We start from the raw sequence: 72089 nt of genomic DNA, 5'->3' as shown, positions 1-72089 counted from the left end.
TGCATTGAAACACTAAGCTCTGCATTGAAATGCTAAGTTCTCCAATAAAAAACAGAGACCTAAATTGAAATGCTAAGTTCTAATTTGAAAAGCTAAGTTCTCCATTGAAACGCTAAGTTGTCCACTCAAACGCTAAGTTCCCCGATGAAAAAGATAGATTTGAATTGAAATGCAAAGTTCTTCATTGAAATGCTAAGTTTTCCAACGAAAAACATACATCTAAATTGAAACAGTAAGTTCTAAATTGAAACACTAAGTTCCACATTGAAAGACAAAGTTCTGCATTGAAATGCGAAGTTCTGCATTGAAATGCGAAGTTCTCCATTGAAACGCGAAGTTATCCAATGAAAAAAATAAATCTAAATTGAAATGCCATGTTCTCCATTGAAATGCTAAGTTTTCCAATGAAAAACATACATCTAAATTGAAATGCTAAGTTCTAAAGTGAAAAGCAAAGTTCTCCATTGAAACCCTAAGTTGTCCACTCAAACGCTAAGTTCTACATTGAAAAAGATAAATTTGAACTGAAATGCAAAGTTCTCCATTGAAATGCTAAGTTTTCCAATGAAAAACATATATCTAAATTGAAACAGTAAGTTCTAAATTGAAACGCTAAGTTCCACATTGAAAGACAAACTTCTGCATTGAAATGCGAAGTTCTCCATTGAAACGCGAAGTTGTCCACACAAACGCTAAGTTTTCCAATGAAAAAAATAAATCTAAATTGAAATGCCATGTTCTCCATTGAAATGCTAACTTTTCCAATGAAAAACATATATCTAAATTGAAATGCTAAGTTCTAAAGTGAAAAGCAAAGTTCTCCATTGAAACACTATCTTGTCCACTGAAAAGCTAAGTTCTCCAATGAAAAAGATAGATTGGAAATGAAATGCAAAGTTCTCCATTGAAATGCTAAGTTTTCCAATGAAAAACATACATCTACATTGAAATGCTAAGTTCCAAAGTGAAAAGCAAAGTTCTCCATTGAAATGCTAAGATTTCCAATGAAAAACATACATCTAAATTGAAATGCTAAGCTCCAAAGTGCAAAGCAAAGTTCTCCATTGAAACTCTAAGTTGACCACTGAAACGCTAAGTTCTCCACTCAAATGCTACGTTCTACAATGAAAACCATAGACCTAAAGTGAAATGCTAAGTTCTAAAGTGAAAAGCAAAGTTCTCCATTGAAACGCTAAGTTGTCCACTCAAACGCTAAGTTCTCCAATGAAAAATATAGATTTGAATTGAAATGCCAAGTTCTCCATTGAAATGCTAAGGTTTCCAATGAAAAACATACATCTAAATTGAAATGCTAAGTTCTAAAGTGAAAAGCAAAGTTCTCCATTGAAACGCTAAGTTGTCCACTGAAACGCTAAGTTCTCCAATGAAAAAAATACATCTAAATTGAAATGCCAGGTTCTCCATTGAAATGCTAAGTTTTCCAACGAAAAACATACATCTAAATTGAAATGCTAAGTTCTAAAGTGAAAAGAAAAGTTCTCAATTGAAACGCTAAGTTGAACAATCAAACATTAACTTCTCCAATGAAAAAGATAGATTTGAACTGAAATGCCAAGTTCTCCATTGAAACGCTAAGTTCTCCACTGAAAAACCTAGATCTAAATGGAAGAAGCTAAGTTCTCAATTGAAAAACATGGATATAACTTGAAATGCTGTGTTCTCGTTGAAACACTAATTTCTCCACTCAAATGCTACGTTCTGCAATGAAAAACATAGACCTAAAGTGAAATGCTAAGTTCTAAATTTAAAAGCTATGTTCTCCATTAAAATGCTAAGTTGTCCACTGAAACGCTAAGTTCTCCATTGAAAAAGATAGATTTGAACTGAAATGCCAAGTTCTCCATTGAAATGCTAAGTTTTCCAATGAAAACCATACATCTAAATTGAAATGCTAAGTTCTAAATTTAAAAGCTATGGTCTCCATTAAAACGCTAAGTTGTCCACTCAAACGCTAAGTTCTCCACTGAAAAACATAGGTCTAAACTGAAACGGTAAGTTCTACACTGAAACGCTAAGTTCCCCATTGAAAGACTAAGTTCTGCATTGAAATGCAAACTTCTCCATTGAAACGCTAATTTCTCCAATGAAAAACATACATCTAAATTGAAATGCTAAGTTCTAAATTGAAAAGCTACGTTCTCCATTGAAACGCTAAGTTGTCCACTCACACGCTAACTTCTCCACTGAAAAAGATAGATTTGAATTGAAATGCCAAGTTCTCCATTGAAATGCTAAGTTTTCCAATGAAAAACATACATCTAAATTGAAATGCTAGGTTCTAAAATGAAAAGCAAAGTTCTCCATTGAAACGCTAAGTTGAACACTCAAACGCTAAGTTCTCCAATGAAAAGATAGATTTGAACTGAAATGTCAAGTTCTCCATTGAAATGCTAAGTTTTCCAATGAAAAACATACATCTAAGTTGAAATGCTAAGTTCCAAAGTGAAAAGTAAAGTTCTCCATTGAAACGCTAAGCTGTCCACTCAAACGCTAAGTTCTCCAATGAAAAAGATAGATTTGAACTGAAATGCCAAGTTCTCCATTGAAATGCTAAGGTTTCCAATGAAAAACATACATCTAAATTGAAATGCTGTCCTGGTTTAGCAGTAGCAGTCATTTTTTCTACTGGTGCAGTGCTGTGTTTTGACTTTCGACCTGGGAATAATATTGATAAAGCCGATGTTTTCAGTTGTGGGTCAGAATGTTTACCCTGACCAAGGACTCTGTGAGTCTCATGCTCTGCCAGGGAGGAGGAGAAGCCAGGAGGAAGCAGGGACAGGACACCTGACCCAAACTAGCCAAAGAGGTATTCCATACCACAGCACGTCATGCCCAGGATGTAGAATGGAGAGTTCCCAGAAGGGCTGGAGCACTGCAGGGTGGGGGTGAGGTACCGGTTGGTGAGCGGTTGTATTCTCTTGCTTGTTATTTCCTTTATCATTATTACTATTAGTGGTAGCAGTAGTGATTTGTGTTATACCTTAGTTATTAAACTGTTCTTATCTCAACCCGTGGGAGCTGCATTCTTTTGATTCTCCTCCCCGTCCCTCCAGGAGCGGAGGGAAGAAAGGTGGTGGGGGGGAAGTGGACTTCGTGGTTCTGATTTACGGCCTGGGCTTAAACCACGACAAATGCTAAGTTCTAAAGTGAAAAGCAAAGTTCTCCATTGAAACACTATCTTGTCCACTGAAACGCTAAGTTCTCCAATGAAAAAGACAGATTGGAAATGAAATGCAAAGTTCTCCATTGAAATGCTAAGTTTTCCAATGAAAAACATACATCTACATTGAAATGCTAAGTTCCAAAGTGAAAAGCAAAGTTCTCCATTGAAATGCTAAGATTTCCAATGAAAAACATATATCTAGATTGAAATGCTAAGTTCCAAAGTGAAAAGCAAAGTTCTCCATTGAAACGCTAAGTTGACCACTCAAACGCTAAGTTCTCCAATGAAAAAAATACATCTAAATTTAAATGCCAAGTTCTCCATTGAAATGCTAAGTTTTCCAATGAAAAACATACATCTAAATTGAAATGCTAAGTTCTAAAGTGAAAAGCAAAGTTCTCCATTAAAACTCTAAGTTGTCCACTGAAACGCTAAGTTCTCCAATGAAAAAAATACATCTAAATTGAAATGCCAGGTTCTCCATTGAAATGCTAAGTTTTCCAATGAAAAACATACATCTAAATTGAAATGCTAAGTTCTAAAGTGAAAAGAAAAGTTCTCCATTGAAACGCTAAGTAGACCACTCAAACGCTAAGTTCTCCAATGAAAAACATAGATTTGAACTGAAATGCCAAGTTCTCCATTGAAATGCTAAGTTTTCCAATAAAAAACATACATCTAAATTGAAATGCTAAATTCTCAATTGAGAAACATGGATATAACTTGAAATGCTGAGTTCTCGTCGAAACACTAAGTTCTCCACTCAAATGCTACGTTCTACAATGAAAACCATAGACCTAAAGTGAAATGCTAAGTTCTAAAGTGAAAAGCAAAGTTCTCCATTGAAACGCTAAGTTGTCCACTCAAACGCTAAGTTATCCAAAGAAAATAGAGATTTGAATTGAAATGCCAAGTTCTCCATTGAAATGCTAAGGTTTCCAATGAAAAACATACAACTAAATTGAAATGCTAAGTTCTAAAGTGAAAAGCAAAGTTCTCCATTGAAACACTATCTTGTCCACTGAAACGCTAAGTTCTCCAATGAAAAAGATAGATTGGAAATGAAATGCAAAGTTCTCCATTGAAATGCTAAGTTTTCCAATGAAAAATATACATCTACATTGAAATGCTAAATTCCAAAGTGAAAAGCAAAGTTCTCCATTGAAATGCAAAGATTTCCAATGAAAAACATATATCTAGATTGAAATGCTAAGTTCGAAAGTGAAAAGCAAAGTTCTCCATTGAAACGCTATGTTGACCACTCAAACGCTAAGTTCTCCAATGAAAAAGATAGATTGGATATGAAATGCAAAGTTCTCCATTGAAATGCTAAGTTTTACAATGAAAAACATACATCTAGATTGAAATGCTAAGTTCCAAAGTGAAAAGCAAAGTTCTCCATTGAAACGCTAAGTTGTCCACTGAAACGCTAAGTTCTCCAATGAAAAAAATACATCTAAATTGAAATGCCAGGTTCTCCATTGAAATGCTAAGTTTTCCAATGAAAAACATACATCTAAATTGAAATGCTAAGTTCTAAAGTGAAAACTTCTCAATTGAAACGCTAAGTTGAACACTCAAACATTAACTTCTCCAATGAAAAAGATAGATTTGAACTGAAATGCCAAGTTCTCCATTGAAACGCTAAGTTCTCCACTGAAAAACCTAGATCTAAATGGAAGAAGCTAAGTTCTCAATTGAAAAACATGGATATAACTTGAAATGCTGTGTTCTCGTTGAAACACTAATTTCTCCACTCAAATGCTACGTTCTGCAATGAAAAAGAAAGACCTAAAGTGAAATGCTAAGTTCTAAATTTAAAAGCTATGTTCTCCATTAAAACGCTAAGTTGTCCACTGAAACGCTAAGTTCTCCATTGAAAAAGATAGATTTGAACTGAAATGCCAAGTTCTCCATTGAAATGCTAAGTTTTCCAATGAAAAACATACATCTAAATTGAAATGCTAAGTTCTAAAGTGAAAAGCAAAGTTCTCCATTGAAACGCTAAGTTGACCACTCAAACGCTAAGTTCTCCAATGAAAAACATAGATTTGAACTGAAATGCCAAGTTCTCCATTGAAATGCTAAGTTTTCAAATGAAAAACATACATCTAAATTGAAATGCTAAGTTCTCAATTGAAAAACATGGATATAACTTGAAATGCTGAGTTCTCGTCGAAACACTAAGTTCTCCACTCAAATGCTACGTTCTACAATGAAAACCATAGACCTAAATTGAAAAGCTAAGTTCTAAAGTGAAAAGCAAAGTTCTCCATTGAAACGCTAAGTTGAACACTCAAACGTTAAGTTCTCCATTGAAAAAGATAGATTTGAACTGAAATGCCAAGTTCTCCATTGAAACGCTAAGTTCTCCACTGAAAAACCTAGATCTAAATGGAAGAAGCCAAGTTCTCAATTGAAAAACATGGATATAACTTGAAATGCTGAGTTCTCGTTGAAACACTAAGTTCTCCACTCAAATGCTACGTTCTGCAATGAAAAACATAGACCTAAAGTGAAATGCTAAGTTCTAAATTTAAAAGCTATGGTCTCCATTAAAACGCTAAGTTGTCCACTCAAACGCTAAGTTCTCCACTGAAAAACATAGGTCTAAACTGAAAGGGTAAGTTCTACACTGAAACGCGAAGTTCCCCATTGAAAGACTAAGTTCTGCATTGAAATGCAAACTTCTTCATTGAAAAGCTAATTTCTCCAATGAAAAACATACATCTAAAGTGAAATGCTAAGTTCTAAATTGAAAAGCTACGTTCTCCATTGAAACGCTAAGTTGTCCACTCACACGCTAACTTCTCCACTGAAAAAGATAGATTTGAATTGAAATGCCAAGTTCTCCATTGAAATGCTAAGTTTTCCAATGAAAAACATACATCTAAATTGAAATGCTAGGTTCTAAAATGAAAAGCAAAGTTCTCCATTGAAACGCTAAGTTGAACACTCAAACGCTAAGTTCTCCAATGAAAAGATAGATTTGAACTGAAATGTCAAGTTCTCCATTGAAATGCTAAGTTTTCCAATGAAAAACATACATCTAAATTGAAATGCTAAGTTCCAAAGTGAAAAGCAAAGTTCTCCATTGAAACGCTAAGCTGTCCACTCAAACGCTAAGTTCTCCAATGAAAAAGATAGATTTGAACTGAAATGCCAAGTTCTCCATTGAAATGCTAAGGTTTCCAATGAAAAACATACATCTAAATTGAAATGCTAAGTTCTAAAGTGAAAAGCAAAGTTCTCCACTGAAACACTATCTTGTCCACAGAAACGCTAAGTTCTCCAATGAAAAAGATAGATTTGAACTGAAATGCCAAGTTCTCCATTGAAATGCTAAGTTTTCCAATGAAAAACATACATCTACATTGAAATGCTAAGTTCCAAAGTGAAAAGCAAAGTTCTCCATTGAAATGCTAAGTTTTACAATGAAAAACATACATCTAGATTGAAATGCTAAGTTCCAAAGTGAAAAGCAAAGTTCTCCATTGAAACGCTAAGTTGTCCACTGAAACGCTAAGTTCTCCAATGAAAAAAATACATCTAAATTGAAATGCCAGGTTCTCCAATGAAATGCTAAGTTTTCCAATAAAAAACATACATCTAAATTGAAATGCTAAATTCTCAATTGAAAAACATGGATATAACTTGAAATGATGAGTTCTCGTCGAAACACTAAGTTCTCCACTCAAATGCTACGTTCTACAATGAAAAACATAGACCTAAAGTGAAATGCTAAGTTCTAAAGTGAAAAGCAAAGTTCTCCATTGAAACGCTAAGTTGTCCACTCAAACGCTAAGTTATCCAAAGAAAATATAGATTTGAATTGAAATGCCAAGTTCTCCATTGAAATGCTAAGGTTTCCAATGAAAAACATACATCTAAATTGAAATGCTAAGTTCTAAAGTGAAAAGCAAAGTTCTCCATTGAAACACTATGTTGTCCACTGAAACGCTAAGTTCTCCAATGAAAAAGATAGATTGGAAATGAAATGCAAAGTTCTCCATTGAAATGCTAAGTTTTCCAATGAAAAACATACATCTACATTGAAATGCTAAGTTCCAAAGTGAAAAGCAAAGTTCTCCATTGAAATGCTAAGATTTCAAATGAAAAACATATATCTAGATTGAAATGCTAAGTTCGAAAGTGAAAAGCAAAGTTCTCCTTTGAAACGCTATGTTGTCCACTGAAACGCTAAGTTCTTCAATGAAAAAGATAGATTGGAAATGAAATGCAAAGTTCTCCATTGAAATGCTAAGTTTTACAATGAAAAACATACATCTAAATTGAAATGCTAAGTTCTAAAGTGAAAAGCAAAGTTCTCCATTGAAACGCTAAGTTGACCACTCAAACGCTAAGTTCTCCAATGAAAAACATAGATTTGAACTGAAATGCCAAGTTCTCCATTGAAATGCTAAGTTTTCCAATGAAAAACATACATCTAAATTGAAATGCTAAGTTCTCAATTGAAAAACATGGATATAACCTGAAATGCTGAGTTCTCGTTGAAACACTAAGTTCTCCACTCAAATGCTACGTTCTGCAATGAAAAACACAGACCTAAAGAGAAATGCTAAGTTCTAAATTTAAAAGCTATGGTCTCCATTAAAACGCTAAGTTGTCCACTCAAACGCTAACTTCTCCAATGAAAAAGATAGATTTGAATTGAAATGCCATTTTCTCCATTGAAATGCTAAGGTTTCCAATGAAAAACATACATCTAAATTGAAATGCTAAGTTCTAAAGTGAAAAGCAAAGTTCTCCATTAAAACGCTAAGTTGAACACTCAAACGCTAAGTTCTCCAATGAAAAACATAGGTATAAACTGAAACGGTAATTTCTACACTGAAACGCTAAGTTCCCCATTGAAAGACTAAGTTCTGCATTGAAATGCGAACTTCTACATTGAAACGCTAATTTCTCCAATGAAAAACATACATCTAAATTGAAATGCTAAGTTCTAAAGTGAAAAGCAAAGTTCTCCATTGAAACGCTGTCCTGGGTTCAGCAGTAGCAGTCATTTTTCCTCCTTCTTAGTAGCTGTTGCAGCACTGTGTTTTTGACTTGCAGCCTGGGAACAGAGCTCGTAACACCGATGTTTAGACTGACCAAGGACTCTGTGAGTCTCATGCTCTGCCAGGGAGGAGGAGAAGCCGGGAGGAAGCAGGGACAGGACACCTGACCCAAACTAGCCAAAGAGGTATTCCATACCACAGCACGTTATGCCCAGGATGTAGAACTGAGAGTTCCTGGAAGGGCTGGATCGCTGTGGGGTGAGGGTGAGGTACCGGTTGGTGAGCAGTTGTATTCTCTTGCTTGTTATTTCTTTTATCATTATTACTATTAGTGGTAGCAGTAGTGATTTGTGTTATACATTAGTTATTAAATGGTTCTTATCTCAACCCGTGGGAGTTGCATTCTTTTGATTCTCCTCCCCGTCCCTGCAGAAGCGGAGGGAAGAAAGGTGTGGGGGGGGGCAGAAGATTGCGTGGTTCTGATTTACAGCCTGGGCTTAAACCACGACAGAACTGAAAGGCCAAGTTCTCCATAGAAACGCGAAGTTGTCCACTCAAACGCTAAGTTCTACAATAAAAAACATAGACCTAAACTGAAATGCTAAGTTCTACATTGAAAAGCTAAGTTCTAAATTGAAACGCTAACTTGTCCACTCCAACGCTAAGTTCCCCAATGAAAAAGAAAGATTTGAACTGAAATGCCAAGTTCTCCATTGAAACGCTAAGTTCTCCAATGAAAATCTTATAAAAGGAAGAAGCTACGTTCTCAATTGAAAAACATAGCTATAACCTGAAATGCTAAGTTCTCATCAAAACACTAAGTTCTCCACTCAAATGCTACGTTGTACAATGAAAAACAAAGATCTAAATTAAAATGCTAAGTTCTAAATTGAAACGCTAAGTTCTCCACTCAAACGCTAAGTTCTCCAAAGAAAAAGATAGATTTAAACTGAAATGCCAAGTTCTCCATTGAAATGCTAAGTTTTCCAATGAAAAACATACATCTAAATTAAAATGCTAAGTTCTAAAGTGAAAAGCAAAGTTCTCCATTGAAATGCTAAGTTGAACACTCAAACGCTAAGTTCTCCAATGAAAATAAAGATTTGAATTGAAATGCCAAGTTCTCCATTGAAATGCTAAGGTTTCCAATGAAAAACATACATCTAAATTGACATGCTAAGTTTTAAAGTGAAAAGCAAAGTTCTCCATTGAAACGCTAAGTTGAACACTCAAACGTTAAGTTCTCCAATGAAAAAGATAGATTTGAACTGAAATGCCAAGTTCTCCATTGAAACGCTAAGTTCTCCACTGAAAAACTTAGATCTAAATGGAAGAAGCTAAGTTCTCAATTGAAAAACATAGATATAACTTGAAATGCTGAGTTCTCTTTGAAACTCTAAGTTCTTCACTCAAATGCTAAGTTCTACAATGAAAAACACAGACCTAAAGTGAAATGCTAAGTTCTAAATTGAAAAGCTAAGTTCTCCATTGAAACGCTATGTTGTCCACTGAAACGCTAAGTTCTCCACTGAAAAACATAGGTCTAAACTGAAACGGTAAATTCTACACTGAAACGCTAAGTTCCCCATTGAAAGACTAAGTTCTGCATTGAAATGCGAACGTCTCCATTGAAACACTAATTTCTCCAATGAAAAACATACATCTAAAGTGAAATGCTAAGTTCTAAATTGAAAAGCTACGTTCTCCATTGAAACGCTAAGTTGTCCACTCAAACGCTAAGTTCTCCAATGAAAAAGATAGATTTGAACTGAAATGCCAAGTTCTCCATTGAAATGCTAAGTTTTCCAATGAAAAACATACATCTAAATTGAAATGCTAAGTTCCAAAGTGAAAAACAAAGTTCTCCATTGAAACGCTAAGTTGTCCACTCAAACGCTAAGTTCTCCATTGAAAAAGATAGATTTGAACTGAAATGCCAAGTTCTCCATTGAAATGCTAGGTTTTCCAATGAAAAACATACATCTAAATTGAAATGCTAAGTTCTAAAGTGAAAAGCAAAGTTCTCCATTGAAACGCTAAGTTGACCACTCAAACGCTAAGTTCTCTAATGAAAAAAATACATCTGGATTGAAATGCCAGGTTCTCCATTGAAATGCTAAGTTTTCCAAAGAAAAACATACATCTAAATTGAAAAGCTAAGTTCTAAAGTGAAAAGCAACGTTCTCCATTGAAACGCTAAGTTGAACCCTCAAACGTTAAGTTCTCCATTGAAAAAGATAGATTTGAACTGAAATGCCAAGTTCTCCATTGAAACGCTAAGTTCTCCACTGAAAAACATAGATCTAAATGGAAGAAGCCAAGTTTTCAATTGAAAAACATGGATATAACTCGAAATGCTGAGTTCTCGTTGAAACACTAAGTTCTCCACTCAAATGCTACGTTCTGCAATGAAAAACATAGACCTAAAGAGAAATGCTAAGTTCTAAATTTAAAAGCTATGGTCTCCATTAAAACGCTAAGTTGTCCACTCAAATGCTAAGTTCTCCACTGAAAAACATAGGTCTAAACTGAAACGGTAAGTTCTACACTGAAACGCGAAGTTCCCAATTGAAAGACTAAGTTCTGCATTGAAATGCAAACTTCTCCATTGAAACGCTAATTTCTCCAATGAAAAACATACATCTAAAGTGAAATGCTAAGTTCTAAATTGAAAAGCTACGTTCTCCATTGAAACGCTAAGTTAAACACTCAAACGCTAACTTCTCCAATGAAAAAGATAGATTTGAACTGAAATGTCAAGTTCTCCATTGAAATGCTAAGTTTTCCAATGAAAAACATACATCTAAATTGAAATGCTAAGTTCTAAAGTGAAAAGCAAAGTTCTCCATTGAAACGCTGTCCTGGGTTCAGCAGTAGCAGTCATTTTTCCTCCTTCTTAGTAGCTGTTGCAGCACTGTGTTTCTGACTTGCAGCCTGGGAACAGAGCTCGTAACACCGATGTTTAGACTGACCAAGGACTCTGTGAGTCTCATGCTCTGCCAGGGAGGAGGAGAAGCCGGGAGGAAGCAGGGACAGGACACCTGACCCAAACTAGCCAAAGAGGTATTCCATACCACAGCACGTTATGCCCAGGATGTAGAACTGAGAGTTCCCGGAAGGGCTGGATCGCTGTGGGGTGAGGGTGAGGTACCGGTTGGTGAGCAGTTGTATTCTCTTGCTTGTTATTTCTTTTATCATTATTACTATTAGTGGTAGCAGTAGTGATTTGTGTTATACATTAGTTATTAAACGGTTCTTATCTCAACCCGTGGGAGTTGCATTCTTTTGATTCTCCTCCCCGTCCCTGCAGAAGCGGAGGGAAGAAAGGTGTGGGGGGGGGCAGTAGATTGCGTGGTTCTGATTTACGGCCTGGGCTTAAACCACGACAGAACTGAAATGCCAAGTTCTCCATTGAAACGCTAAGTTCTCCATAGAAACGCGAAGTTGTCCACTCAAACGCTAAGTTCTACAATAAAAAACATAGATCTAAATTGAAATGCTAAGTTCTACATTGAAAAGCTAAGTTCTAAATTGAAACGCTAAGTTGTCCACTCAAACGCTAAGTTCCCCAATGAAAAAGAAAGATTTGAACTGAAATGCCAAGTTCTCCATATAAACGCTAAGTTCTCCACTGAAAAACCTAGATCTAAATGGAAGAAGCCAAGTTCTCAATTGAAAAACAAGGATATAACTTGAAATGCTGAGTTCTCGTTGAAACACTAATTTCTCCACTAAAATGCTACGTTCTGCAATGAAAAACATAGACCTAAAGTGAAATGCTAAGTTCTAAATTTAAAAGCTATGTTCTCCATTAAAACGCTAAGTTCTCCACTGAAAAACATAGGTCTAAACTGAAACGGTAAGTTCTACACTGAAACGCTAAGTTCCCCATTGAAAGACTAAGTTCTGCATTGAAATGCGAACTTCTCCATTGAAACGCTAATTTCTCCAATGAAAAACATACATCTAAATTGAAATGCTAAGTTCTAAATTGAAAAGCTAAGTTCTCCATTGAAACGCTAAGATGACCACTCAAACGCTAAGTTCTCCAATGAAAAAGATAGATTTGAACTGAAATGCCAAGTTCTCCATTGAAATGCTAAGTTTTCCAATGAAAAACATACATCTAAATTGAAATGCTAAGTTCCAAAGTGAAAAGCAAAGTTCTCCATTGAAACTCTAAGTTGTCCACTGAAACGCTAAGTTCTCCATTGAAAAAGATAGATTTGAACTGTAATGCCAAGTTCTCCATTGAAATGATAAGTTTTCCAATGAAAAACATATATCTAAATTGAAATGCTAAGTTCCAAAGTGAAAAGCAAAGTTCTCCATTGAAACGCTAAGTTGTCCACTGAAACGCTAAGTTTTCTATTGAAAAAGATAGATTTGAACTGAAATGCCAAGTTCTCCATTGAAATGCTAAGTTTTCCAATGAAAAACATACATCTAAATTGAAATGCTAAGTTCTAAAGTGAAAAACAAAGTTCTCCATTGAAACCCTAAGTTGACCACTCAAACGCTAAGTTCTCCAATGAAAAACATAGATTTGAACTGAAATGCCAAGTTCTCCATTGAAATGCTAAGTTTTCCAATGAAAAACATACATCTAAATTGAAATGCTAAGTTCTAAAGTGAAAAGCAAAGTTCTCCATTGAAACGCTAAGTTGTCCACTGAAACGCTAAGTTCTCCATTGAAAAAGATAGATTTGAACTGAAATGCCAAGTTCTCCATTGAAATGCTAAGTTTTCCAATGAAAAACATACATCTAAATTGAAATGCTAAGTTCTAAAGTGAAAAGCAAAGTTGTCCATTGAAACGCTAAGTTGAACACTCAAACGTTAAGTTCTCCAATGAAAAAGATAGATTTGAACTGAAATGCTACGTTCTCCATTGAAATGCTAAGTTTTCCAATGAAAAACATACATCTAAATTGAAATGCTAAGTTCCAAAGTGAAAAGCAATGTTCTCCATTGAAACGCTAAGTAGACCACTCAAACGCTAAGTTCTCCAATGAAAAACATAGATTTGAACTGAAATTCCAAGTTCTCCATTGAAATGCTAAGTTTTCCAATAAAAAACATACATCTAAATTGAAATGCTTAATTCTCAATTGAAAAACATGGATATAACTTGAAATGCTGAGTTCTCGTCAAAACACTAAGTTCTCCACTCAAATGCTACGTTCTACAATGAAAACCATAGACCTAAAGTGAAATGCTAAGTTCTAAAGTGAAAAGCAAAGTTCTCCATTGAAACGCTAAATTATCCACTGAAACGCTAAGTTCTCCAAAGAAAATACAGATTTGAATTGAAATGCCAAGTTCTCCATTGAAATGCTAAGGTTTCCAATGAAAAACATACATCTAAATTGAAATGCTAAGTTCCAAAGTGAAAAGCAAAGTTCTCCATTGAAACGCTAAGTTGTCCACTGAAACGCTAAGTTCTCCAATGAAAAAAATACATCTAAATTGAAATGCGAGGTTCTCCATTGAAATGCTAAGTTTTCCAATGAAAAACATACATCTAAATTGAAATGCTAAGTTCTAAAGTGAAAAGAAAAGTTCTCAATTGAAACGCTAAGTTGAACACTCAATCATTAACTTCTCCAATGAAAAACATAGATTTGAACTGAAATGCCAAGTTCTCCATTGAAACGCTAAGTTCTCCACTGAAAAACCTAGATCTAAATGGAAGAAGCTAAGTTCTCAATTGAAAAACATGGATATAACTTGAAATGCTGTGTTCTCATTGAAACACTAATTTCTCCACTCAAATGCTACGTTCTGCAATGAAAAACATAGACCTAAAGTGAAATGCTAAGTTCTAAATTTAAAAGCTATGTTCTCCATTAAAATGCTAAGTTGTTCACTGAAACGCTAAGTTCTCCATTGAAAAAGATAGATTTGAACTGAAATGCCAAGTTCTCCATTGAAATGCTAAGTTTTCCAATGAAAAACATACATCTAAATTGAAATGCTAAGTTCTAAAGTGAAAAGCAAAGTTCTCCATTGAAACGCTAAGTTGAACACTCAAACGTTAAGTTCTCCAATGAAAAAGATAGATTTGAACTGAAATGCCAAGTTCTCCAATGAAACGCTAAGTTCTCCACTGAAAAACCTAGATCTAAATGGAAGAAGCTAAGTTGTCAATTGAAAAACATGGATATAACTCGAAATGCTGAGTTCTCGTCGAAACACTAAGTTCTCCACTCAAATGCTACGTTCTACAATGAAAAACATAGACCTAAAGTGAAATGCTAAGTTCTAAAGTGAAAAGCAAAGTTCTCCATTGAAACGCTAAGTTGTCCACTCAAACGCTAAGTTCTCCAAAGAAAATATAGATTTGAATTGAAATGCCAAGTTCTCCATTGAAATGCTAAGGTTTCCAATGAAAAACATACATCTAAATTGAAATGCTAAGTTCCAAAGTGAAAAGCAAAGTTCTCCATTGAAACGCTAAGTTGTCCACTGAAACGCTAAGTTCTCCAATGAAAAAAATACATCTAAATTGAAATGCCAGGTTCTCCATTGAAATGCTAAGTTTTCCAACGAAAAACATACATCTAAATTGAAATGCTAAGTTCTAAAGTGAAAGGGAAAGTTCTCAATTGAAACGCTAAGTTGAACACTCAATCATTAACTTCTCCAATGAAAAACATAGATTTGAACTGAAATGCCAAGTTCTCCATTGAAAAGCTAAGTTCTCCACTGAAAAACCTAGATCTAAATGGAAGAAGCTAAGTTCTCAATTGAAAAACATAGATATAACTTGAAATGCTGTGTTCTCGTTGAAACACTAATTTCTCCACTCAAATGCTACGTTCTGCAATGAAAAACATAGACCTAAAGTGAAATGCTAAGTTCTAAATTTAAAAGCTATGTTCTCCATTAAAATGCTAAGTTGTCCACTCAAACGCTAAGTTCTCCATTGAAAAAGATAGATTTGAACTGAAATGCCAAGTTCTCCATTGAAATGCTAAGTTTTCCAATGAAAAACATACATCTAAATTGAAATGCTAAGTTCTAAAGTGAAAAGCAAAGTTCTCCATTGAAACGCTAAGTTGACCACTCAAACGCTAAGTTCTCCAATGAAAAACATAGATTTGAACTGAAATGCCAAGTTCTCCATTGAAATGCTAAGTTTTCCAATGAAAAACATACATCTAAATTGAAATGCTAAGTTCTCAATTGAAAAACATAGATATAACTTGAAATGCTGAGTTCTCGTCGAAACACTAAGTTCTCCACTCAAATGCTACGTTCTACAATGAAAACCATAGACCTAACGTGAAATGCTAAGTTCTAAAGTGAAAAGCAAAGTTCTCCATTGAAACGCTAAGTTGACCACACAAACGCTAAGTTCTCCAATGAAAAAAATACATCTGAATTGAAATGCCAGGTTCTCCATTGAAATGCTAAGTTTTCCAATGAAAAACATACATCTAAATTGAAATGCTAAGTTCTAAAGTGAAAAGCAACGTTCTCTATTGAAACGCTAAGTTGAACACTCAAACGTTAAGTTCTCCAATGAAAAAGATAGATTTGAACTGAAATGCCAAGTTCTCCAATGAAACGCTAAGTTCTCCACTGAAAAACCTAGATCTAAATGGAAGAAGCTAAGTTGTCAATTGAAAAACATGGATATAACTTGAAATGCTGAGTTCTCGTCGAAACACTAAGTTCTCCACTCAAATGCTACGTTCTACAATGAAAACCATAGACCTAAAGTGAAATGCTAAGTTCTAAAGTGAAAAGCAAAGTTCTCCATTGAAACGCTAAGTTGTCCACTCAAACGCTAAGTTCTCCAAAGAAAATATAGATTTGAATTGAAATGCCAAGTTCTCCATTGAAATGCTAAGGTTTCCAATGAAAAACATACATCTAAATTGAAATGCTAAGTTCCAAAGTGAAAAGCAAAGTTCTCCATTGAAACGCTAAGTTGTCCACTGAAACGCTAAGTTCTCCAATGAAAAAAATACATCTAAATTGAAATGCCAGGTTCTCCATTGAAATGCTAAGTTTTCCAACGAAAAACATACATCTAAATTGAAATGCTAAGTTCTAAAGTGAAAAGAAAAGTTCTCAATTGAAACGCTAAGTTGAACACTCAAACATTAACTTCTCCAATGAAAAAGATAGATTTGAACTGAAATGCCAAGTTCTCCATTGAAACGCTAAGTTCTCCACTGAAAAACCTAGATCTAAATGGAAGAAGCCAAGTTCTCAATTGAAAAACATGGATATAACTTGAAATGCTGAGTTCTCATTGAAACACTAAGTTCTCCACTCAAATGCTACGTTCTGCAATGAAAAACATAGACCTAAAGAGAAATGCTAAGTTCTAAATTTAAAAGCTATGGTCTCCATTAAAACGCTAAGTTGTCCACTCAAACGCTAAGTTCTCCACTGAAAAACATAGGTCTAAACTGAAACGGTAAGTTCTACACTGAAACTCGAAGTTCCCCATTGAAAGACTAAGTTCTGCATTGAAATGCAAACTTCTCCATTGAAACGCTAATTTCTCCAATGAAAAACATACATCTAAAGTGAAATGCTAAGTTCTAAATTGAAAAGCTACGTTCTCCATTGAAACGCTAAGTTGAACACTCAAACGCTAACTTCTCCAATGAAAAAGATAGATTTGAACTGAAATGTCAAGTTCTCCATTGAAATGCTAAGTTTTCCAATGAAAAACATACATCTAAATTGAAATGCTAAGTTCTAAAGTGAAAAGCAAAGTTCTCCATTGAAACGCTGTCCTGGGTTCAGCAGTAGCAGTCATTTTTCCTCCTTCTTAGTAGCTGTTGCAGCACTGTGTTTTTGACTTGCAGCCTGGGAACAGAGCTCGTAACACCGATGTTTAGACTGACCAAGGACTCTGTGAGTCTCATGCTCTGCCAGGGAGGAGGAGAAGCCGGGAGGAAGCAGGGACAGGACACCTGACCCAAACTAGCCAAAGAGGTATTCCATACCACAGCACGTTATGCCCAGGATGTAGAACTGAGAGTTCCCGGAAGGGCTGGATCGCTGTGGGGTGAGGGTGAGGTACCGGTTGGTGAGCAGTTGTATTCTCTTGCTTGTTATTTCTTTTATCATTATTACTATTAGTGGTAGCAGTAGTGATTTGTGTTATACATTAGTTATTAAACGGTTCTTATCTCAACCCGTGGGAGTTGCATTCTTTTGATTCTCCTCCCCGTCCCTGCAGAAGCGGAGGGAAGAAAGGTGTGGGGGGGGGCAGTAGATTGCGTGGTTCTGATTTACGGCCTGGGCTTAAACCACGACAGAACTGAAATGCCAAGTTCTCCATTGAAACGCTAAGTTCTCCATAGAAACGCGAAGTTGTCCACTCAAACGCTAAGTTCTACAATAAAAAACATAGACCTAAATTGAAATGCTAAGTTCTACATTGAAAAGCTAAGTTCTAAATTGAAACGCTAAGTTGTCCACTCAAACGCTAAGTTCCCCAATGAAAAAGAAAGATTTGAACTGAAATGCCAAGTTCTCCATATAAACGCTAAGTTCTCCACTGAAAAACATAGATCTAAATGGAAGAAGCCAAGTTCTCAATTGAAAAACATGGATATAACTTGAAATGCTGAGTTCTCGTTGAAACACTAATTTCTCCACTAAAATGCTACGTTCTGCAATGAAAAACATAGACCTAAAGTGAAATGCTAAGTTCTAAATTTAAAAGCTATGTTCTCCATTAAAACGCTAAGTTCTCCACTGAAAAACATAGGTCTAAACTGAAACGGTAAGTTCTACACTGAAACGCTAAGTTCCCCATTGAAAGACTAAGTTCTGCATTGAAATGCGAACTTCTCCATTGAAACGCTATTTTCTCCAATGAAAAACATACATCTAAATTGAAATGCTAAGTTCCAAACTGAAAAGCAAAGTTCTCCATTGAAACGCTAAGTTGTCCACTGAAACGCTAAGTTCTCCAATGAAAAAGATAGATTTGAACTGAAATGCCAAGTTCTCCATTGAAATGCTAAGTTTTCCAATGAAAAACATACATCTAAATTGTAATGCTAAGTTCCAAAGTGAAAAGCAAAGTTCTCCATTGAAACTCTAAGTTGTCCACTGAAACGCTAAGTTCTCCATTGAAAAAGATAGATTTGAACTGTAATGCCAAGTTCTCCATTGAAATGCTAAGTTTTCCAATGAAAAACATACATCTAAATTGAAATGCTAAGTTCTAAAGTGAAAAGCAACGTTCTCCATTGAAACGCTAAGTTGTCCACTGAAACGCTAAGTTCTCCAATGAAAAAAATACATCTAAATTGAAATGCCAGGTTCTCCATTGAAATGCTAAGTTTTCCAATGAAAAACATACATCTAAATTGAAATGCTAAGTTCTAAAGTGAAAAGAAAAGTTCTCAATTGAAACGCTAAGTTGAACACTCAATCATTAACTTCTCCAATGAAAAACATAGATTTGAACTGAAATGCCAAGTTCTCCATTGAAACGCTAAGTTCTCCACTGAAAAACCTAGATCTAAATGGAAGAAGCTAAGTTCTCAATTGAAAAACATGGATATAACTTGAAATGCTGTGTTCTCGTTGAAACACTAATTTCTCCACTCAAATGCTACGTTCTGCAATGAAAAACATAGACCTAAAGTGAAATGCTAAGTTCTAAATTTAAAAGCTATGTTCTCCATTAAAATGCTAAGTTGTTCACTGAAACGCTAAGTTCTCCATTGAAAAAGATAGATTTGAACTGAAATGCCAAGTTCTCCATTGAAATGATAAGTTTTCCAATGAAAAACATACATCTAAATTGAAATGCTAAGTTCCAAAGTGAAAAGCAAAGTTCTCCATTGAAACGCTAAGTTGACCACTCAAACGCTAAGTTCTCCAATGAAAAACATAGATTTGAACTGAAATGCCAAGTTCTCCATTGAAATGCTAAGTTTTCCAATGAAAAACATACATGTAAATTGAAATGCTAAGTTCTCAATTGAAAAACATAGATATAACTTGAAATGCTGAGTTCTCGTCGAAACACTAAGTTCTCCACTCAAATGCTACGTTCTACAATGAAAACCATAGACCTAAAATGAAATGCTAAGTTCTAAAGTGAAAAGCAAAGTTCTCCATTGAAACGCTAAGTTGACCACTGAAAAGCTAAGTTCTCCAAGGAAAAAAATACATCTGAATTGAAATGCCAGGTTCTCCATTGAAATGCTAAGTTTTCCAGTGAAAAACATACATCTAAATTGAAATGCTAAGTTCTAAAGTGAAAAGCAAAGTTCTCTATTGAAACGCTAAGTTGAACACTCAAACGTTAAGTTCTCCAATGAAAAAGATAGATTTGAACTGAAATGCCAAGTTCTCCAATGAAACGCTAAGTTCTCCACTGAAAAACCTAGATCTAAATGGAAGAAGCTAAATTGTCAATTGAAAAACATGGATATAACTTGAAATGCTGAGTTCTCGTCGAAACACTAAGTTCTCCACTCAAATGCTACGTTCTACAATGAAAACCATAGACCTAAAGTGAAATGCTAAGTTCTAAAGTGAAAAGCAAAGTTCTCCATTGAAACGCTAAGTTGACCACTCAAACGCTAAGTTCTCCAAAGAAAATATAGATTTGAATTGAAATGCCAAGTTCTCCATTGAAATGCTAAGGTTTCCAATGAAAAACATACATCTAAATTGAAATGCTAAGTTCCAAAGTGAAAAGCAAAGTTCTCCATTGAAACGCTAAGTTGTCCACTCAAACGCTAAGTTCTCCAATGAAAAAAATACATCTAAATTGAAATGCCAGGTTCTCCATTGAAATGCTAAGTTTTCCAACGAAAAACATACATCTAAATTGAAATGCTAAGTTCCAAAGTGAAAAGCAAAGTTCTCCATTGAAACGCTAAGTTCTGCATTGAAAAAGATAGATTTGAACTGAAATGCCAAGTTCTCCATTGAAATGCTAAGTTTTCCAATGAAAAACATACATCTAAATTGAAATGCTAAGTTCTAAAGTGAAAAGCAAAGTTCTCCATTGAAACCCTAAGTTGACCACTGAAACGCTAAGTTCTCCAATGAAAAACATAGATTTGAACTGAAATGCCAAGATCTCCATTGAAATGCTAAGTTTTCCAATAAAAAACATACATCTAAATTGAAATGCTACGTTCTAAAGTGAAAAGCAAAGTTCTCCATTGAAACGCTAATTTGTCCACTGAAACGCTAAGTTCTCCATTGAAAAAGATAGATTTGAACTGAAATGCCAAGTTCTCCATTGAAATGCTAAGTTTTCCAATGAAAAACATACATCTAAATTGAAATGCTAAGTTCTAAAGTGAAAAGCAAAGTTCTCCATTGAAACGCTAAGATTTCCAATGAAAAACATATATCTAGATTGAAATGCTAAGTTCCAAAGTGAAAAGCAAAGTTCTCCATTGAAACGCTAAGTTGACCACACAAACGCTAAGTTCTCCAATGAAAAAAATACATCTAAATTTAAATGCCAAGTTCTCCATTGAAATGCTAAGTTTTCCAATGAAAAACATACATCTAAATTGAAATGCTAAGTTCTAAAGTGAAAAGCAAAGTTGTCCATTGAAACGCTAAGTTGAACACTCAAACGTTAAGTTCTCCAATGAAAAAGATAGATTTGAACTGAAATGCTACGTTCTCCATTGAAATGCTAAGTTTTCCAATGAAAAACATACATCTAAATTGAAATACTAAGTTCTAAAGTGAAAAGCAATGTTCTCCATTGAAACGCTAAGTAGACCACTCAAACGCTAAGTTCTCCAAAGAAAAACATAGATTTGAACTCAAATGCCAAGTTCTCCATTGAAATGCTAAGTTTTCCAATAAAAAACATACATCTAAATTGAAATGCTTAATTCTCAATTGAAAAACATGGATATAACTTGAAATGCTGAGTTCTCGTCGAAACACTAAGTTCTCCACTCAAATGCTACGTTCTACAATGAAAACCATAGACCTAAAGTGAAATGCTAAGTTCTAAAGTGAAAAGCAAAGTTCTCCATTGAAACGCTAAGTTGTCCACTCAAACGCTAAGTTCTCCAAAGAAAATATAGATTTGAATTGAAATGCCAAGTTCTCCATTGAAATGCTAAGGTTTCCAATGAAAAACATACATCTAAATTGAAATGCTAAGTTCCAAAGTGAAAAGCAAAGTTCTCCATTGAAACGCTAAGTTGTCCACTGAAACGCTAAGTTCTCCAATGAAAAAAATACATCTAAATTGAAATGCCAGGTTCTCCATTGAAATGCTAAGTTTTCCAACGAAAAACATACATCTAAATTGAAATGCTAAGTTCTAAAGTGAAAAGCAAAGTTCTCAATTGAAATGCTAAGTTGAACACTCAATCATTAACTTCTCCAATGAAAAACATAGATTTGAACTGAAATGCCAAGTTCTCCATTGAAAAGCTAAGTTCTCCACTGAAAAACCTAGATCTAAATGGAAGAAGTTAAGTTCTCAATTGAAAAACATGGATATAACTTGAAATGCTGTGTTCTCGTTGAAACACTAATTTCTCCACTCAAATGCTACGTTCTGCAATGAAAAACATAGACCTAAAGTGAAATGCTAAGTTCTAAATTTAAAAGCTATGTTCTCCATTAAAATGCTAAGTTGTCCACTCAAACGCTAAGTTCTCCATTGAAAAAGATAGATTTGAACTGAAATGCCAAGTTCTCCATTGAAATGCTAAGTTTTCCAATGAAAAACATACATGTAAATTGAAATGCTAAGTTCTAAAGTGAAAAGCAAAGTTCTCCATTGAAACGCTAAGTTGACCACTCAAACGCTAAGTTCTCCAATGAAAAACATAGATTTGAACTGAAATGCCAAGTTCTCAATTGAAATGCTAAGTTTTCCAATGAAAAACATACATGTAAATTGAAATGCTAAGTTCTCAATTGAAAAACATAGATATAACTTGAAATGCTGAGTTCTCGTCGAAACACTAAGTTCTCCACTCAAATGCTACGTTCTACAATGAAAACCATAGACCTAAAATGAAATGCTAAGTTCTAAAGTGAAAAGCAAAGTTCTCCATTGAAACGCTAAGTTGACCACTGAAACGCTAAGTTCTCCAATGAAAAAAATACATCTGAATTGAAATGCCAGGTTCTCCATTGAAATGCTAAGTTTTCCAGTGAAAAACATACATCTAAATTGAAATGCTAAGTTCTAAAGTGAAAAGCAACGTTCTCTATTGAAACGCTAAGTTGAACACTCAAACGTTAAGTTCTCCAATGAAAAAGATAGATTTGAACTGAAATGCCAAGTTCTCCAATGAAACGCTAAGTTCTCCACTGAAAAACCTAGATCTAAATGGAAGAAGCTAAGTTGTCAATTGAAAAACATGGATATAACTTGAAATGCTGAGTTCTCGTCGAAACACTAAGTTCTCCACTCAAATGCTACGTTCTACAATGAAAACCATAGACCTAAAGTGAAATGCTAAGTTCTAAAGTGAAAAGCAAAGTTCTCCATTGAAACGCTAAGTTGACCACTCAAACGCTAAGTTCTCCAAAGAAAATATAGATTTGAATTGAAATGCCAAGTTCTCCATTGAAATGCTAAGGTTTCCAATGAAAAACATACATCTAAATTGAAATGCTAAGTTCCAAAGTGAAAAGCAAAGTTCTCCATTGAAACGCTAAGTTGTCCACTGAAACGCTAAGTTCTCCAATGAAAAAAATACATCTAAATTGAAATGCCAGGTTCTCCATTGAAATGCTAAGTTTTCCAACGAAAAACATACATCTAAATTGAAATGCTAAGTTCTAAAGTGAAAAGAAAAGTTCTCAATTGAAACGCTAAGTTGAACACTCAAACATTAACTTCTCCAATGAAAAAGATAGATTTGAACTGAAATGCCAAGTTCTCCATTGAAACGCTAAGTTCTCCACTGAAAAACCTAGATCTAAATGGAAGAAGCCAAGTTCTCAATTTAAAAACATGGATATAACTTGAAATGCTGAGTTCTCGTTGAAACACTAAGTTCTCCACTCAAATGCTACGTTCTGCAATGAAAAACATAGACCTAAAGAGAAATGCTAAGTTCTAAATTTAAAAGCTATGGTCTCCATTAAAACGCTAAGTTGTCCACTCAAACGCTAAGTTCTCCACTGAAAAACATAGGTCTAAACTGAAACGGTAAGTTCTACACTGAAACGCGAAGTTCCCCATTGAAAGACTAAGTTCTGCATTGAAATGCAAACTTCTCCATTGAAACGCTAATTTCTCCAATGAAAAACATACATCTAAAGTGAAATGCTAAGTTCTAAATTGAAAAGCTACGTTCTCCATTGAAACGCTAAGTTGAACACTCAAACGCTAACTTCTCCAATGAAAAAGATAGATTTGAACTGAAATGTCAAGTTCTCCATTGAAATGCTAAGTTTTCCAATGAAAAACATACATCTAAATTGAAATGCTAACTTCTAAAGTGAAAAGCAAAGTTCTCCATTGAAACGCTGTCCTGGGTTCAGCAGTAGCAGTCATTTTTCCTCCTTCTTAGTAGCTGTTGCAGCACTGTGTTTTTGACTTGCAGCCTGGGAACAGAGCTCGTAACACCGATGTTTAGACTGACCAAGGACTCTGTGAGTCTCATGCTCTGCCAGGGAGGAGGAGAAGCCGGGAGGAAGCAGGGACAGGACACCTGACCCAAACTAGCCAAAGAGGTATTCCATACCACAGCACGTTATGCCCAGGATGTAGAACTGAGAGTTCCCGGAAGGGCTGGATCGCTGTGGGGTGAGGGTGAGGTACCGGTTGGTGAGCAGTTGTATTCTCTTGCTTGTTATTTCTTTTATCATTATTACTATTAGTGGTAGCAGTAGTGATTTGTGTTATACATTAGTTATTAAACGGTTCTTATCTCAACCCGTGGGAGTTGCATTCTTTTGATTCTCCTCCCCGTCCCTGCAGAAGCGGAGGGAAGAAAGGTGTGGGGGGGGGCAGTAGATTGCGTGGTTCTGATTTACGGCCTGGGCTTAAACCACGACAGAACTGAAATGCCAAGTTCTCCATTGAAACGCTAAGTTCTCCATAGAAACGCGAAGTTGTCCACTCAAACGCTAAGTTCTACAATAAAAAACATAGACCTAAATTGAAATGCTAAGTTCTACATTGAAAAGCTAAGTTCTAAATTGAAACGCTAAGTTGTCCACTCAAACGCTAAGTTCCCCAATGAAAAAGAAAGATTTGAACTGAAATGCCAAGTTCTCCATATAAACGCTAAGTTCTCCACTGAAAAACATAGATCTAAATGGAAGAAGCCAAGTTCTCAATTGAAAAACATGGATATAACTTGAAATGCTGAGTTCTCGTTGAAACACTAAGTTCTCCACTAAAATGCTACGTTCTGCAATGAAAAACATAGACCTAAAGTGAAATGCTAAGTTCTAAATTTAAAAGCTATGTTCTCCATTAAAACGCTAAGTTCTCCACTGAAAAACATAGGTCTAAACTGAAACGGTAAGTTCTACACTGAAACGCTAAGTTCCCCATTGAAAGACGAAGTTCTGCATTGAAATGCGAACTTCTCCATTGAAACGCTATTTCTCCAATGAAAAACATACATCTAAATTGAAATGCTAAGTTCTAAATTGAAAAGCTAAGTTCTCCATTGAAACGCTAAGATGTCCACTGAAACGCTAAGTTCTCCAATGAAAAAGATAGATTTGAACTGAAATGCCAAGTTCTCCATTGAAATGCTAAGTTTTCCAATGAAAAACATACATCTAAATTGAAATGCTAAGTTCCAAACTGAAAAGCAAAGTTCTCCATTGAAACGCTAAGTTGTCCACTGAAACGCTAAGTTCTCCAATGAAAAAGATAGATTTGAACTGAAATGCCAAGTTCTCCATTGAAATGCTAAGTTTTCCAATGAAAAACATACATCTAAATTGTAATGCTAAGTTCTAAAGTGAAAAGCAAAGTTCTCCATTGAAACTCTAAGTTGTCCACTCAAACGCTAAGTTCTCCATTGAAAAAGATAGATTTGAACTGTAATGCCAAGTTCTCCATTGAAATGCTAAGTTTTCCAATGAAAAACATACATCTAAATTGAAATGCTAAGTTCTAAAGTGAAAAGCAACGTTCTCCATTGAAACGCTAAGTTGTCCACTGAAACGCTAAGTTCTCCAATGAAAAAAATACATCTAAATTGAAATGCCAGGTTCTCCATAGAAATGCTAAGTTTTCCAATGAAAAACATACATCTAAATTGAAATGCTAAGTTCTAAAGTGAAAAGAAAAGTTCTCAATTGAAACGCTAAGTTGAACACTCAATCATTAACTTCTCCAATGAAAAACATAGATTTGAACTGAAATGCCAAGTTCTCCATTGAAACGCTAAGTTCTCCACTGAAAAACCTAGATCTAAATGGAAGAAGCTAAGTTCTCAATTGAAAAACATGGATATAACTTGAAATGCTGTGTTCTCGTTGAAACACTAATTTCTCCACTCAAATGCTACGTTCTGCAATGAAAAACAGAGACCTAAAGTGAAATGCTAAGTTCTAAATTTAAAAGCTATGTTCTCCATTAAAATGCTAAGTTGTTCACTGAAACGCTAAGTTCTCCATTGAAAAAGATAGATTTGAACTGAAATGCCAAGTTCTCCATTGAAATGCTAAGTTTTCCAATGAAAAACATACATCTAAATTGAAATGCTAAGTTCCAAAGTGAAAAGCAAAGTTCTCCATTGAAACGCTAAGTTGACCACTCAAACGCTAAGTTCTCCAATGAAAAACATAGATTTGAACTGAAATGCCAAGTTCTCCATTGAAATGCTAAGTTTTCCAATGAAAAACATACATCTAAATTGAAATGCTAAGTTCTCAATTGAAAAACATAGATATAACTTGAAATGCTGAGTTCTCGTCGAAACACTAAGTTCTCCACTCAAATGCTACGTTCTACAATGAAAACCATAGACCTAACGTGAAATGCTAAGTTCTAAAGTGAAAAGCAAAGTTCTCCATTGAAACGCTAAGTTGACCACACAAACGCTAAGTTCTCCAATGAAAAAAATACATCTGAATTGAAATGCCAGGTTCTCCATTGAAATGCTAAGTTTTCCAGTGAAAAACATACATCTAAATTGAAATGCTAAGTTCTAAAGTGAAAAGCAACGTTCTCTATTGAAACGCTAAGTTGAACACTCAAACGTTAAGTTCTCCAATGAAAAAGATAGATTTGAACTGAAATGCCAAGTTCTCCAATGAAACGCTAAGTTCTCCACTGAAAAACCTAGATCTAAATGGAAGAAGCTAAGTTGTCAATTGAAAAACATGGATATAACTTGAAATGCTGAGTTCTCGTCGAAACACTAAGTTCTCCACTCAAATGCTACGTTCTACAATGAAAACCATAGACCTAAAGTGAAATGCTAAGTTCTAAAGTGAAAAGCAAAGTTCTCCATTGAAACGCTAAGTTGTCCACTCAAACGCTAAGTTCTCCAAAGAAAATATAGATTTGAATTGAAATGCCAAGTTCTCCATTGAAATGCTAAGGTTTCCAATGAAAAACATACATCTAAATTGAAATGCTAAGTTCCAAAGTGAAAAGCAAAGTTCTCCATTGAAACGCTAAGTTGTCCACTGAAACGCTAAGTTCTCCAATGAAAAAAATACATCTAAATTGAAATGCCAGGTTCTCCATTGAAATGCTAAGTTTTCCAACGAAAAACATACATCTAAATTGAAATGCTAAGTTCTAAAGTGAAAAGAAAAGTTCTCAATTGAAACGCTAAGTTGAACACTCAAACATTAACTTCTCCAATGAAAAAGATAGATTTGAACTGAAATGCCAAGTTCTCCATTGAAACGCTAAGTTCTCCACTGAAAAACCTAGATCTAAATGGAAGAAGCCAAGTTCTCAATTGAAAAACATGGATATAACTTGAAATGCTGAGTTCTCGTTGAAACACTAAGTTCTCCACTCAAATGCTACGTTCTGCAATGAAAAACATAGACCTAAAGAGAAATGCTAAGTTCTAAATTTAAAAGCTATGGTCTCCATTAAAACGCTAAGTTGTCCACTCAAACGCTAAGTTCTCCACTGAAAAACATAGGTCTAAACTGAAACGGTAAGTTCTACACTGAAACTCGAAGTTCCCCATTGAAAGACTAAGTTCTGCATTGAAATGCAAACTTCTCCATTGAAACGCTAATTTCTCCAATGAAAAACATACATCTAAAGTGAAATGCTAAGTTCTAAATTGAAAAGCTACGTTCTCCATTGAAACGCTAAGTTGAACACTCAAACGCTAACTTCTCCAATGAAAAAGATAGATTTGAACTGAAATGTCAAGTTCTCCATTGAAATGCTAAGTTTTCCAATGAAAAACATACATCTAAATTGAAATGCTAAGTTCTAAAGTGAAAAGCAAAGTTCTCCATTGAAACGCTGTCCTGGGTTCAGCAGTAGCAGTCATTTTTCCTCCTTCTTAGTAGCTGTTGCAGCACTGTGTTTTTGACTTGCAGCCTGGGAACAGAGCTCGTAACACCGATGTTTAGACTGACCAAGGACTCTGTGAGTCTCATGCTCTGCCAGGGAGGAGGAGAAGCCGGGAGGAAGCAGGGACAGGACACCTGACCCAAACTAGCCAAAGAGGTATTCCATACCACAGCACGTTATGCCCAGGATGTAGAACTGAGAGTTCCCGGAAGGGCTGGATCGCTGTGGGGTGAGGGTGAGGTACCGGTTGGTGAGCAGTTGTATTCTCTTGCTTGTTATTTCTTTTATCATTATTACTATTAGTGGTAGCAGTAGTGATTTGTGTTATACATTAGTTATTAAACGGTTCTTATCTCAACCCGTGGGAGTTGCATTCTTTTGATTCTCCTCCCCGTCCCTGCAGAAGCGGAGGGAAGAAAGGTGTGGGGGGGGGCAGTAGATTGCGTGGTTCTGATTTACGGCCTGGGCTTAAACCACGACAGAACTGAAATGCCAAGTTCTCCATTGAAACGCTAAGTTCTCCATAGAAACGCGAAGTTGTCCACTCAAACGCTAAGTTCTACAATAAAAAACATAGACCTAAATTGAAATGCTAAGTTCTACATTGAAAAGCTAAGTTCTAAATTGAAACGCTAAGTTGTCCACTCAAACGCTAAGTTCCCCAATGAAAAAGAAAGATTTGAACTGAAATGCCAAGTTCTCCATATAAACGCTAAGTTCTCCACTGAAAAACATAGATCTAAATGGAAGAAGCCAAGTTCTCAATTGAAAAACATGGATATAACTTGAAATGCTGAGTTCTCGTTGAAACACTAAGTTCTCCACTAAAATGCTACGTTCTGCAATGAAAAACATAGACCTAAAGTGAAATGCTAAGTTCTAAATTTAAAAGCTATGTTCTCCATTAAAACGCTAAGTTCTCCACTGAAAAACATAGGTCTAAACTGAAACGGTAAGTTCTACACTGAAACGCTAAGTTCCCCATTGAAAGACTAAGTTCTGCATTGAAATGCGAACTTCTCCATTGAAACGCTATTTTCTCCAATGAAAAACATACATCTAAATTGAAATGCTAAGTTCCAAACTGAAAAGCAAAGTTCTCCATTGAAACGCTAAGTTGTCCACTGAAACGCTAAGTTCTCCAATGAAAAAGATAGATTTGAACTGAAATGCCAAGTTCTCCATTGAAATGCTAAGTTTTCCAATGAAAAACATACATCTAAATTGTAATGCTAAGTTCCAAAGTGAAAAGCAAAGTTCTCCATTGAAACTCTAAGTTGTCCACTCAAACGCTAAGTTCTCCATTGAAAAAGATAGATTTGAACTGTAATGCCAAGTTCTCCATTGAAATGCTAAGTTTTCCAATGAAAAACATACATCTAAATTGAAATGCTAAGTTCTAAAGTGAAAAGCAACGTTCTCCATTGAAACGCTAAGTTGTCCACTGAAACGCTAAGTTCTCCAATGAAAAAAATACATCTAAATTGAAATGCCAGGTTCTCCATAGAAATGCTAAGTTTTCCAATGAAAAACATACATCTAAATTGAAATGCTAAGTTCTAAAGTGAAAAGAAAAGTTCTCAATTGAAACGCTAAGTTGAACACTCAATCATTAACTTCTCCAATGAAAAACATAGATTTGAACTGAAATGCCAAGTTCTCCATATAAACGCTAAGTTCTCCACTGAAAAACATAGATCTAAATGGAAGAAGCCAAGTTCTCAATTGAAAAACATGGATATAACTTGAAATGCTGAGTTCTCGTTGAAACACTAAGTTCTCCACTAAAATGCTACGTTCTGCAATGAAAAACATAGACCTAAAGTGAAATGCTAAGTTCTAAATTTAAAAGCTATGTTCTCCATTAAAACGCTAAGTTCTCCACTGAAAAACATAGGTCTAAACTGAAACGGTAAGTTCTACACTGAAACGCTAAGTTCCCCATTGAAAGACTAAGTTCTGCATTGAAATGCGAACTTCTCCATTGAAACGCTATTTCTCCAATGAAAAACATACATCTAAATTGAAATGCTAAGTTCTAAATTGAAAAGCTAAGTTCTCCATTGAAACGCTAAGATGTCCACTGAAACGCTAAGTTCTCCAATGAAAAAGATAGATTTGAACTGAAATGCCAAGTTCTCCATTGAAATGCTAAGTTTTCCAATGAAAAACATACATCTAAATTGAAATGCTAAGTTCCAAACTGAAAAGCAAAGTTCTCCATTGAAACGCTAAGTTGTCCACTGAAACGCTAAGTTCTCCAATGAAAAAGATAGATTTGAACTGAAATGCCAAGTTCTCCATTGAAATGCTAAGTTTTCCAATGAAAAACATACATCTAAATTGTAATGCTAAGTTCCAAAGTGAAAAGCAAAGTTCTCCATTGAAACTCTAAGTTGTCCACTGAAACGCTAAGTTCTCCATTGAAAAAGATAGATTTGAACTGTAATGCCAAGTTCTCCATTGAAATGCTAAGTTTTCCAATGAAAAACATACATCTAAATTGAAATGCTAAGTTCTAAAGTGAAAAGCAACGTTCTCCATTGAAACGCTAAGTTGTCCACTGAAACGCTAAGTTCTCCAATGAAAAAAATACATCTAAATTGAAATGCCAGGTTCTCCATAGAAATGCTAAGTTTTCCAATGAAAAACATACATCTAAATTGAAATGCTAAGTTCTAAAGTGAAAAGAAAAGTTCTCAATTGAAACGCTAAGTTGAACACTCAATCATTAACTTCTCCAATGAAAAACATAGATTTGAACTGAAATGCCAAGTTCTCCATTGAAACGCTAAGTTCTCCACTGAAAAACCTAGATCTAAATGGAAGAAGCTAAGTTGTCAATTGAAAAACATGGATATAACTTGAAATGCTGTGTTCTCGTTGAAACACTAATTTCTCCACTCAAATGCTACGTTCTGCAATGAAAAACAGAGACCTAAAGTGAAATGCTAAGTTCTAAATTTAAAAGCTATGTTCTCCATTAAAATGCTAAGTTGTTCACTGAAACGCTAAGTTCTCCATTGAAAAAGATAGATTTGAACTGAAATGCCAAGTTCTCCATTGAAATGCTAAGTTTTCCAATGAAAAACATACATCTAAATTGAAATGCTAAGTTCCAAAGTGAAAAGCAAAGTTCTCCATTGAAACGCTAAGTTGACCACTCAAACGCTAAGTTCTCCAATGAAAAACATAGATTTGAACTGAAATGCCAAGTTCTCCATTGAAATGCTAAGTTTTCCAATGAAAAACATACATGTAAATTGAAATGCTAAGTTCTCAATTGAAAAACATAGATATAACTTGAAATGCTGAGTTCTCGTCGAAACACTAAGTTCTCCACTCAAATGCTACGTTCTACAATGAAAACTATAGACCTAAAATGAAATGCTAAGTTCTAAAGTGAAAAGCAAAGTTCTCCATTGAAACGCTAAGTTGACCACTGAAAAGCTAAGTTCTCCAATGAAAAAAATACATCTGAATTGAAATGCCAGGTTCTCCATTGAAATGCTAAGTTTTCCAGTGAAAAACATACATCTAAATTGAAATGCTAAGTTCTAAAGTGAAAAGCAACGTTCTCTATTGAAACGCTAAGTTGAACACTCAAACGTTAAGTTCTCCAATGAAAAAGATAGATTTGAACTGAAATGCCAAGTTCTCCAATGAAACGCTAAGTTCTCCACTGAAAAACCTAGATCTAAATGGAAGAAGCTAAGTTGTCAATTGAAAAACATGGATATAACTTGAAATGCTGAGTTCTCGTCGAAACACTAAGTTCTCCACTCAAATGCTACGTTCTACAATGAAAACCATAGACCTAAAGTGAAATGCTAAGTTCTAAAGTGAAAAGCAAAGTTCTCCATTGAAACGCTAAGTTGTCCACTCAAACGCTAAGTTCTCCAAAGAAAATATAGATTTGAATTGAAATGCCAAGTTCTCCATTGAAATGCTAAGGTTTCCAATGAAAAACATACATCTAAATTGAAATGCTAAGTTCCAAAGTGAAAAGCAAAGTTCTCCATTGAAACGCTAAGTTCTGCATTGAAAAAGATAGATTTGAACTGAAATGCCAAGTTCTCCATTGAAATGCTAAGTTTTCCAATGAAAAACATACATCTAAATTGAAATGCTAAGTTCTAAAGTGAAAAGCAAAGTTCTCCATTGAAACCCTAAGTTGACCACTCAAACGCTAAGTTCTCCAATGAAAAACATAGATTTGAACTGAAATGCCAAGATCTCCATTGAAATGCTAAGTTTTCCAATAAAAAACATACATCTAAATTGAAATGCTAAGTTCTAAAGTGAAAAGCAAAGTTCTCCATTGAAACGCTAAGTTGTCCACTGAAACGCTAAGTTCTCCATTGAAAAAGATAGATTTGAACTGAAATGCCAAGTTCTCCATTGAAATGCTAAGTTTTCAAATGAAAAACATACATCTAAATTGAAATGCTAAGTTCTAAAGTGAAAAGAAAAGTTCTCCATTGAAACGCTAAGTTGAACACTCAAACGTTAAGTTCTCCAATGAAAAAGATAGATTTGAACTGAAATGCTACGTTCTCCATTGAGATGCTAAGTTTTCCAATGAAAAACATACATCTAAATTGAAATGCTAAGTTCCAAAGTGAAAAGCAATGTTCTCCATTGAAACGCTAAGTAGACCACTCAAACGCTAAGTTCTCCAATGAAAAACATAGATTTGAACTGAAATTCCAAGTTCTCCATTGAAATGCTAAGTTTTCCAATAAAAAACATACATCTAAATTGAAATGCTTAATTCTCAATTGAAAAACATGGATATAACTTGAAATGCTGAGTTCTCGTCAAAACACTAAGTTCTCCACTCAAATGCTACGTTCTACAATGAAAACCATAGACCTAAAGTGAAATGCTAAGTTCTAAAGTGAAAAGCAAAGTTCTCCATTGAAACGCTAAATTATCCACTGAAACGCTAAGTTCTCCAAAGAAAATACAGATTTGAATTGAAATGCCAAGTTCTCCATTGAAATGCTAAGGTTTCCAATGAAAAACATACATCTAAATTGAAATGCTAAGTTCCAAAGTGAAAAGCAAAGTTCTCCATTGAAACGCTAAGTTGTCCACTGAAACGCTAAGTTCTCCAATGAAAAAAATACATCTAAATTGAAATGCGAGGTTCTCCATTGAAATGCTAAGTTTTCCAATGAAAAACATACATCTAAATTGAAATGCTAAGTTCTAAAGTGAAAAGAAAAGTTCTCAATTGAAACGCTAAGTTGAACACTCAATCATTAACTTCTCCAATGAAAAACATAGATTTGAACTGAAATGCCAAGTTCTCCATTGAAACGCTAAGTTCTCCAATGAAAAACCTAGATCTAAATGGAAGAAGCTAAGTTCTCAATTGAAAAACATGGATATAACTTGAAATGCTGTGTTCTCATTGAAACACTAATTTCTCCACTCAAATGCTACGTTCTGCAATGAAAAACATAGACCTAAAGTGAAATGCTAAGTTCTAAATTTAAAAGCTATGTTCTCCATTAAAATGCTAAGTTGTTCACTGAAACGCTAAGTTCTCCATTGAAAAAGATAGATTTGAACTGAAATGCCAAGTTCTCCATTGAAATGCTAAGTTTTCCAATGAAAAACATACATCTAAATTGAAATGCTAAGTTCTAAAGTGAAAAGAAAAGTTCTCCATTGAAACGCTAAGTTGAACACTCAAACGTTAAGTTCTCCAATGAAAAAGATAGATTTGAACTGAAATGCCAAGTTCTCCAATGAAACGCTAAGTTCTCCACTGAAAAACCTAGATCTAAATGGAAGAAGCTAAGTTGTCAATTGAAAAACATGGATATAACTCGAAATGCTGAGTTCTCGTCGAAACACTAAGTTCTCCACTCAAATGCTACGTTCTACAATGAAAACCATAGACCTAAAGTGAAATGCTAAGTTCTAAAGTGAAAAGCAAAGTTCTCCATTGAAACGCTAAGTTGTCCACTCAAACGCTAAGTTCTCCAAAGAAAATATAGATTTGAATTGAAATGCCAAGTTCTCCATTGAAATGCTAAGGTTTCCAATGAAAAACATACATCTAAATTGAAATGCTAAGTTCTAAAGTGAAAAGCAAAGTTCTCCATTGAAACGCTAAGTTGAACACTCAAACGTTAAGTTCTCCAAAGAAAAAGATAGATTTGAACTGAAATGCCAAGTTCTCCATTGAAATGCTAAGTTCTCCACTGAAAAACGCAGATCTAAATGGAAGAAGCTAAGTTGTCAATTGAAAAACATGGATATAACTTGAAATGCTGAGTTCTCGTCGAAACACTAAGTTCTCCACTCAAATGCTACGTTCTACAATGAAAACCATAGACCTAAAGTGAAATGCTAAGTTCTAAAGTGAAAAGCAAAGTTCTCCATTGAAACGCTAAGTTGTCCACTCAAACGCTAAGTTCTCCAAAGAAAATATAGATTTGAATTGAAATGCCAAGTTCTCCATTGAAATGCTAAGGTTTCCAATGAAAAACATACATCTACATTGAAATGCTAAGTTCCAAAGTGAAAAGCAAAGTTCTCCATTAAAATGCTAAGATTTCCAATGAAAAACATATATCTAGATTGAAATGCTAAGTTCCAAAGTGAAAAGCAAAGTTCTCCATTGAAACGCTAAGTTGACCACACAAACGCTAAGTTCTCCAATGAAAAAAATACATCTAAATTTAAATGCCAAGTTCTCCATTGAAATGCTAAGTTTTCCAATGAAAACCATACATCTAAATTGAAATGCTAAGTTCTAAAGTGAAAAGCAAAGTTGTCCATTGAAACGCTAAGTTGAACACTCAAACGTTAAGTTCTCCAATGAAAAAGATAGATTTGAACTGAAATGCTACGTTCTCCATTGAAATGCTAAGTTTTCCAATGAAAAACATACATCTAAATTGAAATACTAAGTTCTAAAGTGAAAAGCAATGTTCTCCATTGAAACGCTAAGTAGACCACTCAAACGCTAAGTTCTCCAAAGAAAAACATAGATTTGAACTCAAATGCCAATTTCTCCATTGAAATGCTAAGTTTTCCAATAAAAAACATACATCTAAATTGAAATGCTTAATTCTCAATTGAAAAACATGGATATAACTTGAAATGCTGAGTTCTCGTCGAAACACTAAGTTCTCCACTCAAATGCTACGTTCTACAATGAAAACCATAGACCTAACGTGAAATGCTAAGTTCTAAAGTGAAAAGCAAAGTTCTCCATTGAAACGCTAAGTTGTCCACTCAAACGCTAAGTTCTCCAAAGAAAATATAGATTTGAATTGAAATGCCAAGTTCTCCATTGAAATGCTAAGGTTTCCAATGAAAAACATACATCTAAATTGAAATGCTAAGTTCCAAAGTGAAAAGCAAAGTTCTCCATTGAAACGCTAAGTTGTCCACTGAAACGCTAAGTTCTCCAATGAAAAAAATACATCTAAATTGAAATGCCAGGTTCTCCATTGAAATGCTAAGTTTTCCAACGAAAAACATACATCTAAATTGAAATGCTAAGTTCTAAAGTGAAAAGAAAAGTTCTCAATTGAAACGCTAAGTTGAACACTCAATCATTAACTTCTCCAATGAAAAACATAGATTTGAACTGAAATGCCAAGTTCTCCATTGAAAAGCTAAGTTCTCCACTGAAAAACCTAGATCTAAATGGAAGAAGCTAAGTTCTCAATTGAAAAACATAGATATAACTTGAAATGCTGTGTTCTCGTTGAAACACTAATTTCTCCACTCAAATGCTACGTTCTGCAATGAAAAACATAGACCTAAAGTGAAATGCTAAGTTCTAAATTTAAAAGCTATGTTCTCCATTAAAATGCTAAGTTGTCCACTCAAACGCTAAGTTCTCCATTGAAAAAGATAGATTTGAACTGAAATGCCAAGTTCTCCATTGAAATGCTAAGTTTTCCAATGAAAAACATACATCTAAATTGAAATGCTAAGTTCTAAAGTGAAAAGCAAAGTTCTCCATTGAAACGCTAAGTTGACCACTCAAACGCTAAGTTCTCCAATGAAAAACATAGATTTGAACTGAAATGCCAAGTTCTCCATTGAAATGCTAAGTTTTCCAATGAAAAACATACATCTAAATTGAAATGCTAAGTTCTCAATTGAAAAACATAGATATAACTTGAAATGCTGAGTTCTCGTCGAAACACTAAGTTCTCCACTCAAATGCTACGTTCTACAATGAAAACCATAGACCTAACGTGAAATGCTAAGTTCTAAAGTGAAAAGCAAAGTTCTCCATTGAAACGCTAAGTTGACCACACAAACGCTAAGTTCTCCAATGAAAAAAATACATCTGAATTGAAATGCCAGGTTCTCCATTGAAATGCTAAGTTTTCCAGTGAAAAACATACATCTAAATTGAAATGCTAAGTTCTAAAGTGAAAAGCAACGTTCTCCATTGAAACGCTAAGTTGAACACTCAAACGTTAAGTTCTCCAATGAAAAAGATAGATTTGAACTGAAATGCCAAGTTCTCCAATGAAACGCTAAGTTCTCCACTGAAAAACCTAGATCTAAATGGAAGAAGCTAAGTTGTCAATTGAAAAACATGGATATAACTTGAAATGCTGAGTTCTCGTCGAAACACTAAGTTCTCCACTCAAATGCTACGTTCTACAATGAAAACCATAGACCTAAAGTGAAATGCTAAGTTCTAAAGTGAAAAGCAAAGTTCTCCATTGAAACGCTAAGTTGTCCACTCAAACGCTAAGTTCTCCAAAGAAAATATAGATTTGAATTGAAATGCCAAGTTCTCCATTGAAATGCTAAGGTTTCCAATGAAAAACATACATCTAAATTGAAATGCTAAGTTCCAAAGTGAAAAGCAAAGTTCTCCATTGAAACGCTAAGTTGTCCACTGAAACGCTAAGTTCTCCAATGAAAAAAATACATCTAAATTGAAATGCCAGGTTCTCCATTGAAATGCTAAGTTTTCCAACGAAAAACATACATCTAAATTGAAATGCTAAGTTCTAAAGTGAAAAGAAAAGTTCTCAATTGAAACGCTAAGTTGAACACTCAATCATTAACTTCTCCAATGAAAAACATAGATTTGAACTGAAATGCCAAGTTCTCCATTGAAAAGCTAAGTTCTCCACTGAAAAACCTAGATCTAAATGGAAGAAGCTAAGTTCTCAATTGAAAAACATAGATATAACTTGAAATGCTGTGTTCTCGTTGAAACACTAATTTCTCCACTCAAATGCTACGTTCTGCAATGAAAAACATAGACCTAAAGTGAAATGCTAAGTTCTAAATTTAAAAGCTATGTTCTCCATTAAAATGCTAAGTTGTCCACTCAAACGCTAAGTTCTCCATTGAAAAAGATAGATTTGAACTGAAATGCCAAGTTCTCCATTGAAATGCTAAGTTTTCCAATGAAAAACATACATCTAAATTGAAATGCTAAGTTCTAAAGTGAAAAGCAAAGTTCTCCATTGAAACGCTAAGTTGACCACTCAAACGCTAAGTTCTCCAATGAAAAACATAGATTTGAACTGAAATGCCAAGTTCTCCATTGAAATGCTAAGTTTTCCAATGAAAAACATACATCTAAATTGAAATGCTAAGTTCTCAATTGAAAAACATAGATATAACTTGAAATGCTGAGTTCTCGTCGAAACACTAAGTTCTCCACTCAAATGCTACGTTCTACAATGAAAACCATAGACCTAACGTGAAATGCTAAGTTCTAAAGTGAAAAGCAAAGTTCTCCATTGAAACGCTAAGTTGACCACACAAACGCTAAGTTCTCCAATGAAAAAAATACATCTGAATTGAAATGCCAGGTTCTCCATTGAAATGCTAAGTTTTCCAGTGAAAAACATACATCTAAATTGAAATGCTAAGTTCTAAAGTGAAAAGCAACGTTCTCTATTGAAACGCTAAGTTGAACACTCAAACGTTAAGTTCTCCAATGAAAAAGATAGATTTGAACTGAAATGCCAAGTTCTCCAATGAAACGCTAAGTTCTCCACTGAAAAACCTAGATCTAAATGGAAGAAGCTAAGTTGTCAATTGAAAAACATGGATATAACTTGAAATGCTGAGTTCTCGTCGAAACACTAAGTTCTCCACTCAAATGCTACGTTCTACAATGAAAACCATAGACCTAAAGTGAAATGCTAAGTTCTAAAGTGAAAAGCAAAGTTCTCCATTGAAACGCTAAGTTGTCCACTCAAACGCTAAGTTCTCCAAAGAAAATATAGATTTGAATTGAAATGCCAAGTTCTCCATTGAAATGCTAAGGTTTCCAATGAAAAACATACATCTAAATTGAAATGCTAAGTTCCAAAGTGAAAAGCAAAGTTCTCCATTGAAACGCTAAGTTGTCCACTGAAACGCTAAGTTCTCCAATGAAAAAAATACATCTAAATTGAAATGCCAGGTTCTCCATTGAAATGCTAAGTTTTCCAACGAAAAACATACATCTAAATTGAAATGCTAAGTTCTAAAGTGAAAAGAAAAGTTCTCAATTGAAACGCTAAGTTGAACACTCAAACATTAACTTCTCCAATGAAAAAGATAGATTTGAACTGAAATGCCAAGTTCTCCATTGAAACGCTAAGTTCTCCACTGAAAAACCTAGATCTAAATGGAAGAAGCCAAGTTCTCAATTTAAAAACATGGATATAACTTGAAATGCTGAGTTCTCGTTGAAACACTAAGTTCTCCACTCAAATGCTACGTTCTGCAATGAAAAACATAGACCTAAAGAGAAATGCTAAGTTCTAAATTTAAAAGCTATGGTCTCCATTAAAACGCTAAGTTGTCCACTCAAACGCTAAGTTCTCCACTGAAAAACATAGGTCTAAACTGAAACGGTAAGTTCTACACTGAAACTCGAAGTTCCCCATTGAAAGACTAAGTTCTGCATTGAAATGCAAACTTCTCCATTGAAACGCTAATTTCTCCAATGAAAAACATACATCTAAAGTGAAATGCTAAGTTCTAAATTGAAAAGCTACGTTCTCCATTGAAACGCTAAGTTGAACACTCAAACGCTAACTTCTCCAATGAAAAAGATAGATTTGAACTGAAATGTCAAGTTCTCCATTGAAATGCTAAGTTTTCCAATGAAAAACATACATCTAAATTGAAATGCTAAGTTCTAAAGTGAAAAGCAAAGTTCTCCATTGAAACGCTGTCCTGGGTTCAGCAGTAGCAGTCATTTTTCCTCCTTCTTAGTAGCTGTTGCAGCACTGTGTTTTTGACTTGCAGCCTGGGAACAGAGCTCGTAACACCGATGTTTAGACTGACCAAGGACTCTGTGAGTCTCATGCTCTGCCAGGGAGGAGGAGAAGCCGGGAGGAAGCAGGGACAGGACACCTGACCCAAACTAGCCAAAGAGGTATTCCATACCACAGCACGTTATGCCCAGGATGTAGAACTGAGAGTTCCCGGAAGGGCTGGATCGCTGTGGGGTGAGGGTGAGGTACCGGTTGGTGAGCAGTTGTATTCTCTTGCTTGTTATTTCTTTTATCATTATTACTATTAGTGGTAGCAGTAGTGATTTGTGTTATACATTAGTTATTAAACGGTTCTTATCTCAACCCGTGGGAGTTGCATTCTTTTGATTCTCCTCCCCGTCCCTGCAGAAGCGGAGGGAAGAAAGGTGTGGGGGGGGGCAGTAGATTGCGTGGTTCTGATTTACGGCCTGGGCTTAAACCACGACAGAACTGAAATGCCAAGTTCTCCATTGAAACGCTAAGTTCTCCATAGAAACGCGAAGTTGTCCACTCAAACGCTAAGTTCTACAATAAAAAACATAGACCTAAATTGAAATGCTAAGTTCTACATTGAAAAGCTAAGTTCTAAATTGAAACGCTAAGTTGTCCACTCAAACGCTAAGTTCCCCAATGAAAAAGAAAGATTTGAACTGAAATGCCAAGTTCTCCATATAAACGCTAAGTTCTCCACTGAAAAACATAGATCTAAATGGAAGAAGCCAAGTTCTCAATTGAAAAACATGGATATAACTTGAAATGCTGAGTTCTCGTTGAAACACTAATTTCTCCACTAAAATGCTACGTTCTGCAATGAAAAACATAGACCTAAAGTGAAATGCTAAGTTCTAAATTTAAAAGCTATGTTCTCCATTAAAACGCTAAGTTCTCCACTGAAAAACATAGGTCTAAACTGAAACGGTAAGTTCTACACTGAAACGCTAAGTTCCCCATTGAAAGACTAAGTTCTGCATTGAAATGCGAACTTCTCCATTGAAACGCTATTTTCTCCAATGAAAAACATACATCTAAATTGAAATGCTAAGTTCCAAACTGAAAAGCAAAGTTCTCCATTGAAACGCTAAGTTGTCCACTGAAACGCTAAGTTCTCCAATGAAAAAGATAGATTTGAACTGAAATGCCAAGTTCTCCATTGAAATGCTAAGTTTTCCAATGAAAAACATACATCTAAATTGTAATGCTAAGTTCCAAAGTGAAAAGCAAAGTTCTCCATTGAAACTCTAAGTTGTCCACTGAAACGCTAAGTTCTCCATTGAAAAAGATAGATTTGAACTGTAATGCCAAGTTCTCCATTGAAATGCTAAGTTTTCCAATGAAAAACATACATCTAAATTGAAATGCTAAGTTCTAAAGTGAAAAGCAACGTTCTCCATTGAAACGCTAAGTTGTCCACTGAAACGCTAAGTTCTCCAATGAAAAAAATACATCTAAATTGAAATGCCAGGTTCTCCATTGAAATGCTAAGTTTTCCAATGAAAAACATACATCTAAATTGAAATGCTAAGTTCTAAAGTGAAAAGAAAAGTTCTCAATTGAAACGCTAAGTTGAACACTCAATCATTAACTTCTCCAATGAAAAACATAGATTTGAACTGAAATGCCAAGTTCTCCATTGAAACGCTAAGTTCTCCACTGAAAAACCTAGATCTAAATGGAAGAAGCTAAGTTCTCAATTGAAAAACATGGATATAACTTGAAATGCTGTGTTCTCGTTGAAACACTAATTTCTCCACTCAAATGCTACGTTCTGCAATGAAAAACATAGACCTAAAGTGAAATGCTAAGTTCTAAATTTAAAAGCTATGTTCTCCATTAAAATGCTAAGTTGTTCACTGAAACGCTAAGTTCTCCATTGAAAAAGATAGATTTGAACTGAAATGCCAAGTTCTCCATTGAAATGATAAGTTTTCCAATGAAAAACATACATCTAAATTGAAATGCTAAGTTCCAAAGTGAAAAGCAAAGTTCTCCATTGAAACGCTAAGTTGACCACTCAAACGCTAAGTTCTCCAATGAAAAACATAGATTTGAACTGAAATGCCAAGTTCTCCATTGAAATGCTAAGTTTTCCAATGAAAAACATACATGTAAATTGAAATGCTAAGTTCTCAATTGAAAAACATAGATATAACTTGAAATGCTGAGTTCTCGTCGAAACACTAAGTTCTCCACTCAAATGCTACGTTCTACAATGAAAACCATAGACCTAAAATGAAATGCTAAGTTCTAAAGTGAAAAGCAAAGTTCTCCATTGAAACGCTAAGTTGACCACTGAAAAGCTAAGTTCTCCAAGGAAAAAAATACATCTGAATTGAAATGCCAGGTTCTCCATTGAAATGCTAAGTTTTCCAGTGAAAAACATACATCTAAATTGAAATGCTAAGTTCTAAAGTGAAAAGCAACGTTCTCTATTGAAACGCTAAGTTGAACACTCAAACGTTAAGTTCTCCAATGAAAAAGATAGATTTGAACTGAAATGCCAAGTTCTCCAATGAAACGCTAAGTTCTCCACTGAAAAACCTAGATCTAAATGGAAGAAGCTAAGTTGTCAATTGAAAAACATGGATATAACTTGAAATGCTGAGTTCTCGTCGAAACACTAAGTTCTCCACTCAAATGCTACGTTCTACAATGAAAACCATAGACCTAAAGTGAAATGCTAAGTTCTAAAGTGAAAAGCAAAGTTCTCCATTGAAACGCTAAGTTGACCACTCAAACGCTAAGTTCTCCAAAGAAAATATAGATTTGAATTGAAATGCCAAGTTCTCCATTGAAATGCTAAGGTTTCCAATGAAAAACATACATCTAAATTGAAATGCTAAGTTCCAAAGTGAAAAGCAAAGTTCTCCATTGAAACGCTAAGTTGTCTACTCAAACGCTAAGTTCTCCAATGAAAAAAATACATCTAAATTGAAATGCCAGGTTCTCCATTGAAATGCTAAGTTTTCCAACGAAAAACATACATCTAAATTGAAATGCTAAGTTCCAAAGTGAAAAGCAAAGTTCTCCATTGAAACGCTAAGTTCTGCATTGAAAAAGATAGATTTGAACTGAAATGCCAAGTTCTCCATTGAAATGCTAAGTTTTCCAATGAAAAACATACATCTAAATTGAAATGCTAAGTTCTAAAGTGAAAAGCAAAGTTCTCCATTGAAACCCTAAGTTGACCACTGAAACGCTAAGTTCTCCAATGAAAAACATAGATTTGAACTGAAATGCCAAGATCTCCATTGAAATGCTAAGTTTTCCAATAAAAAACATACATCTAAATTGAAATGCTACGTTCTAAAGTGAAAAGCAAAGTTCTCCATTGAAACGCTAATTTGTCCACTGAAACGCTAAGTTCTCCATTGAAAAAGATAGATTTGAACTGAAATGCCAAGTTCTCCATTGAAATGCTAAGTTTTCCAATGAAAAACATACATCTAAATTGAAATGCTAAGTTCTAAAGTGAAAAGCAAAGTTCTCCATTGAAACGCAAAGATTTCCAATGAAAAACATATATCTAGATTGAAATGCTAAGTTCCAAAGTGAAAAGCAAAGTTCTCCATTGAAACGCTAAGTTGACCACACAAACGCTAAGTTCTCCAATGAAAAAAATACATCTAAATTTAAATGCCAAGTTCTCCATTGAAATGCTAAGTTTTCCAATGAAAAACATACATCTAAATTGAAATGCTAAGTTCTAAAGTGAAAAGCAAAGTTGTCCATTGAAACGCTAAGTTGAACACTCAAACGTTAAGTTCTCCAATGAAAAAGATAGATTTGAATTGAAATGCTACGTTCTCCATTGAAATGCTAAGTTTTCCAATGAAAAACATACATCTAAATTGAAATACTAAGTTCTAAAGTGAAAAGCAATGTTCTCCATTGAAACGCTAAGTAGACCACTCAAACGCTAAGTTCTCCAAAGAAAAACATAGATTTGAACTCAAATGCCAAGTTCTCCATTGAAATGCTAAGTTTTCCAATAAAAAACATACATCTAAATTGAAATGCTTAATTCTCAATTGAAAAACATGGATATAACTTGAAATGCTGAGTTCTCGTCGAAACACTAAGTTCTCCACTCAAATGCTACGTTCTACAATGAAAACCATAGACCTAAAGTGAAATGCTAAGTTCTAAAGTGAAAAGCAAAGTTCTCCATTGAAACGCTAAGTTGTCCACTCAAACGCTAAGTTCTCCAAAGAAAATATAGATTTGAATTGAAATGCCAAGTTCTCCATTGAAATGCTAAGGTTTCCAATGAAAAACATACATCTAAATTGAAATGCTAAGTTCCAAAGTGAAAAGCAAAGTTCTCCATTGAAACGCTAAGTTGTCCACTGAAACGCTAAGTTCTCCAATGAAAAAAATACATCTAAATTGAAATGCCAGGTTCTCCATTGAAATGCTAAGTTTTCCAACGAAAAACATACATCTAAATTGAAATGCTAAGTTCTAAAGTGAAAAGAAAAGTTCTCAATTGAAACGCTAAGTTGAACACTCAATCATTAACTTCTCCAATGAAAAACATAGATTTGAACTGAAATGCCAAGTTCTCCATGGAAAAGCTAAGTTCTCCACTGAAAAACCTAGATCTAAATGGAAGAAGCTAAGTTCTCAATTGAAAAACATGGATATAACTTGAAATGCTGTGTTCTCGTTGAAACACTAATTTCTCCACTCAAATGCTACGTTCTGCAATGAAAAACATAGACCTAAAGTGAAATGCTAAGTTCTAAATTTAAAAGCTATGTTCTCCATTAAAATGCTAAGTTGTCCACTCAAACGCTAAGTTCTCCATTGAAAAAGATAGATTTGAACTGAAATGCCAAGTTCTCCATTGAAATGCTAAGTTTTCCAATGAAAAACATACATGTAAATTGAAATGCTAAGTTCTAAAGTGAAAAGCAAAGTTCTCCATTGAAACGCTAAGTTGACCACTCAAACGCTAAGTTCTCCAATGAAAAACATAGATTTGAACTGAAATGCCAAGTTCTCCATTGAAATGCTAAGTTTTCCAATGAAAAACATACATGTAAATTGAAATGCTAAGTTCTCAATTGAAAAACATAGATATAACTTGAAATGCTGAGTTCTCGTCGAAACACTAAGTTCTCCACTCAAATGCTACGTTCTACAATGAAAACCATAGACCTAACGTGAAATGCTAAGTTCTAAAGTGAAAAGCAAAGTTCTCCATTGAAACGCTAAGTTGACCACTGAAAAGCTAAGTTCTCCAAGGAAAAAAATACATCTGAATTGAAATGCCAGGTTCTCCATTGAAATGCTAAGTTTTCCAGTGAAAAACATACATCTAAATTGAAATGCTAAGTTCTAAAGTGAAAAGCAACGTTCTCTATTGAAACGCTAAGTTGAACACTCAAACGTTAAGTTCTCCAATGAAAAAGATAGATTTGAACTGAAATGCCAAGTTCTCCAATGAAACGCTAAGTTCTCCACTGAAAAACCTAGATCTAAATGGAAGAAGCTAAGTTGTCAATTGAAAAACATGGATATAACTTGAAATGCTGAGTTCTCGTCGAAACACTAAGTTCTCCACTCAAATGCTACGTTCTACAATGAAAACCATAGACCTAAAGTGAAATGCTAAGTTCTAAAGTGAAAAGCAAAGTTCTCCATTGAAACGCTAAGTTGTCCACTCAAACGCTAAGTTCTCCAAAGAAAATATAGATTTGAATTGAAATGCCAAGTTCTCCATTGAAATGCTAAGGTTTCCAATGAAAAACATACATCTAAATTGAAATGCTAAGTTCCAAAGTGAAAAGCAAAGTTCTCCATTGAAACGCTAAGTTGTCCACTCAAACGCTAAGTTCTCCAATGAAAAAAATACATCTAAATTGAAATGCCAGGTTCTCCATTGAAATGCTAAGTTTTCCAACGAAAAACATACATCTAAATTGAAATGCTAAGTTCTAAAGTGAAAAGAAAAGTTCTCAATTGAAACGCTAAGTTGAACACTCAAACATTAACTTCTCCAATGAAAAAGATAGATTTGAACTGAAATGCCAAGTTCTCCATTGAAACGCTAAGTTCTCCACTGAAAAACCTAGATCTAAATGGAAGAAGCCAAGTTCTCAATTGAAAAACATGGATATAACTTGAAATGCTGAGTTCTCGTCGAAACACTAAGTTCTCCACTCAAATGCTACGTTCTACAATGAAAACCATAGACCTAAAGTGAAATGCTAAGTTCTAAATTTAAAAGCTATGGTCTCCATTAAAACGCTAAGTTGTCCACTCAAACGCTAAGTTCTCCACTGAAAAACATAGGTCTAAACTGAAACGGTAAGTTCTACACTGAAACGCGAAGTTCCCCATTGAAAGACTAAGTTCTGCATTGAAATGCAAACTTCTCCATTGAAACGCTAATTTCTCCAATGAAAAACATACATCTAAAGTGAAATGCTAAGTTCTAAATTGAAAAGCTACGTTCTCCATTGAAACGCTAAGTTAAACACTCAAACGCTAACTTCTCCAATGAAAAAGATAGATTTGAACTGAAATGTCAAGTTCTCCATTGAAATGCTAAGTTTTCCAATGAAAAACATACATCTAAATTGAAATGCTAAGTTCTAAAGTGAAAAGCAAAGTTCTCCATTGAAACGCTGTCCTGGGTTCAGCAGTAGCAGTCATTTTTCCTCCTTCTTAGTAGCTGTTGCAGCACTGTGTTTCTGACTTGCAGCCTGGGAACAGAGCTCGTAACACCGATGTTTAGACTGACCAAGGACTCTGTGAGTCTCATGCTCTGCCAGGGAGGAGGAGAAGCCGGGAGGAAGCAGGGACAGGACACCTGACCCAAACTAGCCAAAGAGGTATTCCATACCACAGCACGTTATGCCCAGGATGTAGAACTGAGAGTTCCCGGAAGGGCTGGATCGCTGTGGGGTGAGGGTGAGGTACCGGTTGGTGAGCAGTTGTATTCTCTTGCTTGTTATTTCTTTTATCATTATTACTATTAGTGGTAGCAGTAGTGATTTGTGTTATACATTAGTTATTAAACGGTTCTTATCTCAACCCGTGGGAGTTGCATTCTTTTGATTCTCCTCCCCGTCCCTGCAGAAGCGGAGGGAAGAAAGGTGTGGGGGGGGGCAGTAGATTGCGTGGTTCTGATTTACGGCCTGGGCTTAAACCACGACAGAACTGAAATGCCAAGTTCTCCATTGAAACGCTAAGTTCTCCATAGAAACGCGAAGTTGTCCACTCAAACGCTAAGTTCTACAATAAAAAACATAGACCTAAATTGAAATGCTAAGTTCTACATTGAAAAGCTAAGTTCTAAATTGAAACGCTAAGTTGTCCACTCAAACGCTAAGTTCCCCAATGAAAAAGAAAGATTTGAACTGAAATGCCAAGTTCTCCATATAAACGCTAAGTTCTCCACTGAAAAACATAGATCTAAATGGAAGAAGCCAAGTTCTCAATTGAAAAACATGGATATAACTTGAAATGCTGAGTTCTCGTTGAAACACTAAGTTCTCCACTAAAATGCTACGTTCTGCAATGAAAAACATAGACCTAAAGTGAAATGCTAAGTTCTAAATTTAAAAGCTATGTTCTCCATTAAAACGCTAAGTTCTCCACTGAAAAACATAGGTCTAAACTGAAACGGTAAGTTCTACACTGAAACGCTAAGTTCCCCATTGAAAGACTAAGTTCTGCATTGAAATGCGAACTTCTCCATTGAAACGCTATTTCTCCAATGAAAAACATACATCTAAATTGAAATGCTAAGTTCTAAATTGAAAAGCTAAGTTCTCCATTGAAACGCTAAGATGTCCACTGAAACGCTAAGTTCTCCAATGAAAAAGATAGATTTGAACTGAAATGCCAAGTTCTCCATTGAAATGCTAAGTTTTCCAATGAAAAACATACATCTAAATTGAAATGCTAAGTTCCAAACTGAAAAGCAAAGTTCTCCATTGAAACGCTAAGTTGTCCACTGAAACGCTAAGTTCTCCAATGAAAAAGATAGATTTGAACTGAAATGCCAAGTTCTCCATTGAAATGCTAAGTTTTCCAATGAAAAACATACATCTAAATTGTAATGCTAAGTTCCAAAGTGAAAAGCAAAGTTCTCCATTGAAACTCTAAGTTGTCCACTGAAACGCTAAGTTCTCCATTGAAAAAGATAGATTTGAACTGTAATGCCAAGTTCTCCATTGAAATGCTAAGTTTTCCAATGAAAAACATACATCTAAATTGAAATGCTAAGTTCTAAAGTGAAAAGCAACGTTCTCCATTGAAACGCTAAGTTGTCCACTGAAACGCTAAGTTCTCCAATGAAAAAAATACATCTAAATTGAAATGCCAGGTTCTCCATAGAAATGCTAAGTTTTCCAATGAAAAACATACATCTAAATTGAAATGCTAAGTTCTAAAGTGAAAAGAAAAGTTCTCAATTGAAACGCTAAGTTGAACACTCAATCATTAACTTCTCCAATGAAAAACATAGATTTGAACTGAAATGCCAAGTTCTCCATTGAAACGCTAAGTTCTCCACTGAAAAACCTAGATCTAAATGGAAGAAGCTAAGTTCTCAATTGAAAAACATGGATATAACTTGAAATGCTGTGTTCTCGTTGAAACACTAATTTCTCCACTCAAATGCTACGTTCTGCAATGAAAAACAGAGACCTAAAGTGAAATGCTAAGTTCTAAATTTAAAAGCTATGTTCTCCATTAAAATGCTAAGTTGTTCACTGAAACGCTAAGTTCTCCATTGAAAAAGATAGATTTGAACTGAAATGCCAAGTTCTCCATTGAAATGCTAAGTTTTCCAATGAAAAACATACATCTAAATTGAAATGCTAAGTTCCAAAGTGAAAAGCAAAGTTCTCCATTGAAACGCTAAGTTGACCACTCAAACGCTAAGTTCTCCAATGAAAAACATAGATTTGAACTGAAATGCCAAGTTCTCCATTGAAATGCTAAGTTTTCCAATGAAAAACATACATGTAAATTGAAATGCTAAGTTCTCAATTGAAAAACATAGATATAACTTGAAATGCTGAGTTCTCGTCGAAACACTAAGTTCTCCACTCAAATGCTACGTTCTACAATGAAAACCATAGACCTAACGTGAAATGCTAAGTTCTAAAGTGAAAAGCAAAGTTCTCCATTGAAACGCTAAGTTGACCACACAAACGCTAAGTTCTCCAATGAAAAAAATACATCTGAATTGAAATGCCAGGTTCTCCATTGAAATGCTAAGTTTTCCAGTGAAAAACATACATCTAAATTCAAATGCTAAGTTCTAAAGTGAAAAGCAACGTTCTCTATTGAAACGCTAAGTTGAACACTCAAACGTTAAGTTCTCCAATGAAAAAGATAGATTTGAACTGAAATGCCAAGTTCTCCAATGAAACGCTAAGTTCTCCACTGAAAAACCTAGATCTAAATGGAAGAAGCTAAGTTGTCAATTGAAAAACATGGATATAACTTGAAATGCTGAGTTCTCGTCGAAACACTAAGTTCTCCACTCAAATGCTACGTTCTACAATGAAAACCATAGACCTAAAGTGAAATGCTAAGTTCTAAAGTGAAAAGCAAAGTTCTCCATTGAAACGCTAAGTTGTCCACTCAAACGCTAAGTTCTCCAAAGAAAATATAGATTTGAATTGAAATGCCAAGTTCTCCATTGAAATGCTAAGGTTTCCAATGAAAAACATACATCTAAATTGAAATGCTAAGTTCCAAAGTGAAAAGCAAAGTTCTCCATTGAAACGCTAAGTTCTGCATTGAAAAAGATAGATTTGAACTGAAATGCCAAGTTCTCCATTGAAATGCTAAGTTTTCCAATGAAAAACATACATCTAAATTGAAATGCTAAGTTCTAAAGTGAAAAGCAAAGTTCTCCATTGAAACCCTAAGTTGACCACTCAAACGCTAAGTTCTCCAATGAAAAACATAGATTTGAACTGAAATGCCAAGATCTCCATTGAAATGCTAAGTTTTCTAATAAAAAACATACATCTAAATTGAAATGCTACGTTCTAAAGTGAAAAGCAAAGTTCTCCATTGAAACGCTAAGTTGTCCACTGAAACGCTAAGTTCTCCATTGAAAAAGATAGATTTGAACTGAAATGCCAAGTTCTCCATTGAAATGCTAAGTTTTCCAATGAAAAACATACATCTAAATTGAAATGCTAAGTTCTAAAGTGAAAAGCAAAGTTCTCCATTGAAACGCTAAGTTGAACACTCAAACGTTAAGTTCTCCAATGAAAAAGATAGATTTGAACTGAAATGACAAGTTCTCCATTGAAATGCTAAGTTCTCCACTGAAAAACCCAGATCTAAATGGAAGAAGCTAAGTTCTCAATTGAAAAACATGGATATAACTTGAAATGCTGAGTTCTCGTTGAAACACTAAGTTCTCCACTCAAGTGCTACGTTCTACAATGAAAACCATAGACCTAAAATGAAATGCTAAGTTCTAAATTTAAAAGCTATGTTCTCCATTAAAATGCTAAGTTGTTCACTGAAACGCTAAGTTCTCCATTGAAAAAGATAGATTTGAACTGAAATGCCAAGTTCTCCATTGAAATGCTAAGTTTTCCAATGAAAAACATACATCTAAAGTGAAATGCTAAGTTCCAAAGTGAAAAGCAAAGTTCTCCATTGAAACGCTAAGTTGTCCACTGAAACGCTAAGTTCTCCAATGAAAAAGATAGATTTGAACTGAAATGCCAAGTTCTCCATTGAAATGCTAAGTTTTCCAATGAAAAACATACATCTAAATTGAAATGCTAAGTTCCAAAGTGAAAAGCAAAGTTCTCCATTGAAACGCTAAGTTGTCCACTGAAACGCTAAGTTCTCCAATGAAAAAGATAGATTTGAACTGAAATGCCAAGTTCTCCATTGAAATGCTAAGTTTTCCAATGAAAAACATACATCTAAAGTGAAATGCTAAGTTCCAAAGTGAAAAGCAAAGTTCTCCATTGAAACGCTAAGTTGTCCACTGAAACGCTAAGTTCTCCAATGAAAAAGATAGATTTGAACTGAAATGCCAAGTTCTCCATTGAAATGCTAAGTTTTCCAATGAAAAACATACATCTAAATTGAAATGCTAAGTTCCAAAGTGAAAAGCAAAGTTCTCCACTGAAACGCTAAGTTCTCCATTGAAAAAGATAGTTTTGAACTGAAATGCCAAGATCTCCATTGAAATGCTAAGTTTTCCAATGAAAAACATACATCTAAATTGAAATGCTAAGTTCTAAAGTGAAAAGCAAAGTTCTCCATTGAAACCCTAAGTTGACCACTCAAACGCTAAGTTCTCCAATGAAAAAACATAGATTTGAACTGAAATGCCAAGATCTCCATTGAAATGCTAAGTTTTCCAATGAAAAACATACATCTAAATTGAAATGCTACGTTCTAAAGTGAAAAGCAAAGTTCTCCATTGAAACGCTAAGTTGAACACTCAAACGTTAAGTTCTCCAATGAAAAAGATAGATTTGAACTGAAATGACAAGTTCTCCATTGAAATGCTAAGTTCTCCACTGAAAAACGCAGATCTAAATGGAAGAAGCTAAGTTCTCAATTGAAAAACATGGATATAACTTGAAATGCTGAGTTCTCGTTGAAACACTAAGTTCTCCACTCAAATGCTACGTTCTACAATGAAAACCATAGACCTAAAGTGAAATGCTAAGTTCTAAAGTGAAAAGCAAAGTTCTCCATTGAAACGCTAAGTTGTCCACTCAAAAGCTAAGTTCTCCAATGAAAAACATACATCTAAAATGAAATGCTAAGTTCTAAAGTGAAAAGCAAAGTTCTCCATTGAAACGCTAAGTTGAACACTCAAACGCTAAGTTCTCCAATGAAAAAGATAGATTTGAACTGAAATTCCAAGTTCTCCATTGAAATGCTAAGTTTTCCAATAAAAAACATAGATTTAAATTGAAATGCTAAGTTCTAAAGTGAAAAGCAAAGTTCTCCATTGAAACGCTAAGTTGAACACTCAAACGCTAAGTTCTCCATTGAAAAAGATAGATTTGAACTGAAATGCCAAGTTCTCCATTGAAATGCTAAGTTTTCCAATGAAAAACATACATCTAAATTGAAATGCTAAGTTCTAAAGTGAAAAGCAAAGTTCTCCATTGAAACGCTAAGTTGAACACTCAAACGCTAAGTTCTCCAATGAAAAAGATAGATTTGAATTGAAATTCCAAGATCTCCATTGAAATGCTAAGTTTTCCAATGAAAAACATACATCTAAAGTGAAATGCTAAGTTCCAAAGTGAAAAGCAAAGTTCTCCATTGAAACGCTAAGTTGTCCACTGAAACGCTAAGTTCTCCAATGAAAAAGATAGATTTGAACTGAAATGCCAAGTTCTCCATTGAAATGCTAAGTTTTCCAATGAAAAACATACATCTAAAGTGAAATGCTAAGTTCTAAAGTGAAAAGCAAAGTTCTCCATTGAAACGCTAAGTTGTCCACTGAAACGCTAAGTTCTCCAATGAAAAAGATAGATTTGAACTGAAATGCCGAGTTCTCCATTGAAATGCTAAGTTTTCCAATGAAATTCATACATCTAAATTGAAATGCTAAGTTCCAAAGTGAAAAGCAAAGTTCTCCACTGAAACGCTAAGTTCTCCATTGAAAAAGATAGATTTGAACTGAAATGCCAAGTTCTCCATTGAAATGCTAAGTTTTCCAATGAAAAACATACATCTAAATTGAAATGCTAAGTTCTAAAGTGAAAAGCAAAGTTCTCCATTGAAACCCTAAGTTGACCACTCAAACGCTAAGTTCTCCAATGAAAAACATAGATTTGAACTGAAATGCCAAGATCTCCATTGAAATGCTAAGTTTTCCAATGAAAAACATACATCTAAATTGAAATGCTACGTTCTAAAGTGAAAAGCAAAGTTCTCCATTGAAACGCTAAGTTGTCCACTGAAACGCTAAGTTCTCCATTGAAAAAGATAGATTTGAACTGAAATGCCAAGTTCTCCATTGAAATGCTAAGTTTTCCAATGAAAAACATACATCTAAATTGAAATGCTAAGTTCTAAAGTGAAAAGCAAAGTTCTCTATTGAAACGCTAAGTTGAACACTCAAACGTTAAGTTCTCCAATGAAAAAGATAGATTTGAACTGAAATGCCAAGTTCTCCATTGAAATGCTAAGTTTTCCAATGAAAAACATACATCTAAAGTGAAATGCTAAGTTCTAAAGTGAAAAGCAATGTTCTCCATTGAAACGCTAAGTTGACCACTCAAACGCTAAGTTCTCCAATGAAAAACATAGATTTGAACTGAAATGCCAAGTTCTCCATTGAAATGCTAAGTTTTGCAATGAAAAACATACATGTAAATTGAAATGCTAAGTTCTCAATTGAAAAACATAGATATAACTTGAAATGCTGAGTTCTCGTCGAAACACTAAGTTCTCAACTCAAATCCTACGTTCTACAATGAAAACCATAGACCTAAAATGAAATGCTAAGTTCTAAAGTGAAAAGCAAAGTTCTCCATTGAAACGCTAAGTTGACCACTGAAACGCTAAGTTCTCCAATGAAAAAAATACATCTGAATTGAAATGCCAGGTTCTCCATTGAAATGCTAAGTTTTCCAATGAAAAACATACATCTAAAGTGAAATGCTAAGTTCTAAAGTGAAAAGCAAAGTTCTCTATTGAAACGCTAAGTTGAACACTCACACGTTAAGTTCTCCAATGAAAAAGATAGATTTGAACTCAAATGCCAAGTTCTCCAATGAAACGCTAAGATCTCCACTGAAAAACCTAGATCTAAATGGAAGAAGCTAAGTTGTCAATTGAAAAACATGGATATAACTTGAAATGCTGAGTTCTCGTTGAAACACTAATTTCTCCACTCAAATGCTACGTTCCACAATGAAAACCATAGACCTAAAGTGAAATGCTAAGTTCTAAAGTGAAAAGCAAAGTTCTCCATTGAAACGCTAAGTTGTCCACTCAAACGCTAAGTTCTCCAAAGAAAATATAGATTTGAATTGAAATGCCAAGTTCTCCATTGAAATGCTAAGGTTTCCAATGAAAAACATACATCTAAAGTGAAATGCTAAGTTCCAAAGTGAAAAGCAAAGTTCTCCATTGAAACGCTAAGTTGTCCACTGAAACGCTAAGTTCTCCAATGAAAAAAATACATCTAAATTGAAATGCCAGGTTCTCCATTGAAATGCTAAGTTTTCCAACGAAAAACATACATCTAAATTGAAATGCTAAGTTCTAAAGTGAAAAGAAAAGTTCTCAATTGATACGCTAAGTTGAACACTCAATCATTAACTTCTCCAATGAAAAACATAGATTTGAACTGAAATGCCAAGTTCTCCATTGAAACGCTAAGTTCTCCACTGAAAAACCTAGATCTAAATGGAAGAAGCTAAGTTGTCAATTGAAAAACATGGATATAACTTGAAATGCTGAGTTCTCGTTGAAACACTAATTTCTCCACTCAAATGCTACGTTCTGCAATGAAAAACATAGACCTAAAGTGAAATGCTAAGTTCTAAATTTAAAAGCTATGTTCTCCATTAAAATGCTAAGTTGTCCACTGAAACGCTAAGTTCTCCATTGAAAAAGATAGATTTGAACTGAAATGCCAAGTTCTCCATTGAAATGCTAAGTTTTCCAATGAAAAACATAGACCTAAAGTGAAATGCTAAGTTCTAAAGTGAAAAGCAAAATTCTTCATTGAAGCGCTAAGTTGACCACACAAACGCTAAGTTATCCAATGAAAAAAATACATCTGAATTGAAATGCCAGGTTCTCCATTGAAATGCTAAGTTTTCCAGTGAAAAACATACATCTAAATTGAAATGCTAAGTTCCAAAGTGAAAAGCAAAGTTCTCCATTGAAACGCTAAGTTGAACACTCAAACGCTAAGTTCTCCAATGAAAAAGATAGATTTGAACTGAAATTCCAAGATCTCCATTGAAATGCTAAGTTTTCCAATGAAAAACATACATCTAAAGTGAAATGCTAAGTTCCAAAGTGAAAAGCAAAGTTCTCCATTGAAACGCTAAGTTGTCCACTGAAACGCTAAGTTCTCCAATGAAAAAGATAGATTTGAACTGAAATGCCAAGTTCTCCATTGAAATGCTAAGTTTTCCAATGAAAAACATACATCTAAAGTGAAATGCTAAGTTCCAAAGTGAAAAGCAAAGTTCTCCATTGAAACGCTAAGTTGTCCACTGAAACGCTAAGTTCTCCAATGAAAAAGATAGATTTGAACTGAAATGCCGAGTTCTCCATTGAAATGCTAAGTTTTCCAATGAAAAACATACATCTAAATTGAAATGCTAAGTTCCAAAATGAAAAGCAAAGTTCTCCACTGAAACGCTAAGTTCTCCATTGAAAAAGATAGATTTGAACTGAAATGCCAAGTTCTCCATTGAAATGCTAAGTTTTCCAATGAAAAACATACATCTAAATTGAAATGCTAAGTTCTAAAGTGAAAAGCAAAGTTCTCCATTGAAACCCTAAGTTGACCACTCAAACGCTAAGTTCTCCAATGAAAAACATAGATTTGAACTGAAATGCCAAGATCTCCATTGAAATGCTAAGTTTTCCAATGAAAAACATACATCTAAATTGAAATGCTACGTTCTAAAGTGAAAAGCAAAGTTCTCCATTGAAACGCTAAGTTGTCCACTGAAACGCTAAGTTCTCCATTGAAAAAGATAGATTTGAACTGAAATGCCAAGTTCTCCATTGAAATGCTAAGTTTTCCAATGAAAAACATACATCTAAATTGAAATGCTAAGTTCTAAAGTGAAAAGCAAAGTTCTCCATTGAAACGCTAAGTTGAACACTCAAACGTTAAGTTCTCCAATGAAAAAGATAGATTTGAACTGAAATGCCAAGTTCTCCATTGAAATGCTAAGTTTTCCAATGAAAAACATACATCTAAAGTGAAATGCTAAGTTCTAAAGTGAAAAGCAATGTTCTCCATTGAAACGCTAAGTTGACCACTCAAACGCTAAGTTCTCCAATGAAAAAGATAGATTTGAACTGAAATGCCAAGTTCTCCATTGAAATGCTAAGTTTTGCAATGAAAAACATACATGTAAATTGAAATGCTAAGTTCTCAATTGAAAAACATAGATATAACTTGAAATGCTGAGTTCTCGTCGAAACACTAAATTCTCAACTCAAATCCTACGTTCTACAATGAAAACCATAGACCTAAAATGAAATGCTAAGTTCTAAAGTGAAAAGCAAAGTTCTCCATTGAAACGCTAAGTTGACCACTGAAACGCTAAGTTCTCCAATGAAAAAAATACATCTGAATTGAAATGCCAGGTTCTCCATTGAAATGCTAAGTTTTCCAATGAAAAACATACATCTAAAGTGAAATGCTAAGTTCTAAAGTGAAAAGCAAAGTTCTCTATTGAAACGCTAAGTTGAACACTCAAACGTTAAGTTCTCCAATGAAAAAGATAGATTTGAACTCAAATGCCAAGTTCTCCAATGAAACGCTAAGATCTCCACTGAAAAACCTAGATCTAAATGGAAGAAGCTAAGTTGTCAATTGAAAAACATGGATATAACTTGAAATGCTGAGTTCTCGTTGAAACACTAATTTCTCCACTCAAATGCTACGTTCCACAATGAAAACCATAGACCTAAAGTGAAATGCTAAGTTCTAAAGTGAAAAGCAAAGTTCTCCATTGAAACGCTAAGTTGTCCACTCAAACGCTAAGTTCTCCAAAGAAAATATAGATTTGAATTGAAATGCCAAGTTCTCCATTGAAATGCTAAGGTTTCCAATGAAAAACATACATCTAAATTGAAATGCTAAGTTCCAAAGTGAAAAGCAAAGTTCTCCATTGAAACGCTAAGTTGTCCACTGAAACGCTAAGTTCTCCAATGAAAAAAATACATCTAAATTGAAATGCCAGGTTCTCCATTGAAATGCTAAGTTTTCCAACGAAAAACATACATCTAAATTGAAATGCTAAGTTCTAAAGTGAAAAGAAAAGTTCTCAATTGATACGCTAAGTTGAACACTCAATCATTAACTTCTCCAATGAAAAAGATAGATTTGAACTGAAATGCCAAGTTCTCCATTGAAACGCTAAGTTCTCCACTGAAAAACCTAGATCTAAATGGAAGAAGCTAAGTTCTCAATTGAAAAACATGGATATAACTTGAAATGCTGTGTTCTCGTTGAAACACTAATTTCTCCACTCAAATGCTACGTTCTGCAATGAAAAACATAGACCTAAAGTGAAATGCTAAGTTCTAAATTTAAAAGCTATGTTCTCCATTAAAATGCTAAGTTGTCCACTGAAACGCTAAGTTCTCCATTGAAAAAGATAGATTTGAACTGAAATGCCAAGTTCTCCATTGAAATGCTAAGTTTTCCAATGAAAAACATAGACCGAAAGTGAAATGCTAAGTTCTAAAGTGAAAAGCAAAATTCTTCATTGAAGCGCTAAGTTGACCACACAAACGCTAAGTTCTCCAATGAAAAAAATACATCTGAATTGAAATGCCAGGTTCTCCATTGAAATGCTAAGTTTTCCAGTGAAAAACATACATCTAAATTGAAATGCTAAGTTCTAAAGTGAAAAGCAACGTTCTCTATTGAAACGCTAAGTTGAACATTCAAACGTTAAGTTCTCCAATGAAAAAGATAGATTTGAACTCAAATGCCAAGTTCTCCAATGAAACGCTAAGTTTTCCACTGAAAAACCTAGATCTAAGTGGAAGAAGCTAAGTTGTCAATTGAAAAACATGGATATAACTTGAAATGCTGAGTTCTCGTCAAAACACTAAGTTCTCCACTCAAATGCTACGTTCTACAATGAAAACCATAGACCTAAAGTGAAATGCTAAGTTCTAAGTTTAAAAGCTATGGTCTCCATTGAAACGCTAAGTTGTCCACTCAAACGCTAAGTTCTCCACTGAAAAACATAGGTCTAAACTGAAACGGTAAGTTCTACACTGAAACGCTAAGTTCCCCATTGAAAGACTAAGTTCTGCATTGAAATGCGAACTTCTCCATTGAAACGCTAATTTCTCCAATGAAAAACATACATCTAAATTGAAATGCTAAGTTCTAAAGTGAAAAGCAAAGTTCTCCATTGAAACGCTAAGATGTCCACTCAAACGCTAAGTTCTCCAATGAAAAAGATAGATTTGAACTGAAATGCCAAGATCTCCATTGAAATGCTAAGTTTTCCAATGAAAAACATACATCTAAATTGAAATGCTAAGTTCCAAAGTGAAAAGCAATGTTCTCCACTGAAACGCTAAGTAGACCACTCAAACGCTAAGTTCTCCAAAGAAAAACATAGATTTGAACTGAAATGCCAAGTTCTCCATTGAAATGCTAAGTTTTCCAATAAAAAACATACATCTAAATTGAAATGCTAAGTTCTAAAGTGAAAAACATGGATATAACTTGAAATGCTGTGTTCTCGTCGAAACACTAATTTCTCCACTCAAATGCTACGTTCTGCAATGAAAAACATAGACCTAAAGTGAAATGCTAAGTTCTAAATTTAAAAGCTATGTTCTCCATTGAAACGCTAAGTTCTCCACTGAAAAACCTAGATCTAAATGGAAGAAGCTAAGTTCTCAATTGAAAAACATGGATATAACTTGAAATGCTGTGTTCTCATTGAAACACTAATTTCTCCACTCAAATGCTAGGTTCTGCAATGAAAAACATAGACCTAAAGTGAAATGCTAAGTTCTAAATTTAAAAGCTATGTTCTGCATTAAAACGCTAAGTTGTCCACTGAAACGCTAAGTTCTCCATTGAAAAAGATAGATTTGAACTGAAATGCCAAGTTGTCCATTGAAATGCTAAGTTTTCCAATGAAAAACATACATCTAAATTGAAATGCTAAGTTCTAAAGTGAAAAGCAAAGTTCTCCATTGAAACGCTAAGTTGACCACTCAAACGCTAAGTTCTCCAATGAAAAAGATAGATTTGAACTGAAATGCCAAGTTCTCCATTGAAACGCTAAGTTCTCCACTGAAAAACCTAGATCTAAATGGAAGAAGCCAAGTTCTCAATTGAAAACCATGGATATAACTTGAAATGCTGAGTTCTCGTTGAAACACTAAGTTCTCCACTCAAATGCTACGTTCTGAAATGAAAAACATAGACCTAAAGTGAAATGCTAAGTTCTAAGTTTAAAAGCTATGGTCTCCATTAAAACGCTAAGTTGTCCACTCAAACGCTAAGTTCTCCACTGAAAAACATAGGTCTAAACTGAAACGGTAAGTTCTACACTGAAACGCTAAGTTCCCCATTGAAAGACTAAGTTCTGCATTGAAATGCGAACTTCTCCATTGAAACGCTCATTTCTCCAATGAAAAACATACATCTAAATTGACATGCTAAGTTCCAAAGTGAAAAGCTAAGTTCTCCATTGAAACGCTAAGATGTCCACTCAAACGCTAAGTTCTCCAATGAAAAAGATAGATTTGAACTGAAATGCCAAGATCTCCATTGAAATGCTAAGTTTTCCAATGAAAAACATACATCTAAATTGAAATGCTAAGTTCTAAAGTGAAAAGCAAAGTTCTCCATTGAAACGCTAAGTTGACCACTCAAACGCTAAGTTCTCCAATGAAAAAGATAGATTTGAACTGAAATGCCAAGTTCTCCATTGAAACGCTAAGTTCTCCACTGAAAAACCTAGATCTAAATGGAAGAAGCCAAGTTCTCAATTGAAAACCATGGATATAACTTGAAATGCTGAGTTCTCGTTGAAACACTAAGTTCTCCACTCAAATGCTACGTTCTGCAATGAAAAACATAGACCTAAAGTGAAATGCTAAGTTCTAAGTTTAAAAGCTATGGTCTCCATTAAAACGCTAAGTTGTCCACTCAAACGCTAAGTTCTCCACTGAAAAACATAGGTCTAAACTGAAACCGTAATTTCTACACTGAAACGCTAAGTTCCCCATTGAAAGACTAAGTTCTGCATTGAAATGCGAACTTCTCCATTGAAACGCTAATTTCTCCAATGAAAAACATACATCTAAATTGACATGCTAAGTTCTAAAGTGAAAAGCTAAGTTCTCCATTGAAACGCTAAGATGTCCACTCAAACGCTAAGTTCTCCAATGAAAAAGATAGATTTGAACTGAAATGCCAAGATCTCCATTGAAATGCTAAGTTTTCCAATGAAAAACATACATCTCAATTGAAATGCTAAGTTCTAAAGTGAAAAGCAAAGTTCTCCATTGAAACGCTAAGTTGACCACTCAAACGCTAAGTTCTCCAATGAAAAACATAGATTTGAACTGAAATGCCAAGTTCTCCATTGAAACGCTAAGTTCTCCACTGAAAAACCTAGATCTAAATGGAAGAAGCCAAGTTCTCAATTGAAAACCATGGATATAACTTGAAATGCTGAGTTCTCGTTGAAACACTAAGTTCTCCACTCAAATGCTACGTTCTGAAATGAAAAACATAGACCTAAAGTGAAATGCTAAGTTCTAAGTTTAAAAGCTATGGTCTCCATTAAAACGCTAAGTTGTCCACTCAAACGCTAAGTTCTCCACTGAAAAACATAGGTCTAAACTGAAACGGCAATTTCTACACTGAAACGCTAAGTTCCCCATTGAAAGACTAAGTTCTGCATTGAAATGCGAACTTCTCCATTGAAACGCTAATTTCTCCAATGAAAAACATACATCTAAATTGACATGCTAAGTTCTAAAGTGAAAAGCTAAGTTCTCCATTGAAACGCTAAGATGTCCACTCAAACGCTAAGTTCTCCAATGAAAAAGATAGATTTGAACTGAAATGCCAAGATCTCCATTGAAATGCTAAGTTTTCCAATGAAAAACATACATCTAAATTGAAATGCTAAGTTCTAAAGTGAAAAGCTAAGTTCTCCATTGAAACGCTAAGATGTCCACTCAAACGCTAAGTTCTCCATTGAAAAAGAGAGATTTGAACTGAAATGCGAAGTTCTCCATTGAAATGCTAAGTTTTCCAATGAAAAACATACATCTAAATTGAAATGCTAAGTTCTAAAGTGAAAAGCAAAGTTCTCCATTGAAACGCTAAGTTGACCACTCAAACGCTAAGTTCTCCAATGAAAAACATAGATTTGAACTGAAATGCCAAGTTCTCCATTGAAACGCTAAGTTCTCCACTGAAAAACCTAGATCTAAATGGAAGAAGCCAAGTTCTCAATTGAAAACCATGGATATAACTTGAAATGCTGAGTTCTCGTTGAAACACTAAGTTCTCCACTCAAATGCTACGTTCTGAAATGAAAAACATAGACCTAAAGTGAAATGCTAAGTTCTAAGTTTAAAAGCTATGGTCTCCATTAAAACGCTAAGTTGTCCACTCAAACGCTAAGTTCTCCACTGAAAAACATAGGTCTAAACTGAAACGGTAATTTCTACACTGAAACGCTAAGTTCCCCATTGAAAGACTAAGTTCTGCATTGAAAAGCGAACTTCTCCATTGAAACGCTAATTTCTCCAATGAAAAACATACATCTAAATTGACATGCTAAGTTCTAAAGTGAAAAGCTAAGTTCTCCATTGAAACGCTAAGATGTCCACTCAAACGCTAAGTTCTCCAATGAAAAAGATAGATTTGAACTGAAATGCCAAGATCTCCATTGAAATGCTAAGTTTTCCAATGAAAAACATACATCTAAATTGAAATGCTAAGTTCTAAAGTGAAAAGCAAAGTTCTCCATTGAAACGCTAAGTTGACCACTCAAACGCTAAGTTCTCCATTGAAAAAGAGAGATTTGAACTGAAATGCGAAGTTCTCCATTGAAATGCTAAGTTTTCCAATGAAAAACATACATCTAAATTGAAATGCTAAGTTCCAAAGTGAAAAGCAAAGTTCTCCATTGAAACGCTAAGTTGACCACTCAAACACTAAGTTCTCCAATGAAAAACATAGATTTGAACTGAAATGCCAAGATCTCCATTGAAATGCTAAGTTTTCCAATGAAAAACATACATCTAAATTGAAAGGCTAAGTTCTACATTGAAAACCATGGATATAACTTGAAATGCTGAGTTCTCGTTGAAACACTAAGTTCTCCACTCAAATGCTACGTTCTACAATGAAAACCATAGACCTAAAGTGAAATGCTGAGTTCTAAAGTGAAAAGCAAAGTTCTCCATTGAAACGCTAAGTTGACCACACAAACGCTAAGTTCTCCAATGAAAAAAATACATCTGAATTGAAATGCCAGGTTCTCCATTGAAATGCTAAGTTTTCCAGTGAAAAACATACATCTAAATTGAAATGCTAAGTTCTAAAGTGAAAAGCAAAGTTCTCCATTGAAACGCTAAGTTGACAACTCAAACGCTAAGTTCTCCAATGAAAAACATAGATTTGAACTGAAATGCCAAGATCTCCATTGAAATACTAAGTTTTCCAAAGAAAAACATACATCTAAATTGAAATGCTAAGTTCTAAAGTGAAAAGCAAAGTTCTCCATTGAAACGCTAAGTTGACCACTCAAACGCTAAGTTCTCCAATGAAAAAGATAGATTTGAACTGAAATGCCAAGATCTCCATTGAAATGCTAAGTTTTCCAATGAAAAACATACATCTAAATTGAAATGCTAAGTTCCAAAGTGAAAAGCAAAGTTCTCCATTGAAACGCTAAGTTGACCACTCAAACGCTAAGTTCTCCAATGAAAAAGATAGATTTGAATTGAAATGCAAAGTTCTCCATTGAAATGCTAAGTTTTCCAATGAAAAACATATATCTAAATTGAAATGCTAAGTTCTAAAGTGAAAAGCTATGTTCTCCATTGAAACGCTAAGATGTCCACTCAAACGCTAAGTTCTCCAATGAAAAAGATAGATTTGAACTGAAATGCCAAGATCTCCATTGAAATGCTAAGTTTTCCAATGAAAAACATACATCTAAATTGAAATGCTAAGTTCTAAAGTGAAAAGCAAAGTTCTCCATTGAAACGCTAAGTTGACCACTCAAACGCTAAGTTCTCCAATGAAAAACATAGATTTGAACTGAAATGCCCAGATCTCCATTGAAATGCTAAGTTTTCCAATGAAAAACATACATCTAAATTGAAATGCTAAGTTCCAAAGTGAAAAGCAAAGTTCTCCATTGAAACGCTAAGTTGACCACTCAAACGCTAAGTTCTCCAATAAAAAAGATAGATTTGAACTGAAATGCCAAGATCTCCATTGAAATGCTAAGTTTTCCAATGAAAAACATACATCTAAATTGAAATGCTAAGTTCCAAAGTGAAAAGTAAAATTCTCCATTGAAACGCTAAGTTGTCCACTCAAACGCTAAGTTCTCAATTGAAAAAGATAGATTTGAACTGAAATGCCAAGTTCTCCATTGAAATGCTAAGTTCTCCAATGAAAAACATACATCTAAATTGACATGCTAAGTTCTAAAGTGAAAAGCTAAGTTCTCCATTGAAACGCTAAGATGTCCACTCAAACGCTAAGTTCTCCAATGAAAAAGATAGATTTGAACTGAAATGCCAAGTTCTCCATTGAAATGCTAAGTTTTCCAATGAAAAACATACATCTAAATTGAAATGCTAAGTTCTAATATGAAAAACATAGATATAACTTGAAATGCTGAGTTCTCGTCGAAACACTAAGTTCTCCACTCAAATGCTACGTTCTACAATGAAAACCATAGACCTAAAGTGAAATGCTAAGTTCCAAAGTGAAAAGCAAAGTTCTCCATTGAAATGCTAAGATTTCCAAAGAAAAACATATATCTAGATTGAAATGCTAAGTTCTAAAGTGAAAAGCAAAGTTCTCCACTGAAAAACACTAAGTTGACCACTCAAACGCTAAGTTCTCCAATGAAAAAAATACATCTAAATTTAAATGCCAAGTTCTCCATTGAAATGCTAAGTTTTCCAATGAAAAACATACATCTAAAGTGAAATGCTAAGTTCTAAAGTGAAAAGCAAAGTTGTCCATTGAAATGCTAAGTTGACCACTCAAACGCTAAGTTCTCCAATGAAAAACATAGATTTGAACTGAAATGCCAAGTTCTCCATTGAAATGCTAAGTTTTCCAATAAAAAACATACATCTAAATTGAAATGCTAAATTCTCAATTGAAAAACATGGATATAACTTGAAATGCTGAGTTCTCGTCGAAACACTAAGTTCTCCACTCAAATGCTACGTTCTACAATGAAAACCATAGACCTAAAGTGAAATGCTAAGTTCTAAAGTGAAAAGCAAAGTTCTCCATTGAAATGCTAAGATTTCCAATGAAAAACATATATCTAGATTGAAATGCTAAGTTCTAAAGTGAAAAGCAAAGTTCTCCACTGAAAAACACTAAGTTGACCACTCAAACGCTAAGTTCTCCAATGAAAAAAATACATCTAAATTTAAATGCCAAGTTCTCCATTGAAATGCTAAGTTTTCCAATGAAAAACATACATCTAAAGTGAAATGCTAAGTTCTAAAGTGAAAAGCAAAGTTGTCCATTGAAATGCTAAGTTGACCACTCAAACGCTAAGTTCTCCAATGAAAAACATAGATTTGAACTGAAATGCCAAGTTCTCCATTGAAATGCTAAGTTTTCCAATAAAAAACATACATCTAAATTGAAATGCTAAATTCTCAATTGAAAAACATGGATATAACTTGAAATGCTGAGTTCTCGTCGAAACACTAAGTTCTCCACTCAAATGCTACGTTCTACAATGAAAACCGTAGACCTAAAGTGAAATGCTAAGTTCTAAAGTGAAAAGCAAAGTTCTCCACTGAAACGCTAAGTTGTCCACTGAAACGCTAAGTTCTCCAATGAAAAAAATACATCTAAATTGAAATGCCAGGTTCTCCATTGAAATGCTAAGTTTTCCAATGAAAAACATACATCTAAATTGAAATGCTAAGTTCTAAAGTGAAAAGAAAAGTTCTCAATTGAAACGCTAAGTTGAACACTCAAACATTAACTTCTCCAATGAAAAAGATAGATTTGAACTGAAATGCCAAGTTCTCCATTGAAACGCTAAGTTCTCCACTGAAAAACCTAGATCTAAATGGAAGAAGCTAAGTTCTCAATTGAAAAACATAGATATAACTTGAAATGCTGAGTTCTCGTCGAAACACTAATTTCTCCACTCAAATGCTATGTTCTACAATGAAAACCATAGACCTAAAGTGAAATGCTGAGTTCTAAAGTGAAAAGCAAAGTTCTCCATTGAAACGCTAAGTTGTCCACTGAAACGCTAAGTTCTCCAATGAAAAAAATACATCTGAATTGAAATGCCAGGTTCTCCATTGAAATGCTAAGTTTTCCAGTGAAAAACATACATCTAAATTGAAATGCTAAGTTCTAAAGTGAAAAGCAACGTTCTCTATTGAAACGCTAAGTTGAACACTCAAACGTTAAGTTCTCCAATGAAAAAGATAGATTTGAACTGAAATGCCAAGTTCTCCAATGAAACGCTAAGTTCTCCACTGAAAAACCTAGATCTAAATGGAAGAAGCTAAGTTCTCAATTGAAAAACATGGATATAACTTGAAATGCTGTGTTCTCGTTGAAACACTAATTTCTCCACTCAAATGCTAGGTTCTGCAATGAAAAACATAGACCTAAAGTGAAATGCTAAGTTCTAAATTTAAAAGCTATGTTCTCCATTAAAACGCTAAGTTGTCCACTGAAACGCTAAGTTCTCCATTGAAAAAGACAGATTTGAACTGAAATGCCAAGTTCTCCATTGAAATGCTAAGTTTTCCAATGAAAAACATACATCTAAATTGAAATGCTAAGTTCTAAAGTGAAAAGCAAAGTTCTCCATTGAAACGCTAAGTTGTCCACTGAAACGCTAAGTTCTCCAATGAAAAAGATAGATTTGAACTGAAATGCCAAGTTCTCCATTGAAATGCTAAGTTTTCCAATGAAAAACATACATCTAAATTGAAATGCTAAGTTCTCAATTGAAAAACATAGATATAACTTGAAATGCTGAGTTCTCGTTGAAACACTAAGTTCTCCACTCAAATGGTACGTTCTGCAATGAAAAACATAGACCTAAAGTGAAATGCTAAGTTCTAAAGTGAAAAGCAAAGTTCTCCATTGAAACGCTAAGTTGACCACACAAACGCTAAGTTCTCCAATGAAAAAAATACATCTGAATTGAAATGCCAGGTTCTCCATTGAAATGCTAAGTTTTCCAGTGAAAAACATACATCTAAATTGAAATGCTAAGTTCTAAAGTGAAAAGCAACGTTCTCTATTGAAACGCTAAGTTGAACACTCAAACGTTAAGTTCTCCAATGAAAAAGATAGATTTGAACTGAAATGCCAAGTTCTCCACTGAAACGCTAAGTTCTCCACTGAAAAACCTAGATCTAAATGGAAGAAGCCAAGTTCTCAATTGAAAACCATGGATATAACTTGAAATGCTGAGTTCTCGTTGAAACACTAAGTTCTCGACTCAAATGCTACGTTCTACAATGAAAACCATAGACCTAAAGTGAAATGCTAAGTTCTAAGTTTAAAAGCTATGGTCTCCATTAAAACGCTAAGTTGTCCACTCAAACGCTAAGTTCTCCACTGAAAAACATAGGTCTAAACTGAAACGGTAAGTTCTACACTGAAACGCTAAGTTCCCCATTGAAAGACTAAGTTCTTCATTGAAATGCGAACTTCTCCATTGAAATGCTAATTTCTCCAATGAAAAACATACATCTAAATTGAAATGCTAAGTTCTAAAGTGAAAAGCAAAGTTCTCCATTGAAACGCTAAGATGTCCACTCAAACGCTAAGTTCTCCAATGAAAAAGATAGATTTGAACGGAAATGCCAAGTTCTCCATTGAAATGCTAAGTTTTCCAATGAAAAACATACATCTAAATTGAAATGCTAAGTTCTAAAGTGAAAAGCAAAGTTCTCCATTGAAACGCTAAGTTGACCACTCAAACGCTAAGTTCTCCAATGAAAAAGATAGATTTGAACTGAAATGCCAAGTTCTCCATTGAAATGCTAAGTTTTCCAATGAAAAACATACATCTAAATTGAAATGCTAAGTTCTAAAGTGAAAAGCAAAGTTCTCCATTGAAACGCTAAGTTGAACACTCAAACGCTAAGTTCTCCAATGAGAAAGATAGATTTGAACTGAAATGCCAAGTTCTCCATTGAAATGCTAAGTTTTCCAATGAAAAACATACATCTAAATTGAAATGCTAAGTTCTAAAGTGAAAAGCAAAGTTCTCCATTGAAATGCTGTCCTGGGTTCAGCAGTAGCAGTCATTTTTCCTCCTTCTTAGTAGCTGTTGCAGCACTATGTTTTTGACTTGCAGCCTGGGAACAGAGCTCATAACACCGATGTTTAGACTGACCAAGGACTTTGTGAGTCTCATGCTCTGCCAGGGAGGAGGAGAAGCCGGGAGGAAGCAGGGACAGGACACCTGACCCAAACTAGCCAAAGAGGTATTCCATACCACAGCACATTGTGCCCAGGATGTAGAACTGAGAGTTCCCAGAAGGGCTGGATCACTGCAGGGTGGGGGTGAGGTACCGGTTGGTGAGCAGTTGTATTCTCTTGCTTGTTATTTCTTTTATCATTATTACTATTAGTGGTAGCAGTAGTGATTTGTGTTATACATTAGTTATTAAACGGTTCTTATCTCAACCCGTGGGAGTTGCATTCTTTTGATTCTCCTCCCCGTCCCTGCAGAAGCGGAGGGAAGAAAGGTGTGGGGGGGGGCAGTAGATTGCGTGGTTCTGATTTACGGCCTGGGCTTAAACCACGACAGAACTGAAATGCCAAGTTCTCCATAGAAACGCGAAGTTGTCCACTCAAACGCTAAGTTCTACAATAAAAAACGTAGATCTAAATTGAAATGCTAAGTTCTACATTGAAAAGCTAAGTTCTAAATTGAAACGCTAAGTTGTCCACTCAAACGCTAAGTTCCCCAATGAAAAAGAAAGATTTGAACTGAAATGCCAAGTTCTCCATTGAAACGCTAAGTTTTCCACCGAAAAACTTAGATCTAAATGGAAGAAGCTAAGTTCTCAATTGAAAAACATAGATATAACTTGAAATGCTGAGTTCTCGTTGAAACACTAAGTTCTTCACTCAAATGCTTAGTTCTACAACGAAAAACACAGACCTAAAGTGAAATGCTAAGTTCTAAATTGAAAAGCTAAGTTCTCCATTAAAACGCTAAGTTGTCCACTGAAACGCTAAGTTCTGCATTGAAAAAGATAGATTTGAACTGAAATGCCAAGTTCTCCATTGAAACGCTAAGTTTTCCAATGAAAAACATACATCTAAATTGAAATGCTAAGTTCCAAAGTGAAAAGCAAAGTTCTCCATTGAAACGCTAAGTTGAACACTGAAACGCTAAGTTCTCCAATGAAAAAGATAGATTTGAACGGAAATGCCAAGTTCTCCATTGAAATGCTAAGTTTTCCAATGAAAAACATACATCTAAATTGAAATGCTAAGTTCTCAATTGAAAAACATAGATATAACTTGAAATGCTGAGTTCTCGTCGAAACACTAAGTTCTCCACTCAAATGCTACGTTCTACAATGAAAACCATAGACCTAAAGTGAAATTCTAAGTTCTAAAGTGAAAAGCAAAGTTCTCCATTGAAACGCTAAGTTGTCCACTCAAACGCTAAGTTCTCCAATGAAAATATAGATTTGAATTGAAATGCCAAGTTCTCCATTGAAATGCTAAGGTTTCCAATGAAAAACATACATCTAAATTGAAATGCTAAGTTCCAAAGTGAAAAGCAAAGTTCTCCATTGAAATGCTGTCCTGGGTTCAGCAGTAGCAGTCATTTTTCCTCCTTCTTAGTAGCTGTTGCAGCACTGTGTTTTTGACTTGCAGCCTGGGAACAGAGCTCATAACACCGATGTTTAGACTGACCAAGGACTCTGTGAGTCTCATGCTCTGCCAGGGAGGAGGAGAAGCCGGGAGGAAGCAGGGACAGGACACCTGACCCAAACTAGCCAAAGAGGTATTCCATACCACAGCACGTTATGCCCAGGATGTAGAACTGAGAGTTCCCAGAAGGGCTGGATCACTGCAGGGTGGGGGTGAGGTACCGGTTGGTGAGCAGTTGTATTCTCTTGCTTGTTATTTCTTTTATCATTATTACTATTAGTGGTAGCAGTAGTGATTTGTGTTATACATTAGTTATTAAACGGTTCTTATCTCAACCCGTGGGAGTTGCATTCTTTTGATTCTCCTCCCCGTCCCTGCAGAAGCGGAGGGAAGAAAGGTGTGGGGGGGGGCAGTAGATTGCGTGGTTCTGATTTACGGCCTGGGCTTAAACCACGACAGAACTGAAATGCCAAGTTCTCCATAGAAACGCGAAGTTGTCCACTCAAACGCTAAGTTCTACAATAAAAAACGTAGATCTAAATTGAAATGCTAAGTTCTACATTGAAAAGCTAAGTTCTAAATTGAAACGCTAAGTTGTCCACTCAAACGCTAAGTTCCCCAATGAAAAAGAAAGATTTGAACTGAAATGCCAAGTTCTCCATTGAAACGCTAAGTTTTCCACCGAAAAACTTAGATCTAAATGGAAGAAGCTAAGTTCTCATTTGAAAAACATAGATATAACTTGAAATGCTGAGTTCTCGTTGAAACACTAAGTTCTTCACTCAAATGCTTAGTTCTACAACGAAAAACACAGACCTAAAGTGAAATGCTAAGTTCTAAATTGAAAAGCTAAGTTCTCCATTAAAACGCTAAGTTGTCCACTGAAACGCTAAGTTCTGCATTGAAAAAGATAGATTTGAACTGAAATGCCAAGTTCTCCATTGAAACGCTAAGTTTTCCAATGAAAAACATACATCTAAATTGAAATGCTAAGTTCCAAAGTGAAAAGCAAAGTTCTCCATTGAAACGCTAAGTTGAACACTGAAACGCTAAGTTCTCCAATGAAAAAGATAGATTTGAACGGAAATGCCAAGTTCTCCATTGAAATGCTAAGTTTTCCAATGAAAAACATACATCTAAATTGAAATGCTAAGTTCTCAATTGAAAAACATAGATATAACTTGAAATGCTGAGTTCTCGTCGAAACACTAAGTTCTCCACTCAAATGCTACGTTCTACAATGAAAACCATAGACCTAAAGTGAAATTCTAAGTTCTAAAGTGAAAAGCAAAGTTCTCCATTGAAACGCTAAGTTGTCCACTCAAACGCTAAGTTCTCCAATGAAAATATAGATTTGAATTGAAATGCCAAGTTCTCCATTGAAATGCTAAGGTTTCCAATGAAAAACATACATCTAAATTGAAATGCTAAGTTCCAAAGTGAAAAGCAAAGTTCTCCATTGAAATGCTGTCCTGGGTTCAGCAGTAGCAGTCATTTTTCCTCCTTCTTAGTAGCTGTTGCAGCACTGTGTTTTTGACTTGCAGCCTGGGAACAGAGCTCATAACACCGATGTTTAGACTGACCAAGGACTCTGTGAGTCTCATGCTCTGCCAGGGAGGAGGAGAAGCCGGGAGGAAGCAGGGACAGGACACCTGACCCAAACTAGCCAAAGAGGTATTCCATACCACAGCACGTTATGCCCAGGATGTAGAACTGAGAGTTCCCAGAAGGGCTGGATCACTGCAGGGTGGGGGTGAGGTACCGGTTGGTGAGCAGTTGTATTCTCTTGCTTGTTATTTCTTTTATCATTATTACTATTAGTGGTAGCAGTAGTGATTTGTGTTATACATTAGTTATTAAACGGTTCTTATCTCAACCCGTGGGAGTTGCATTCTTTTGATTCTCCTCCCCGTCCCTGCAGAAGCGGAGGGAAGAAAGGTGTGGGGGGGGGCAGTAGATTGCGTGGTTCTGATTTACGGCCTGGGCTTAAACCACGACAGAACTGAAATGCCAAGTTCTCCATAGAAACGCGAAGTTGTCCACTCAAACGCTAAGTTCTACAATAAAAAACGTAGATCTAAATTGAAATGCTAAGTTCTACATTGAAAAGCTAAGTTCTAAATTGAAACGCTAAGTTGTCCACTCAAACGCTAAGTTCCCCAATGAAAAAGAAAGATTTGAACTGAAATGCCAAGTTCTCCATTGAAACGCTAAGTTTTCCACCGAAAAACTTAGATCTAAATGGAAGAAGCTAAGTTCTCATTTGAAAAACATAGATATAACTTGAAATGCTGAGTTCTCGTTGAAACACTAAGTTCTTCACTCAAATGCTTAGTTCTACAACGAAAAACACAGACCTAAAGTGAAATGCTAAGTTCTAAATTGAAAAGCTAAGTTCTCCATTAAAACGCTAAGTTGTCCACTGAAACGCTAAGTTCTGCATTGAAAAAGATAGATTTGAACTGAAATGCCAAGTTCTCCATTGAAACGCTAAGTTTTCCAATGAAAAACATACATCTAAATTGAAATGCTAAGTTCCAAAGTGAAAAGCAAAGTTCTCCATTGAAACGCTAAGTTGAACACTCAAACGCTAAGTTCTCCAATGAAAAAGACAGATTTGAACGGAAATGCCAAGTTCTCCATTGAAATGCTAAGTTTTCCAATGAAAAACATACATCTAAATTGAAATGCTAAGTTCTCAATTGAAAAACATAGATATAACTTGAAATGCTGAGTTCTCGTCGAAACACTAAGTTCTCCACTCAAATGCTACGTTCTACAATGAAAACCATAGACCTAAAGTGAAATTCTAAGTTCTAAAGTGAAAAGCAAAGTTCTCCATTGAAACGCTAAGTTGTCCACTCAAACGCTAAGTTCTCCAATGAAAATATAGATTTGAATTGAAATGCCAAGTTCTCCATTGAAATGCTAAGGTTTCCAATGAAAAACATACATCTAAATTGAAATGCTAAGTTCCAAAGTGAAAAGCAAAGTTCTCCATTGAAATGCTGTCCTGGGTTCAGCAGTAGCAGTCATTTTTCCTCCTTCTTAGTAGCTGTTGCAGCACTGTGTTTTTGACTTGCAGCCTGGGAACAGAGCTCATAACACCGATGTTTAGACTGACCAAGGACTTTGTGAGTCTCATGCTCTGCCAGGGAGGAGGAGAAGCCGGGAGGAAGCAGGGACAGGACACCTGACCCAAACTAGCCAAAGAGGTATTCCATACCACAGCACGTTATGCCCAGGATGTAGAACTGAGAGTTCCCAGAAGGGCTGGATCACTGCAGGGTGGGGGTGAGGTACCGGTTGGTGAGCAGTTGTATTCTCTTGCTTGTTATTTCTTTTATCATTATTACTATTAGTGGTAGCAGTAGTGATTTGTGTTATACATTAGTTATTAAACGGTTCTTATCTCAACCCGTGGGAGTTGCATTCTTTTGATTCTCCTCCCCGTCCCTGCAGAAGCGGAGGGAAGAAAGGTGGGGGGGGGGGCAGTAGATTGCGTGGTTCTGATTTACGGCCTGGGCTTAAACCACGACAGAACTGAAATGCCAAGTTCTCCATAGAAACGCGAAGTTGTCCACTCAAACGCTAAGTTCTACAATAAAAAACGTAGATCTAAATTGAAATGCTAAGTTCTAAAGTGAAAAGCTAAGTTCTAAATTGAAACGCTAAGTTGTCCACTCAAACGCTAAGTTCCCCAATGAAAAAGAAAGATTTGAACTGAAATGCCAAGTTCTCCATTGAAACGCTAAGTTTTCCACCGAAAAACTTAGATCTAAATGGAAGAAGCTAAGTTCTCATTTGAAAAACATAGATATAACTTGAAATGCTGAGTTCTCGTTGAAACACTAAGTTCTTCACTCAAATGCTTAGTTCTACAACGAAAAACACAGACCTAAAGTGAAATGCTAAGTTCTAAATTGAAAAGCTAAGTTCTCCATTAAAACGCTAAGTTGTCCACTGAAACGCTAAGTTCTGCATTGAAAAAGATAGATTTGAACTGAAATGCCAAGTTCTCCATTGAAACGCTAAGTTTTCCAATGAAAAACATACATCTAAATTGAAATGCTAAGTTCCAAAGTGAAAAGCAAAGTTCTCCATTGAAACGCTAAGTTGAACACTCAAACGCTAAGTTCTCCAATGAAAAAGATAGATTTGAACGGAAATGCCAAGTTCTCCATTGAAATGCTAAGTTTTCCAATGAAAAACATACATCTAAATTGAAATGCTAAGTTCTCAATTGAAAAACATAGATATAACTTGAAATGCTGAGTTCTCGTCGAAACACTAAGTTCTCCACTCAAATGCTACGTTCTACAATGAAAACCATAGA

This window comes from Psittacula echo (genome assembly GCF_963264785.1).
Source record: "Psittacula echo genome assembly, chromosome: 3".
In the NCBI taxonomy this organism is placed as follows: Eukaryota; Metazoa; Chordata; class Aves; order Psittaciformes; family Psittacidae; genus Psittacula; species Psittacula echo.
This window is presented reverse-complemented; position numbering follows the sequence as displayed.